We start from the raw sequence: 51,708 nt of genomic DNA, 5'->3' as shown, positions 1-51,708 counted from the left end.
GATTTTATAAACAAAATAACAGATACATTGAAACGCATCTAATATTGACATTGACCTGTTAATTTATATTATTTGACAGTAAATTAAACCGGGTTATATCGGAAGAGGGTCAACAAGGTTCTCGCTCAATTTTATTAATCTTACATACAATAAAATTAAAGCAAAATGGTTCATCATAATTGCCAACCCTGGCACAAAACTGTCATATGCTACGGTTTTGCTAGCTCCGTTGCGGGGTAAATATATTAACGGACGTACACCGAAAAGGCACAGTTCAGTTAGTTTCTTGACGATCAAAATTCATCCATGTCACCGACTACGATCATCATTGGCCACAGCATCTTGACAATTCATTGTTGCAGCGACAGTTTATTAAGAGGTCTGTGCGCCGATCGGAGGTGCGGCACACCTTTTCCTATGGCTGCACCCCTAGCACAAAATAGATACAGTACAGAAGTCAATCACATGTATGTACTTCACTTTTCATACCTACGCTCGGCGGTCGCTCTAGGGTTGTCAACTATGATTTATGCACAAAAAACTATCGTGATAGTGGCACTCGTATCTAGTAGTGGCCGGGGCGGGATGCATAGGTACCTACCTACCTTTTTCTATCTATGTTAATAAAAGAGGGACGGGTAGTCTATCTCGCCGCGAGATACTGTCGCGCCAATCATGTGCTAGCCCGGCGGCACTAGATAGGATTTGGTACAGTCAGTTAAATAATTGAATTTCCGACCCATTAAAAAAAAAAGTCATTTATTGTCGCAAAACACAGTAACAAAATAAAACAAACAAGGAAAAAGAAAAAAAGACACAATAAGCACATAAGTCCAATAGGGTTGTTGACTGTATAAATATATAATACATATGTTTAATTTTAATTAACTAAATGTAGAAGGTGAAGTTAATTTGAACGTGACGTCGTGTGTGCGTTTCATATACACTAGTATCTAACCGTTCCGGCAGTTCGAGAAAAAAAAAAAGAACTTGATACTTGATTTTGTACCTTGTATGAGCCGTATGAGGTCTCTAGTAGCGATGTGACGAGTCCACTTTTTTTCAATTCGAATCATTCGAATTGATTCGGCCGCTGATTCGAATTCAAAATCGAGTTGACTCGACTCGACGATTCGCGTGGTTCGCGACAAGGTCACAGGCACAGGCGCGGAGCGAGTTTAGACGGCGAGTTACGCGGCAGTTGTTGTAAAAAGAACCTTCAGGGCACGGAATTAAGGTTTATTTTTGAATGGTCATAGTACCAACTCGAGTTGAGACGGCGAATCGAGCGGCAGTTGTTGTAAAAAGAGCCTTCGGGCTACGGTATTAAGGTTTATTTTTGAATGGCAGTGTGATAGCGTTGACTCGGCTCGGCGAGTTGGCGATTCATTCGCCGAGTTAGCTAGTGGTCGAGTTGATTCGAATTGCCAATAGTCTTGATTCGAATTAACTCATCTGTAGGCTGATTCGAATCAGATAACTCGACTCGCCCATCGCTAGTCTCTAGCGACTTTCATATTGATTGTCACTTTGACAGTGTACAGACAGCTGCAGAGAAAAGGTACCACCCTGTCCACCCCTGCATAGCATGCTGTGACTCAGAATTCAGCAATCGCTGAATCCTGAGTCACAGGCTTTGTCCTAGTTCAGGAAACAGAGGCTCAATCCAAAATGAAACTGATACAAACCTAATACTTATAAGTTTTTTTTTGTTTCCTTTTTTGTAATTGTATAAGGCTGTAATACTTACTGTATTAGGTTTCAAGTAAATAAAGATTATTATTATTATTAAAAATTATAGAAGTTTGTATGCAGGCGTGGTACCTCTTTTCTGCAGCTGAGTGTTTTTATTATCATCTAAAAATATAGCTTAAGAACCCTCGTGATAAGTGTATCCAGATCTCAAAAATATGTAGGCGGTTTATTTTATTTATGTAAAAAAATTGCATCGGTTCAAACAAAAATGGGTTAACATGTGTTGTAACCAGTATTTAATTTTTGGGCAAAGTTGCAATATATGGGCAAAAATGGAGTAAAGATATTTTAAATGGTTTAATTAATAGCAACATGATTAGTTGAGTCTTTATGTACGTACTACTGTTAGCTGAAATATGTATTCTATTAAAATACATATAAAAGTCACACTAAGAGGACATATTGTAACAAAATATATATAACTATAATTCTAAAATCTGTTTTTTTATTCTTACCTCGCTTATTTTATCGCTGAACCCTTAAGTGTAAGGCCTGAGTGGACGCTCGGAGCGGAGCGTTCGGCGGGGCGTGCAGCGTGGCGTCGAGCTCACAAGTAATGTGAGCAGCGTGCATTAAGGCCGCTCCTATACGCTTGCATTTGTTTAACGTGCACGCCGCACGCCCCGCCCCGCTGTGCACGCCCAACTCGAGCGTCCACTCGGGCCTTATATTAAGAGTCGACTGCAACTGGGTTCTCCATACAAACGTAGATATAGCCGGTCAACCAAATCTTGTCAGTAAAAAAAGGCGCGAAATTCAAATTTTCTATGGGACGATATCCCTTCGCGCCTACATTTTTCAAATTTGCCGCCTTTTTCTACTGTCAAGATCTGGTTGACAAAGTATACGCTTTCATTTTAAAACGACTAGCTAGATTGTCTATTATCAAAGAAATATTGTGAACGCTATGAGATATTTAGATTTTTAGTTATACCCCTGATTTAGACTGAATTCCTACCACTGCAACACTAATCAGAACCAGTGGGGAGTCACTCCTGACTTCGGGCAAACTGCTCCGTTCGGCTCAGCATTGCTCCGAGCAATTATTAGGGTTGGCACCACTTGACGTCCCTTTGCGTGCACAACCACAGATAAGATAATTACTTGAATTTTGACAACCCTAAATAGCTGAAAGGGATAGTGCCATAAATTAGAAAGGGATATCATGATTCGTCCCTGAATTGCTGTCAAACTTCGGTTTTGTAGGACGTGTCATTTCTGTACGGTAGTAAACTGTCATTCAATAGAACTTGCTAACTATGTAAACAAAAGTTACTAGTAAATTGACATTCAGTGTCAATTTTAGTATGGCGGTTTGTTTACATAGTTAGCAAGTTCTATTGAATGACACTATACTATTACTTATTCTGTCAGAAGTCGGAACTAGTGTGTATTTGGTAGGTAAAGTTAAAATAAAAATATAATGTAATGGAAACATAGTTTATTATGGCAAAACAAATGTCCTTTATAAAAGGAGTTTTACACTAAACCTGGCAGTTTTACAAATAAAATTTAGTCTGATGTCCGTATAGTGCGATCATTTGATATTTACCAGTCGCTTTTCGGTGAAGGAAAACATCGTGAGGAAACCGGACTAATCCCAATAAGGGCCTAGTTTACCCTGGGTTAGAAGGTCAGATGGCAGCCGCTTTCGTAAAAACTAGTGCCCACGCCAATCCTGGGATTAGTTGCCAAGCAGACCCCAGGCTCCCATGAGCCGTGGCCAAATGCCGGGACAACGCGAGGAAGATTATGAGAGTATGATCAGATATACCCCTTTCATACAAATATTATGAAACATTATTGATGAGTTCTTACTAAGTCATATGCTACTAACAAATTATGGATGTGGGTAAATCAACTTTTTCTTGTCACTCGTTGCATGGTTACGTTCTCCTGGGTACCCAAGGTAGTAAAGAGTTCTTTAAAACCTGATTTTTAAGCATTTAAATTCACCAAACACGCTTTTTGGTGATACTTATAAACCCTTTCCATTGAGGGTCGTCTACCAAGCGTGTCAGAAGAAGGTGGTGTACAATTGTCTTCTAACAAACTATGCTACTATTGTCTCTTGGCTGACTGATCCATATAACGTCTGAAATAAAGATTTCAATTTCATAAACCTTGTTGTCGAATCTAAAGTTAAAAACAATATAAACTTGAAATTACGTGACCACCGGTATATGATATTCCATTAGCTCTCTGAAACTTCGGTTTTCGGGAACCCATATACAGCAACAACATGGCTGTGTGCTTTCTCGATGTGCCTCCGTAGCTCATGAATCCGAACGAAGCTCGACGGGCATCTAGTACATTGCAGTCTCGGACCTTTCCCGTGCTTTCTTTTAGCGTGTTCCGACCGCCTCGAGGCAGAAATGAAGCAATCGCCGCAGTCATCGCAGCGATAAGGTTTCTCACCAGTGTGACGGCGTCTGTGGTACACGGCGGCCATTTTGGAAACTAATTTCGCTCCGCAAATGTCACAGGCGAAGTTGCGCTCCCTAGTGTGTACAACGCTATGCTCAGCTAGCCTCGCTGGGGTGTAAAATCGCTTTCCGCACCACTGACATTGGTGTGGACGCACATCCATGTGTATCCACAGTATATGGTTCTTCAACTGTGGACGGGACGTGTAAGTTTTCATGCAATAGTCACAAGTGAATGTGGCTGGGTCGCGAATGTTCGACCGCCTGTTTCTCGGTACGGTGTCTCTGTCAGGTTTCGCATCTGGCTCGCATTTAGATCTATGTTCCCTGTAACAAGCTCTATTGGTGAACTGTACACCGCACGTCCTACAAGTGCGTACAGCGTGCATTTGCGCGTGAGTTTCGAAGGAGGCATTCCTTAGGAACGTTCGTCCGCAATCACCACACGTTAAACCAGATTTATGTGCTTTTTTCTCATGTTTTTTAGCTTCAATTTCATTGTTGAATATCGCGGGGCATTCCTTACAAACGAACGCTGTTTCTCTATGGACTTTCACTAAATGATCTCTCATTTCTTTGCCCCTAAAAACAATAGCCCCACAGGTTATGCAAGCGTCTTTCTGACCGCTATTCTTAAAGTGCACGTTCAAATAATAAGGACTTATGAATTCCTTCCCGCAATCCGTGCATTTACATGGCGGCCCTGCGCGGTGCACTCTCGGTTTTCGCTCATCACTTTTCTTTCTATTCATTCTACTTTTAAGTCTGTTTAGGGGAGTAGTTTTTTCATTAACGGTGTAGTCTTTGCCTATTCGTATGTTTAGATTGTCTGATCTGATGAAGGCGCAGAGGGACTTGACGTTGGGGGTGTTGTTAAGGGGAATGATTTCTAGTTGGTTGACCGCGAAGGACCATATTTTGATAGAGTCGGCGACGAGGGTGCGGAACTCTTGCGCCGCGATGGCGTGGGCGGTGCAGGCGGCGCAAACGCCGCTTGGGCAGAGGGGTTCCTCTATTATCTGGAAAAGGAGATAAACTTAGTTAATAAATTTAATTAGATTTCGAATAGGCTAGAGCAAAACTATAAAGGGTTTACAATGCGATCCGGATTCAAATTGTACGGAAGCCTGACGGATTCGAGTTGTTACTTTAGACATGGATTAGATTTTAGAATAGAATTATACAAATCGATATACATTCAGATGTAACGCAAAAACGCAAGATATGCTCACGCTGATTACAAGTAGCTAAGGCGCCCACAGATATCTTGGGAGCCAGTGCCCCTTGGTGGAGCTTACTAGACCACAAACCACGCAAGTACATACTAAAGCTGTTTTTAGACGACACCGACGTTAGGTCTAGCTTAGGTAGCGTGGCAAGTATAATTACCAACAGTCAGCAGCAGAAGTTGCTAAGCGGGCGAGGTGTTCAAAATGACCTTGACGCGCTCTTATTCTCTTAACAATAAAGTCGCGTCAAGATCATTTAGAACACCTGGCCCGCTTAGCAACTTCTGCTGCTGACTGAACATACAGCCGCAGAAATACTGCAAGAAGTATTACCTAAACCTGCCGTCGAATCCTTTTCTTCGCCGGCGTAACCTGCACCACAGAGTCGTGGACCGACGAATAATGCTTCTTCAGCTCAAACGGCCGCACGAACCTAGCCTGGCACATGTCGCAGCCGTGTGGCATGTCTTTAAGGCTCCTATGCCTTCTCTTAATATGGTCCAAGCGTCGTGAAGCCGATAGAAATCTGTCGCCGCACTCTTCACACTCGTACGGCTTTTCACCTGTGTGTATTCTCTGGTGTAAGAGGTATCCTAGCTCTGTTCGCATCTCAGCACCGCAAGCGCATTTGTAAAGTTTCCTTTCCGTAGTATGTACAGCCTCGTGTGATCTCAAGTGTGCTAATGTAGAAGTCCTTTTACCACACGTCTCACAGACATAAGGTAGCACGTTCAGGTGTTTCTGTATTATATGAATGCGTAACGAAGGTTTTTTGTTGTAAACGTGCCCGCAATAGTCGCAAGTAAAGCTGGTTGCGACAGGTGTCCGCGCAGATTTGCATTTTTTCTGATGATGTTTGTAGCAGCGACGATTTTCGAAGCTTAAATTACAGGATAGGCAGTGGAATAGAGTATGAGCGTACATGTGAGCTCTTAGAGCTCTGTCGTTTGTGTAGCCTCGCCCGCAGATCTGACAGCCGTAGGAGAATCTGTTGTGGTGCGACATATAATGCTGCTTGAGTAGATTTTCATCGTCAAACAGTTTGTAGCAGATATCACAATCGGCATACAAACATCCGTGCACTTTAGCCAAATGATCGGCCAGTTTTTCCCTCTCCATAACCGAACCGCATCTGACACACGCGCGTTTCATAGTATTCTTCAAATGTACATTTAAGTTGTAAGCTACAGGGAAATCTTTCCCACAATCCGGACATTGGCATTTCCCCGCGGATCTCGTGTAAGATCTCTTACTCTTCGCTGGTTTCTCGTTTAGTCTCCCCACGACCTCGTCTTTGGAGATTTTGCTTAGATCCTCTCTGATTAGCATATCTCCGTCGTTTATGAAGACGTAGTAAGTTCTGTCCTCGTCTTCCGGGTCGTGTATTTGGGTGAGGGAGTCGACAGCTTCCGTCCAGTGCTGGTGGGACATGGTGGAGAGTTGTCGGAAGTGTGCGGCAGCCATGGCGTCCTCTGAGCACGGTCGGCAGAGGCCTGGAGGCAGGCACGGGTCCTCCGCGACCTGGAATAACGTCCTCAATCAGTCCGTTCCTTCGGTATTAACTTCCTATTTATTTTAGTACCATAACCTATATAATAATATAGGTATACTTAATGTTATCTCCGGGGTGAGAGCCTGGTGAACTGTAATACAGGTTTATACCTAGTTCAGACTACAGTCTCTCACAAAGGATCACAACGGCATCTCTTATTTTAATTTTTGTTATCTTACTGTGAAACTGTTACAAATCCTTTGTGAGCTGATAAATATTTTTATTATTCTCTTTATTTATTTTTGGTCTTAAGTTAGGTTATTTTATAATATGGATATAAAAATAAAATACAAAAACACTTACAAAAACAATACAAAATACTTATAAACATATTATAAAAAACCTAACCTAGGGTGCCGCCAGCAGCGGGGCAAGGCCCAAGCTGCCGGTGGTCAGGGCTGCAGAGAGAGGAACCGGCGGACTATCCGCGCCGTGTCCAAGATCACCGCCTTCTGCATCTGACCCTTGATCCAACCACCTAGCGAGAGTCTCTCAAGATGTTGGTCGAGACTCTTCGCTATTAGACCGTTCACTGAAACGACTATCGGGACAATGATCGTCGAATCAACATCCCACATGGCGGTTATCTCGTGAGCCAAGTCTAGGTACTTGCTGGACTTGTCCTTCTCGGCTTTCACGAGATTCTCATCATGGGGGATGGTGATGTCAACGAGCACGGCCCGGCGTTGCGATCGATCTATTATCACAATGTCAGGCTTATTGGCTACAATAGTCCTGTCAGTGATGACTGACTTCATTTTTATTATTATTATTATTCTTATCTCTGTTAGAGTTATCTAGTTTTCGGCGCTAGCGCTTTCTTTTTGTGGTGTGGTATACTGTGGTTGCGGAGAAAATATGTTTTATAATTCCTCAGTTATAAAATTTTGTTTTCCAGATGTACTTGTGATAAGTTTTCTATGTAAGGCAACCACTACATTTTTTTACATCAACAATTGTGATTGTTTTTTATTTTACGTATGTCCCACATGTTGATAATTTCTTTAGTCAAATATAGGTTTTAGGGTAGAACTAATTCCAAGAGATACAAGTTTTAGTTTTTTGGGGTCTAAAAAAACACTGCACTTACCTGAATTGATTTTTAATAATCATGTCAAAAACCTAAATAATTTATTTCTAGAAATTAGTTCTATCCCTCCGCTATATTTTCCCGTGTTTATTCTCTATTGCACCACTTGGCATAGCTCATCCGGTCTAAAAATATTTTCGAATGGTCAGATAGTTAAAAATATCTGAACTCAACTCTATTGTCTATGCGTTAGAGTGCAATTCGAGATATTTTTGACCACAATTAACTTCGGAAATATGAGATTGTGCTAGCTGCTACCTAATCAGGGGGTAGATAAACTACGAAAAAAATATCTACAAATTATATTCAGGAGCAGGAAAGTGTTTATTGCAACTTAAAACTTATAGACTAAACAGAAAACAACAAAAACCTATGGCGATCTATTTGGCTGCCATGGTACAGTCAGCAGCAGAAGTTCCTAAGCGGGCGAGGCGTTCAAAACTACCTTGACACGCTCTTATTCTCTTAACAATAAAGTCGTGTTATCATTTTGAACACCTCGCCCGCTTAGCAACTTCTGCTGCTGTCTGTACTGCGTTTCTACATGTCAACCTAAAGGTAATAAATACAACATTTATAAGTTATCATTTATTCCCAACCAGACTCTGTATACATTGCATGGTCGTTCATCACGTGCTCTCTTAAACGAGTGAACAGACCAAATCTCTCATCACAAAACTCGCATTTATACTTCATAGTTTTCTCCATATTTTTAACTCCCCTAGGCACATAGTTAGGGTTTTTAAGATGTCGCTTATAATGCCTCTGGTATCCGCGTCGGGTGCTCATCGGTACTCCGCAAATGTTGCAAACAAATCTGTCGGGGACCCTGTTGTGTTTGTTGCTATGCTCTAACAGATGAATTGCGCTGTTGAAGACTTTCCCGCAATGCTCACATTGGTGAGAATGCTCCTTGTTCATGTGGATATACTCTAAATGGACTTTTAGAGCGTATTTAGAGCTGTACACTTTAGCGCAGATATCGCAAATGAACACGCCGCCTTTTCTTTGTGAGTTCTTACATCTTCTCGAGTGTGTTCTAAAACAGTACACGTTTGAGAATTTTTTGTCACAAGCTAAACAGATTCTAGGCTCGTGTTTGCTCGTCATATGAGACGCCAAATGGTGGGGATCTCTATAAGACAGCTTGCATATGTAGCAGAAGTAAGGCCCCTTGCTGTGATAAGTAACTTTGTGTTTCAAGAACGCATCCTGTTTCTTAAAAGTTTCATAGCAGATATCACACTGCATAGTATCAACACCATGATCTTTATAATGATCTTTTAGATCTTCTATTTTAATAAGTTCTTTGCAATGTACGCACGCGCGCTTATCATAATAACGCATATGCATGTTGTACTTGTACACACACAGAAAGCTCTTTTCACATTCCGGGCATTTGAGACCAGTATTAATTTCCGAGTCCCTCAATTGTCTCTCCAATTCGTTTCTCCTTTTAACAGCGTTCTGTTGCTGCTTCCGTTTCTTGAAATACTTCAAAATGTCCTCCGGGTGACCTCTCTTCACATTCTCCGTGTAGGTGGTTATATCTTTGACTTCATCGTTCACAACTATGTAAGCTGTTTTGACGTTTTCCTTGAACTCTAACTGGTCGAGGTAGTTGGAAGCTTCTGTCCACTTTCTGTGCGAGTCTCTCAGGTAGTCAATGAGGGTGACGGTGGGGGTGACAGTGTCGGCGCAGGCCCCGCAGATCCTGTTGGGCAGGAGGGGCGAAGTCTCCACCTAAAACAATAGGCTCTGTCAGCGCTTAACTGTTCTGCACATTGTCACACAAATTATTAGTCTTCCAACATTAATTATCGTCTTGATCGGAGCGAGTACGTTTTGCGATGTAGCGATGGGCACTGTAGTAATGTTTAACATACATGGGTGAAGCGTATGCGTACACTTTTGCGAGACGAAAGAAGGGAGTTGGTATGGAACGATTGCGAAGATGTAAAATATAGCTTCATTAGACAGTTGACTGAAAGACATGCGTAAGTTAGTACTTATATTATGCTGTGGGCGTCCTTTTAGGGTTCCGTACCCAAAGGGTAAAAACGGGACCCTATTACTAAGACTCCGCTGTCCGTCCGTCCGTCCGTGTTTTGCTCTATTTTTGTTGATGGTGCAGAACCCTCCGTGCGCGAGTCCGACTCGCACTTGGCCGGTTTTTATATAGCAAGGCAAGGCCATGAAGAAACTGGTTGAATATTCGGATTACTGATAGTTAATAATTTTTATAGGCCTTTTGTTTTTTATTTATAAATTTACAACAAATTTGTGTTTCTAAAGGCCCGTCTCCATATTGCGCGGCAAACTATCGAACATTCTCTCTCGCGAGGCAGCCGCGCGCAATGGATACCGGGTTAGCTCGCGAGCCAACTCGATCAGATTGAGACAGTTTTTGTCAGTTTTCTTGTACCTTAATAACATTGAAGTCGAAATAAATAATAACGTAAAAGCAAATTCATTCTTATATTCAAAATTAACACATCAATTGATATCAGAAAGGTCCACTTAGATACATAATTGATTAATTGCAAACTCATGAAGTTTTCTAAAACACTTAAAATGTAACAAAAAAAAACAATTTTACTGGATTTAAAACTAATATACAATTTAGAATTTAGACATGATATATTATTTCAGTATCCTAGGTTTGCTATGACTTCTAGGTTGGCTATAGACTTTAAAATCAACCGTTCCGTCCTTCTGATGTTTCCTACTATGGTGTGTCAGCCCTCGGCAGCTGCTGAACTTTTCCATGCAAATCTTACAAGAAAATGGGACTGCCGCTTTATCCTCCTTATTATGAACAGTGGACACATGATTTCTAAGTTTGTACGGGAGTTGGAAGCGCGCCGGGCAGTACTCGCAAGCATATCTCAGTATAGTAATAGGTTTTTTGTGAGCTTTTCGTATATGCTCCGATCTTCTTGAAGACGCTGAGAACGTTTCACCGCAATATTTACAAGCGTACGGCTTCTCGCCAGTATGCAGACGTATGTGCTGAACGTAACCTAGCTTGGTTTTTAATACTATACCACAGTGTTCACATGTGAATATAGTTTCAACCTCATGCTTCTTAAGATGTTCACCCATATGGGCAGAGGCAAGGAATTTACCGCAATACGGGCAAGGTCTGTGCGTGTTTTTAAGATGTACTATCTGTATATGTGCTGTTATGAACTTCTTCCCAGCTAGTTTCTTCCCGCAATAATCACAAATGCATTCTTTATCCGCTGCGCCCCGAAGGCCCACTCTAGTTCTCCTCTCACTCTTCTTATTCTTAACTTCTATAGTAACTTTGTGTTTCGTCTGATGAGTCTTCCTACTAATGTCTAAATCGCAGCATTTCTTCACATGATGCAAGTAGCATGTTTGGTTTCTGAATATTTTATCACAACCTGGACATGTTTTGACAGCATGGACGGATAGGTGAGCGTTGAAAGCTGGCCTGGATTTAAAGCTACGTCCACAATCACCACATGTGCATGCTCCAGGACTATGCGCCTCCTCCGTATGCCGAATTAGAAACTTACGGGACTTGAACAAAGCTGGACACTTCTTACAATCGTAAGTACCCAGGTGATGAGCAGTTATTAAATGCAGAATCAACTCATCTCTCGTCATGATTTTAGCACAAACATAGCAGGCCCGCTTAAAGTCCATCGACTCCTTCAAATGTAAATACAGATGTTGTGCATATGCAAATTTCTTTCCGCAGTCTGGACATTGACATTTATGTGTTACATCTCTAAACTGCACCTCTTTTTGCTCTATAATTTGTGAAATTTTCTCATGTTTATCTGGTTTACCTCTAGGATTGTTAGCTATAGAGATTTCATCGTTCTTCATAATGATGTACATGGTTTTATCTTTGTACTTGGTTGGTAAGTAGTTAGTGAGGAGCTGCAGAGTGGAGTCCCATTGGCTAGCGGCTTGACTGCACAGCGTTCGGAAGCTGGCAGCATCCATGGCTCTCTGAGCACATTCGGTGCACAGGCCAGCAGGTAGATCCTCCTCCAGCGGAACCTGCAACCACCGGTCTAGTCAAATGGCCACAATGTTCTCCCATGATCATCCTTTAGATTTTGCTTGTTAATATTGGTAGGTAAAAAAAATCTAACCTAATATCGAATGTATATTATGCAAGTATTCATTTTACTAAACTACAGTGTAATCGTGAATTTTATCAAGTTTGATGGTTTTTGTTAATTTGATAATAATAAAAATTGGGTTAAGATGTGAGCTTGCGTCATGGTCGCCGGCTATCCTCATAAACGCGAATAAACATTCCAACTAATAAATGGCATTTAATTCAGTTAAATGCTATTTATGTTTAGAATATAATTCAACTAAGTTCGTAAAGCTTCTATTTCAATCATAATGGCATCATAATGTAAAGGGATTTGTATAAAATAGATTTATAAAATATGAAAGATGATGAAACAGGCGGCCATTTTGTTTCAAAATGGAGGGAATGACGCCGTTCCGTTCGTCGCAGAAGCCATCTCGATTGAAATGGAAGTTTACGAAAAAAATAAGGATAACAAACGTACCTCGATGCCTGTGATTATTTCCAGTAGTTCAGCAAGCGTAACCGGTCGTTCTCCATCCATCATGACCGTGTCGCCGAGGTAAACCTGGCCTTCGGTGGTGTCTCCCATACAAATTCGACATTTGTCCAAGCCATCGCCTCTTACTATGTGGGACACTAGCGCTTTTACATCCACTTGACGGTTCATCTTCTTAGGTTTTTCACTTTAAATGATAACGAGAAAATTATTTTTGCCTAATTATAAAACGCAATTTTCATTTCTTCAAAAGACAGCAAGGCAGTCACAGACAAGATGTCAGGAAATGAAATGAACAACAGCGTCAGTCAACCAAACGCCGAATCATAGACTATAGAGTTATAGTAACGTGCCTTATTATTAACGGATAACGTATCGTTATAACGTTAATTGAATCGATTATTAATCGATAGTTCGGAGGGCCTACCGCGAACCACGTTCGTCGTGTTACCTCCCTGTCACACTTACGTACGAATTTACAAGTGCGACAGAGAAGAAACACGTCGAACGTGGTTCGCGGTAGGCCCGCAGTTTTTTTCTTTGTTTCTTGCTTTAAAGGCACCTCCAGACTATGTGCGTGAATCGCGGCTTCGCGCCGCAATTTGCGCACGATCGTGGAGGGCCCTTGAAGCATATAACTTTCTACCATTCATCATATAACGGAAAACGAAATAAAAAAAATGTATTTTGAATGTAATGACCCTGGCTGGCCTCACACGCAAGAAATTTTCATTCGGTTTCCGTACGGTTAAACAGGTGGGAACGGGGCGTCGCTCTACAAATGCATAGTGCTGTCTCGCTTGCACATGTAATTCCGTAAAAGCGGTTTAGACTCTCGCGCGAGCCACGAGACGAGCCACGAGCCGAGCCACGAGACGAGAGTGTAAGCGGTGGGCTCGCGGCTCGTCTCGTGGCTCGTAAGCTCGTCGAGCTAATATAATTTAAACTCTAACGGCACGGCATAAGGTTTATAACCGAATGACAAGCCGAACGCGAGTGTAAGCGGTGGACTCGCGTCTCGTGTCGCGGCTCGCGGTTCGTCTCGTGGCTCGCGCGAGAGTCTAAATCGACTAGTACGAGAATTCCGTGCGTGTGTGCTTGTGCGGCCAGCACTTGGTGCGGTGCGGTAGTGTGTTATGACTTTAAGTTTGGTTTTGCAATGTATAGGAAGTCATTAAGGAAAGACAGTCTATCTTCCAGTCAGCCGAACTGTCAGTGTCAAGGCATTGTCAGTTTTGAAATTGGATTGTTGATTGCTAGAAATCCAAAATGGTATTTAAATTTGATTTTATTACTTTAATCTTAAGTTATTCCGTGATTTGAATGCTATCTAACAATTATTTCAGATGTAAATTGTTTATTACAACAATTATTTTAAGTGCCCTTAGTGTATTTAACAAAAAAAATAGTGTCTCAAAACCGCTTCTGTGATACTCTAAAAGAATTCGTATTTCTGTGTTTTTTGTGCGTAATTAGTGATAATTTCGTGTAAAGCATATCAACTTAATCGAAATCATGGTCGGTAATCTCCATACATAGTTAACTAAATTAATTAAAGTTTTTGGTTATAAATACCGCAAAATGAAGGTTTGTCTATGATTCACCCTCAGGTGTTCATGTGATTTAAGGTTTTTTACAGAAATATAACTATAATTGCATATATTTTACTACATCGAATTACTATCCGTAAAATGTCCGTGTTACAACAACGCTATTAATTACTTTTAATGAAAAATACAGAAAAATCAAAAATATATAAACTAACAAAACAACATAATAAAAGTCTTTCTTATTTATTTCTATGTCTTCTTTCCACCCTGTTACCCCCTGCTGGGGTGTAGGGCTTGAATCCTTTCCTCGACTTACTCCGGTCCCGGCTAGGCGGTTATTTCTATGTACATTTATAATAACGAATGCTCAACGTTTGATCCACAGCAACCACAGATCCTAGTTTTGAAGGAGGGCACGGACCAGTCGCAGGGCCGTCCGCAGCTCATATCCAACATCAATGCGTGCCAGCTTGTTGTTGATGCGGTAAGGTTTCTTTCAGACTGTGTTTCCACCCGAGAGTCTGTGCGGAAAGAGAAGTCTGGAATTGTATTGGGCCCCATACATACCACGACTCTTCTCTTTCCACACAGACTATGTGCAAGGATGCACAGCGAGGGATGTTTGTTAAGAACCAATAGAATATTATCCACTAGAGCCACAGAATAAATAGTACTGGGTACAGAAGATTCATTCTAACAGAACGCGTCTATTACGACAGATATGACCGCTAGGTGGCGCAAGCGCGAGCAGGCGTCCGTTCCGTAGCGGTGCGCGGCAACTACTATGGCTAGACACCAAAATTGGTGTGGGCCGCATGTACTTGTAGCGACGCAACGAAAAATCGCGGAGTGAGCCACGCCTGCTAGAGCTGCTGAGCAAGGATAGGGTAATGAAGAGACCCTATTGCTTCTTAACAAACACATCCCTCTTTATACATCTTAGCACATCTGTCGTGGAAATGGAACAGTATAATTCTCGTAACTTTAAACATAATTACATAGTATGGACTTTCAGTCTGTCTATTTTTTAGTCCTTGTTGAATGGAGCAACTACATCTAAAAGCTACTAACTTGTAATACAAGCGGATGTCACTTTTTGACAGCTTTTGTTAGAAAGGGACTTCCACTTGTATTAAGCCCCGGCTCCATATCGCGCGGCAAACCATCGAACATTGACTCGCGCGGCAGCCGCGCGCAATGGATACCGGGCGCATCGAGTTGGCTCGCGCGGCAGCCCGGTATCCATTGCGCGCGGCTGCCGCGCGAGCCAATATTGAGCGATATGGAGAACAAAACTCACAGATTCCCTTCAACATGCACTGAGACTAAAATGGAAATGGGCAGGCCACATTGCTAGATTTAATGATAAAAGATGGACACTTAAAACAACAACATGGCCGGGGCCTATAGCACAAGGAAAAAGGAAACCAGGCAAGCCACGAAGGCGCTGGGCAGAAGACATTCATAAGGTCGCAGGTGCAAGCTGGATGGAGTCGGCCAAAGACCGATTAAAATGGCATGGGTTGGAGGAGGCTTTTACCCAAACGGGGTCCATATAAAACTATCATTCATGTCAAATAATATAATACACAAAACTGTTAAAAATTTATGGAATAAATAAAGCTTTAATAATAATAATAATAATGGAGACGAGGCTTCACAAGTTACAAGCTTTTGAAAAACGGGCCCCTGCTAGCCAATGATTAAAACTAACGGATCCAATTGCTGAACTTCTATGTGGATCATGATAGTAGACATGAGGTTAGCTGTACAGTATTTGTCAATATGTATCATTACAATATGTGACGACCGGTCTGGCCTAGTGGATAGTGACCCTGCCTGTGAAGCCGCGGTCCTGGGTTTGAATCCCAGTAAGGGCATTTATTTGTGTGATGTGCACAGATATTTGTTCCTGAGTCATGGTTGTTTTCTATGTATTTAAGTATTTAATATGTATGTATGTATCTATGTATTTATTTTTATACCTACAGTTTATAATTAAGTGAATAAGTAATAAATAATTAATATTGTCCTTTGCTGCCTGAAACACAGGGAATCCTAGTTCAGGCATTTGTAAATCACTTGTCTTTATAAATTATTAGTCTTTAAGAGCAACCACTGTACTATACTTTTCTCAATAAATTATTTGTATTTGTATTTGTATATTATATATATATCGTTGTCTGAGTACCCACAACACAAGCCTTCTTGAGCTTACCGTGGGGCTTAGTCAATTTGTGTAAAAATGTCCTATAATATTTATTTATTAAATCAACTTATTGTATAAGCAAATTTTTATTTTTATAAGCAAAATTAGGTGCAAGTATGTTTATAAATGATATTAGGATTTTTTTTGCTTAAACATTTTTTACAAAATGTCATATAAACAATTCAGGTACGCACGACATTGGGCCCGCGCGGCATGGACAAGCTGATCGTGGACCACAGCGGCAAGGCTGTCATCTCCAACGATGGAGCCACCATCATGAAGGTATGTAAAGCCCTTGCTACACGGTCGCCGACAAGCCTACTAACCGTCTGACCTTGGTCTGACCTTGGTCAGTTTTGGTCAAATTTTGTTGGAAACAACTGTCTACACGGTCCGGGACGGACCAAGGCCACGCGGTCTGGGGGCTTGTCGGCGACCGTGTAGCAAGGGCTTAATCTCCGTACATCGGGGTTTCTGGCGCGGGAATGGTTTTATAAATATACTTAATTAAACTTGTAATGTAATATCATCTTTTATAGATTGATTTAGGTAAAAACATAATAATAAAGGGAAACATATTTTGCATCACAAATACAAGAAAAACAAGAAGCACTATATTTGAATTCAAAAACCAAAGACAAGAATAAACGCAAATATAGCTGGTCAAGCAGATCTTGTCAGTGGAAAAAGGCGGCAAATTTGAAAAATGTAAGTGCGAAGGGATATCGTCCCATAGAAAATTTGAATTTCGCGCCTTTTATAGTAAGCGTCAGGATGGCGGGTGGACCTCAGCGAAATATTTATAAACATATTGTATTTTCGGTGTACTTTAGTGTACCTTTAATAGAATCCAGTGTACTTCTCCCAGAAACGAGATATTTAACAAAAAAGGTCCACCCGCCATTCTGACGTCAGGATGTGTAATCATGGATTATACCGCACTCCAAGTATGTAGTTATAGTGTACTTCTGTAAACCTTTAATATAAATCAGTTTACAGTTTACTCGTTCCTAAAACGAGCTATGCTCAAACAAAGGTCCACCCTTTATTACTGACAAGATTTGCTTGACCAGCTATAGGATTGTTGCCACTGTAAATGTACATTATATCATTAACAGTTTAATAGTAGCCAAAAAGTAGGTAAAAATGCACTCAGTGTACTAAATGTGAATGTGTGTTTCAGCTTTTGGACATCGTGCACCCGGCCGCCAAGACTCTCGTCGACATCGCCAAGTCTCAAGATGCTGAGGTGAGGTTTAAAAAAGTGGTCTCTAATGATAGTTGCTTGTATGGTTTCATGTACATACATATATTTTTGTTAAAACAAATTTCTATAAAGAAAAGTACCTACTGTGTATAATTGCATGAATTCTATAGTAATTTAAATGGTATTTTCCTTATTTACTCGTAATGCATGTTAATTATAAGATGTAATGTTTTGAAAAAGATGTGTCCCGCCGAGTTTGTTGCCTGTTCCATATTGGAATACCCTCCTCCAATTGAGTGGGGATTTAAATCTTTTAAATTTATCTCAATATACTTGTTAGGTCCTATGCTAACCACCGTATAAATATTCGGCCGTATTATATTTACACCCTGTATACATTGACAGCAAAATTATCTCAAAGGTTGACTGGAAGAGATCCCTTATAGGGATAAGTTCGTCTTTGTACATTGTATACTTTCTATTTAATTGTATCTTTACCTGTCTTATGTACAATAAAGTGTTTACATATTATATATTTCAGGTCGGAGACGGCACCACTTCAGTGGTGATCCTGGCCGGGGAACTCCTGAAGCGGCTCAAGCCGTTTGTCGAAGAAGGTATGACTGTCATTTTTTTTCTATCATTTGCCTCAGCTACGACCCATGTTATCGGCTACGACCGTACATAGAGAAAAAAAAAAACCGGCCAAGTGCGAGTCGGACTCGCGCACGGAGGGTTCCGCACCATCAACAAAAAATAGAACAAAACAAGCAAAAAAACGGTTACCCATCCAAGTCAAAAATCACGTTTGTTGTATGGGAGCCCCACTTAAGTCTTTATTTTATTCTGTTTTTAGTATTTGTTGTTATAGCGGCAACATAAATACATCATCTGTGAAAATTTCAACTGTCTAGCTACGGACGGACAGCGGAGTCTTAGTAATAGGGTCCCGTTTTTACCCTTTGGGTACGGAACCCTAAAAATACATAGATTGCTCACTCCATACGTCAGTTTTACTACCAAAAAGACTATTAGCATCTAGCATCGAGTAGCGGAACTATCAGTACTGCTACTTGACAATAGATGTAGCAGTACTGATAGTTCCGCTACTCGATGATAGATGTAGACACTGAAATTAATAGTCTGAACTGATGTATGGAGTGAGCACTCTTGTCTTACTTATTTCTGTATGCCCGTGCGAAGCGACAATGCAATATTATGGTACCATCGAGCTGATCTGATGATGGAGACAGGAGGTGGCCATAGGTAGGTAGGTAGGTACATTAATGAAACAGATATCACAAAAATGTCAATTGATTATGTTTTGGAAACGTGTGCAATCAAATTACCGCAGTATAATATACTATTAGTAGTTATGTATTGGAACAGGAGAGAGGAAGAATTATTCTTTAAGCAGCTAGACATCATTTTAAACTATATTACAAATAAATACAATAATTATAAAGTAATAATCGGCGGGGACCTAAATATAAACATTTTGAATATTAACAACAAAACAAACAAACTCTTGGGCTGTATGTCGGAGCGTAACTTTATACAACACATAAAAAAACCAACTCGTACCACTACGGCCGCATCAACATGTCTAGACCTCATATTCACAAATTTTTATGACAAAAAAATGAGCACGTTAGTAGAGGAACTCGGGTTTTCGGATCACGCGGGAACCTCCATTACGCTAGAATTACCTCAAACTGAGCACCACAAAATAAACTCGTGGCGCGTAAAAAGACGACTCTACAATGAAGTTAACATCACAAACTTCAGAATGAAACTCAAAACCATAAATTGGAGTGACATACTACTGCCAAACAAAACTGTAAACGAGAACTATCAAGCTTTCCATACTACTCTATTAAATGTCTTAAATGAAACAATTCCAAAGCAAAATGTAATAATTAAAAACGCGAGAAAAAAGACGTGGCTAACGGCAGGAATAAAGCAAGCGTGTAAAAATAAGCGACTGTTAAAAATACTTACGACACAAGCCAAAAGTTCAGTATTAACACAGTATTACGGCAAGTACGCGAAAACACTAAAAAAAGCCGTATCTGCTGCTAAAAAAATAGATTATAAAGATAAAATTAAAAAATCTACTAATAAAGTGAAAGCTATGTGGAATATTATTAATGAACGTACTAACAAAAAGTCAAAAATTGGGAAACATAACATAAAACTTCAGTTAAATAACACCTTAACCTCAGACCCAAAGATAATAGCAAATTCATTCAACAGTTTTTTTGCATCAATTGGTGAATCTAAACTAAATAAAGAAACCAGGCCCATGCAATCCTCCTTAGAAAATACGATGTTTCTCAAGCCCACCGACTACCGTGAAGTTTTCAAACACATAAAGAATCTTAAAGATAAACTTAGCTGCGGCATAGATGAGATTCCTCCTAAACTGATAAAGAAATGTGCGAGCGAACTTACACCACCCTTTTGTAGCTTAATAAACCAATCATTCTACGAAGGATCTTTTCCCGATTTACTAAAAAAGGCCATTATAAAACCTATACATAAAAAAAACTCAAAAACAGATCCAAACAATTACCGACCCATAGCTCTTCTTCCTACTGCATCAAAATTGTTTGAAAAAGCAATGTGCGAACGAGTGTACAATTTTTGTGAAAAATATAAAATTTTCGACGAAAGTCAAAACGGATTTCGAAAAAACAAATCTACAACTTTAGCCGTTTACAAATTTGTTCAGGAGGCTTTAGACGCAATAAATTCAAAAAAGCACGCAATCGGTATCTTACTGGACATGACGAAGGCGTACGATAAAGTTAACTACAAGATATTACTTGACAAGTTATATAGCATTGGAATACGCGGAGAAGCCCATAAATGGTTTAAGTCCTACCTAGAAAATAGAGAGCAATACGTAGAAATAGAATACATCGATCCAAACAGTAACGAAATCTGCAACATTAGATCAACCAAAAAAATAATTAACGCATCCATTCCACAAGGGAGCGTGATCGGATGTCTCCTGTTTATTATTTATATAAACGACCTGCCTAAAACTATGGACATACCATGCACTCTATTTGCAGACGACATTTCTCTATTAATAACATGTAACACTACTGCGAACATAAATGAACAGATTAAACATACACTAGATAATATTACGAACTGGATGGACGATCACCAATTAGAGATTAACTTCAGTAAAACTAAAATTATGACATTTCAACCGCACCAAAAACAACCTTTAGATATTGACTTCCATTATAATGACATACAGATAGAGCTAGTACAGGAATTTCCGATGCTAGGTATAATTTTAGATACGCACTTAAATTGGAAAGCGCACATAAACAAAATCAGTGGGAAACTGTCTAGTTTTGTATATGCGCTTGGAGAAATAAAGAGAACCACGGATCTACAAACCTCGCTTATAACATATTACGCATATGCCTATGCATGGCTAAGCTACGGCATCATCTTGTGGGGAAATAGTACGGACGCACCAGATCTCTTTATACTCCAAAAAAAACTCGTTCGCATAATAGCAAACATTAATATACCAGATACATGCAAGCCACATTTCCAAGAACACAATTTACTGACTCTACCAGGAATTTATATTCTAGAAATATGTAAGTTCATTAGAAAAAATATTAGTATGTTCAAAAAACGAGAAGAGGTTTTGTCTAGAGCTCACTCAGTTAGGCACAGAAACATGCTTATGCTGCCCTCATCAAATTTGAAAATGCATTCAAAAAGCACATACGTCATGGCAATCAAAATTTTCAATAAATTACCAGACGTACTTAGAAACGAAGAACTAGATTTTACCTTCATAAGACGCCTAAAACAATTACTTGTCTCAAAATGTTATTATACCATAACTGAGTATTTTGATGATAATTTAACAAACTATAACTGTAACGACTTGACATTTAACTAATTTTATTATTATAATTCCAATTTACTATAATTATTTCTTGACGATAAATCATCAATATTCTATATTTATTGTGAATTGTTTATTACTTATTACTGTTATATTTCTACTACAACTAACAATTTTAAAAATGATCGTGTTTTGTAGGTGTAATAAACTTTTTAGTTTTAAACTAGTTTTTAAGACAGTGCTACGCCCTTGCAGGGCGACCATGTACCAAATGTTTATGTAACACCTTATTATAACCATGGTTTATGCATAAAATAAATGAAATGAAATGAAATGAAATCGGAACTCTGTGATAAAACAACGCAACCTAATTGTGTTTGGGGTTTTTAGAATTGTCTCGATGAGTATTAGTTGTCTGTGGAAAGAAAAGTACAGTCAGCGATAAAAGCTTGTACCAAAAATTATTTTTTTACCAAAAACTTATTTTCTATAATTTGCCTCGGCTACGACCGTACCCGTGCGAAGCCGGGGCGGGTCGCTAGTACTAGACACGCGACATCACAGATGTGCGTTACAAAATTTTTAACTAATACGAAAATTTTAGGGTATAAATGTACCTTGTTTGTAAACTAGCAAAAAGCAGAGCTTTGTAAGGGCTCGCGGAGTTTTTCTACCTAAACGTACCGGACCGCGACTTTGATCCAGTCCGAGGCTTGTTCCATGTTCAATCGAGTGGGTACGTAATAAGTCCGTTAAGGACGCAGCTATAAGTGAGAGCAAGAAAGAAATATACCTACTAATTGGACCCCGGTCGCTGTCCGGTACGTCTGTCTGTTACAACTTTTACTTTGTCCATTAAAAACGCGTCCAGACGACAAAATCAAATTGCCAATATCCACACATAATATCCAATTACATAAGCGCTTATTACATCCTACACGGTCGCCCAGTACTTTTTGTAAGGAAGCCAACTGGCTTTCCTACATACACATGTTGGGTCAGCGAGCCAATGATGATCCTTGAATTTATTTATGCGTCCACACCACACAATTGAGCGTAAAACTATCCCGTCTGGACACCTACTGGCGGTAATCATGCTGCTCCGCGCATAAACTTACGTATAATTTGCTCTCCTAAGTGCTCATCTAGACGAGTGAGATGACCAAAACATCGTGTGCCTATATTGCAACAAACCTGAGTTCCACTAAATACTGCCAGGGTTCAGCTACAGCTCTATTTTGGGTATCTCCCAAGTGCTCAAAAAAACGAGTCGGATGACCAAAACAGCGTTTGCCTATGTTGCACCAAACCTGAGTTCCAATAGGTACTGCCAGGGTTCCGCATCAGCTCTATCTTGGGCACTGCTCTCCCAAGTGCTCATTCTGACGAGTCGGATGTCCAAAACAGCGTGTATCTATGTTGCACCAAACCTGAGTTCTACTAGGTACAGCCAGGGTTTAGCATCAGCTCATCAGCTCTATCTTGGGTACTGCTCTCCCAAATGCCCATCAAGACGTGTCGAATGACTAAAACAGCGTGTGCCTATGTTGCACCAAACCTGAGTTCCACTAGGTACAGCCAGGGTTCAGCATCAGCTCTATCTTAGGTACTACTCTCCTAAGTGCTCATCAAGACGAGTCGGACGACCAAAACAGCGTGTGCATATGTTGTATTAAACCCGAGCTCCACTAGGTACTGCCAGGGTTCAGCATCAGCTACCTTGGGTACTGCTCTACCAAGTGATCATCATGACGAGTCGGATGTCCAACCCAGTGTGTGTCTATGTTGCACCAAACCTGAGTTCCGCTAGGTACAGCCAGGATTCAGCATCAGCTCTATCGTACTGCTCTCCCAAGTGGTCATCAAGACTCAAGACGTGTCGAATTACTAAAACAGCGTGTGCCTATGTTGCACCAAACCTGAGTTCCACTAGGTACTGCCAGGGTTCTGGGTCATTTTGTGGAAATGCACGCCGACGTTGCAATTGGCGTGCAGTCGGCGTGCAGTTTCCATATAAGTTACAGTCGGGGTGTAGTTTGTTAATACAAACTTCAGTGATTTAGGGCCGATACAGATGGCCTAATATGCTTATCTTTATTTATAATTTTGGCAGTTCCAAGCAATAGTAACACTAAAACTGTTTTTCGAACTGAAAATACCCGATTTAAGTTTACTAACACAATATGACTGATCAGTTCATCGGCGTCACAGAACAGAGGGCCTACCGCGAACCATGTTCGACGTGTTGCCTCCCTGTCACACTTACGTACGAATTTACAAGTGCGACAGGGGGGCAACACGTCGAACGTGGTTCACGGTAGGCCATCTGAACATACGAGTAAATTGACCTCCGCAGTGAATAAGTATACAGCAAGATTGAATGTTCCAGTATTCAGAGAAACTTAATTGCTAAATTGGGAATCAAACCGAGCCACAGAATAAATAATAGTACTAAGTACAGGAGACTCACTCTCTCTAACAAAACGCGTCTGTTATGATCAGCACAGATATGGCCGCTAGGTGGCGACAGCGCCACGCGCGGCTTATGGCTTTCCCCAAAATTGGGGCCGAACGGATGTACTTTTAGCTACCTGTAGCAAAGCGACGAAATCGCGGAGTGAGACACGCCTGACCGAGCGAAGCGAGATGGGTCAGAATCCAAAATTTTAACCCTTTTTAGGGTTCCGTACCCAAAGGGTAAAAAACGGGACGCTAGCTATTACTACTGACTTCGCTGTCCGTCCGTCCGTCCGTCTATCACCAGGCTGTATCTCATGAACCGCGATAGCTAGACAGTTGAAATTTTCACAAATGATGTAAGTATCTCTGTTGCCGCTGTAACAACAAATACTAAAAATAAAATAAAATAAAATAGATATTTAAGGGGAGCTCCCATACATCAAACAAGATTATTTTGCTCTATTTTTTGTTGATGGTGCGGAACCCTCCGTGCGCGAGTCGACTCGCGCTTGGCCGGTTTTTTTTGTATTCATCGTTGTTAGCACATAGTACATTAGCATGAATTTTAATTTGTATTTTTCTAACAGATGGCGCTAGTAGTAATACAAAAGTGCTTTTCCTTTATTTTATTTTTTTAGGTTTATAAAATGATATTTTTATGTTTAATAACACATCTAGACATGAATTTAAATTACTATGTTAAATTTCAAACCTATAAGTGCGATAGTTTTTCCGTAAAGTGTACCACAAGAATGCATAGTTTGTCGGTTTTTCCGTAAAGTGTACCACAAGAATGCATAGTTTATCGAATAGTAATAGGGCTCGCTTCGCTCGCCCTAATAAATGATTAAAGTTATATTCATCCGAGAGGACTTCCGTTACCCAGTTTGCGTTAGTGACAGCGACATCTAACGGCAGATTGGGACAACTCTTGTGTCAACTTCCTAACTACACACTTGTGACACCATAGAGAATTGATTGTAATAGAGCGGCAAAGATGATAGGATCCTAATAGGCAGTATTACTGCAATGTTTTGCCGCCAGAGTGCAGCACTAGCGACTTAAGTATACCATAGAGTAACTTATACATACTGTACCTTAAACTGTTTTTTGACAAGTTTTCACAGACAAATATGACATTGATACATCAAGGCGGTTTGTTTACAAAGGGCCTACCGGGAAACGCGAAATCGAAACTCAGATATCTGCCTCTTTGTCGCTCGAATATGCAAGAGTGAGAGAGGTTAGATAACAATATTTCGACTCTCTCGTTTGCGGTAGACCGGCGATTGTGACTTATTGTAGGAGTGGCGCCCCCTGCGCAGAGTTTCGCGTAATATTCCCTATAGAAATGGTATACGCGTGCATCCGTGAGGGACAAAACATACGCAATGCGACACGGCATGGCAACGGTAGTGCAAAGTTGTCCCAATCGTCCGCTAGATGTCGCTGTGCCTAGCGCAAACTGAGTAACGACTGGCCGCCGCGGCGCGTTTAGTTTTTACAAACATTTAGTTCAGTTTCAACAATAAAGCTTGCCATAAACCGTCTGTTTGGTTTATGAGTTTTTGGAGCGCACGTCCTTTTTGATGTTGCGTGTGGGTTCCAAGCAAAAAAAAAAACGGCCAGGGGCCTGTACCACGAAACTTACAATTTACAAGTGAAAAGTTTACAAATATGTATTTAGTACAACTGGGCATATCACAAAATTTACAAATGACACAGTTGTAATGTGAAATTTATACAAATATGTAAATAGTCGCGACAAATCTACAATTACGCGTATCACGAAATATATACAATTTACAAGCAATTTTCCGGAAAATGTAACAATTTTGTAATTGACAATTGTACGTAAAAGATTTGTGTTACATTTAATTGTAGAAGAAGGTATACATATTTGTGTAAATGTAAATACAAGTTGATAATTCTCTCGGCGTGTGTCAAGAGCATAATAGGGATGTTTCCTGTACTTAAAATAAATTATTTCAAACCGTGCACGAAATAAAGCACCAGATAATTATTAGAAAAACATAGACAGCTGCTATTTTTAAACACAATTCGTATTTAATAAATCGGATTGAAATATAAAAAGTAGGTGAGCTTACCGTGACGTCACTACATTCGTTTTCATATAAATTCCATATTAGCAAATCGTTTTGACAGTTCTAAAAAAGAAGCTGATTTGACTAGTAGGAATGTAGCCTACGAGGGGCGTTCAAAATATTCTCGGTATTGATATCTTACGACCTCTTCTAAAATTTCTTTCGTTACTGGCCGCTAAGGTTTATTCATTGACATTAAAAAAAAGTATAATTCGAACCGAGATAGTCTTTTGTTTTTCTGCAATTGCTGAACAAACATGAACATCCTGTGCGAATTGACAATGTTAACTAAATTAGAACATCGATGCGTGATAAAATTCTTGACAAAACAGGGTAAAAATCAAAAAACCATAAAAGAGGAAATGGATTGTGTTTACCGTGAGTCTGCTCCTTCTTTATCTACCATTCAAAAGTGGTCAAGCGAGTTTAAACGCGGAAGGGAGAGTATTGAAGATGACCCTAGACCTGGCCGGCCTGTAGTAGCTACTTCACAAGAAAATATTGATAAAGTGGAAAAACTTATATTGGAAGATGGTCGAGTGAAGGTAAAATCTGTAGCACAAGTAACCAATCTCTCTATTGGTACCGTACATGATATTATACATGACCATCTTAATATGTCAAAAGTAAGTGCAAGATGGGTTCCGCGAATGCTGACTCGGCTTCAAAAAGACATGCGTGTAGCTTGTTGTTCCGATTTTATTGACCTGTGCGGTGAAAATCCTGATGAGGTGCTGCAAAGAATAGTTACTGGAGATGAAACCTGGGTTCATCATTATGACCCAGAGAGTAAACAAGAGTCCATGCAGTGGCACATTAAGGGTTCAGCTCATCCCAAGAAGTTGAAGGTCATCCCTTCAGCTGGCAAGGTCATGGCCACGATATTTTGGGATTGTGAAGGAGTATTACTAATCGATTATAAAGAAAAAGGTGTAAATATCACAGGACAGTACTACGCTAACATTCTACGTCAATTAAAGGATGTAATTAAAGAAAAGAGGCGAGGAAAGTTAACCAAAGGTATTCTGCTTCTGCATGACAACGCCCCCGTCCATACTGCTCATATTGCCAAGGCAGCTATTGTTGAACGTGGGTTTAAAACTGTTACTCACCCACCGTATAGTCCGGACTTAGCCCCCAGCGACTTCTTTTTGCTCCCCAATCTTAAAAAGGATCTGCGTGGAAATAAATTTTCTGACGATGAAGCATTGAAGGCGGCAGTGGAGGAGCATTTTTACACGAAAGATAAAAAATATTTTTACGAGGGATTAAAAAAAATAATTGATCGATCTTTTAAGTGTATGAACATAGGGGGGGAGTATATTGAAAAATAAAAATATCAAACTTTTCGTACTTGTTTGTTTTCATTCTCATATCGAGAATATTTTGAACACCCCTCGTATATGTACAATGATTGTAGATCTACTCTACCGGAGTACTTTTATGGCTCCTCTACACGATGGGCCAACGCCGGCCACTCCAAGGGACGCATTTATGCGTTATAGGGAGCAAGTGATATTGCTATCTCATTCTACCGCATGGCTGCGTCCCTTGGAGTGGCCGGCGTTGGCCTATCGTGTAGAGGAGCCATTACATAGTGTCTCTTAAATACTTCCAATCCTTATCCAATATATCTAAACTTTTCAATTTACTTGCTACTTCTTTCCATTTATTATTTTTATCATCGTGAGTCAATTTACTACTAAACTTCCCGAATAATATTTCCTTGTTCCATAATTAATTTAAAACTAATCGGTCTTGCATAAACATTTTCAACCAATTTTAATGACAACGTAACGATATGCTATTTGTACTCGTAAGGTATTTTTAACGATGTAAATGAAATACCCTCAAGTGATGAATACTAATACATATTTGTCAATTTGTAATAACTACAATAGGCTACATGACTAATTTTCATTTATGGTATCAATCGATCGGGTTTGTTTTTAGGATCAAATGTCTATATGGGACCTATTGCATTAAAGTAACACAAAGGTCACAAATTGTAGTCAAAGGCCGACAGTCGCACTTCACTCGCGAAATGCCCTAAACAAAACGACAAGGGAACGTGACGTCAAGGTCTCTGGGAGCCCATCTCGTAGTATGGACAAAACAAGAAAACTGCGTTTTTATCGGTGAAATGTTGCGTTTATGTATATAGTTGCTATACAATATTTTTTGGATGAAATATAAGGAATCGAATGGTACCCTTACTTTTATCGTTTATGGAAATTAAAAAAAAACTTAAATTTTGAAACTTTCAGGTCCTGTATTTTTGTAATTTTTCAATATTTTATTTTAATATCCACATTATTGTGATAAATTGCTCGTTTGCTATCTATTTTACTAGATTTTGTTATAAAATTCAACATGTGTCATCATCCCTATTATACATATGTCCCACATATCACATATTTGTCAAAAAACTAAATTGTAATAAGTAAATACAATTTTACATTTGTCACAATTATGTATGTTATCTTGACATACTCTCTATGTTTTGTGTTACGGGTCCTCAAATGCAAAATATTTGTAAATTGTAGAATTGTACATGTGACATATGTAAAATTATTGTGGTACGTATTTTTGTTTACAATGTAACAATATTGTCGAATTGTACACTTGTAAAGTATCGTGGTATAGGCCCCAGGCGTCCGTTCCGTAGCGGTGCGCGGCAACTACTATGGCTAGACACCAGAATTGGTGTGTGCCGCATGTACTTGTAGCGACGCGACGAAATCGCGGAGTGAGCCACGCCTAAACTGAAAATCGTAATTAGATTCCAAAAAAAGTAAGAGAATGTTGCCACTGCAATAATTTGATTGTAAAATAGTCAATTCCTTTTTATAAATAAACACGCTAAGATAATTTATTTATTGGTAATTTTACTCCTACGATTTAAAAAAGTAGTATTATTTACTTATTTTTACATAAATGGTCTTTTTCTAAAATAAATATCGAAAACCCGATTCTTTCAAATCTGGACATTCTTGGGCTCATACTACTTAGAATCGACAGCACTCTCCATCCTACCATTAAAAAAAGATGTCCCAAAATGTCCATTCCATTACGTCACGTTTTCAGTATGAGAAAAATTTTCACTTGTATGTAACGTGACGTAGTGGAATGTACAATTGTCATACAAAATTTTGGGACATCTTTTTTTAATGGTAGGATGGGGAGTGCTGTCGATTCTGAGTAGAATTATGAGCCCAAGAACGTCCCGATTTGAAAGAATCGGGGTTTCGATATTTATTTTTGAAAAAGCCCAAATACAAGACGCGCTAGTAAAAAGTGGCGAAATTGTCTTACTTTTTTCGGAATCTAATTACGATTTTCAGTTTAGCAACGGTAGTGCAAAGTTGTCCCAATCGTCCGCTAGATATCGCTGTGCCTAGCGCAAACTGAGTAACGACTGGTCGTGTCGGCGCGTTTAGTTTTTACAAACATTTAGTTCAGTTCGATCAAGGAAATCTGGCCATAAATTGTCAGAAAAGTTTTTGTAGCGCACGTCCTATTTGATGTTGCGTCACAGAATAAATAATAGTACTAGGTACAGAAGACTCGCTCTCTAACAAAACGCGTCTGTTACGATCAGCACAGATATGGCCGCTAGGTGGCGACAGCGCCACGCGCGGCTTATGGCTTTCCCGAAAATTGGGGCCGAACGGATGTACTTTTAGCTACCTGTAGCAAAGCGACGAAATCGCGGAGTGAGCCACGCCTGGTTGCGTGTGGGTTCCAAGCAAAAAAAAAACGGCCAGGTGCGAGTCGGACTCGCCCACCGAGGGTTCCGTACTAATTTAACTGTTTTTTAGAGTTCCGTACCCAAAGGTATGTGTCACATGGTAGCAAAATTATTTCCACCTTGGGCCTCACTACGCTCGGGATTCTATTTTAGAATCCCTCCCTACGTTCGGGATTAGGTACAAAGGCGGACTTATCCCTATAAGGGGTCTGTTCAGCTACCCTTCGAGTAGATGAGGAGAGAATTCAAATCCAGTATATCGTTTTTAGGGTTCCGTACCCAAAGGGTAAAAAACGGGACCCTATTACTAAGACTTCGCTGCCGTCCGTCTGTCACCAGGCTGTATCTCATGAACCGCGATAGCTAGACAGTTGAAATTTTCACAAATGATGTATCTCTGTTGCCGCTATAACAACAAATACTAAAAATAAAATAAAATAAATATTTAAGGGGGGCTCCCATACAACAAACACGATTTTTTTGCTCGATTTTTTGTTGATGGTGCGGAACCCTCCGTGCGCGAGTCCGACTCACACTTGGCCGGTTTTTTTTAATATGGTGCTTAAAAAAGATACCAATGAGTTCGATCAAAAATAGTATTTTTAGAAGCCCATTTTTAGAAGCAATTTTCTTCTTTTTTTAGCCTTTGTACAAAAATTGTCACACGTTACGCTTGTTGTTATTATACGTTGTTGTTTTCTTGTTGTTTAATTTACTTGTTTATGTTATAAAATAACAATAAACAAAAAACATTCGCTTTGGACCTATTTGTAAGTGATTTTACATAAAAATTTTTGCAAAGTTGTCCCAATCGTCCGCTAGATGTCGCTATCCCTAGCGCAAACTGAGTGACGACTTGTCGTCGCGGCGCGGTGTGGCGGACGGAACATTTTATATAATTTATCCTAAAATTTCTAGAAACCTTCTGTAAGGTTAATCAATTTTTTTAGCACACGCCCCTATTTTGATGTCGTGTGCAAGCCTACTAAGCCTAGAGTTTTTAGGGTTCGGTACTTCAAAAGGAAATAAGTTTTAGGCAAAATTTTATCGCTGACTGTACTTTTCTTACGACAGACAACTAATACTCATCGAGACAATTCTAAAAACCCCAAACACAATTAGGTTGCGATGTTTCATCACAGAGTTCCTATGGCCACCTCCTGTCTCCATCATCAGATCAGTTCGACAGTACCATATTATTGTATTGTCATCAGAACTACATACAGCTGCCAATTTTCATGACGCTACGATCCTTGGAAGATGGTTAAATTAGTTACCTTAGATTCCATTACATAGTTACATACAGGTCGACCTAATAAAAGCTTGTTAAAAACGGAACCCTTATAGCAAAGACATATTATGTAACTCCGTATAAGATGAATTTAATAAAGTCTAAGGAAAAAATGTGCCTCGGCGGAAATCAAGAAAAAGTTATTCTCGGATAGATGGCGCACACATTTGGCCTATGCTCGGCTAGATGGCGTTGACGACACCGTTTCATATTTAACAATTTTAACACATAGGTATCAGTGAAAGAACATGGGTCGAAATGATATAAAAATAATAAAATCATTTATCCATAATTTTATATACATTTTTTGATAGGATTATACATTTTCATTTTGAGTTTTAATCGTGTGTCGATAGATGGCAGTAAATTTACTGTGACTACAAAATTTACTATGACAGGACCCCTCTATACTATCTATTCTCTTTGCTAATAGCAAAGAGAATTTGAAATAGAGGCGGATTGTCAAAGTAAATCATGTAGCCACAGTATTCACTGCCATCTTTCGACAAAAGATTAAAATTGAGTAGGCCAAAGGTATGGTGCAATCTTTTCGAGCGATACTCATACCGATACTTCTTGAGCTGTGGGACAATCAATCTGTGTAAGAATGTCCCTATAATATTTATTGAAGTGAAAACTTCTTTAGCGGCGCTGTGCACTTTTTGTGATGGGGAAAAAATGTTAAACTCGTAACAGGTGTCACGTGACCGTAAGACGGACACATGATCTGATCTAAAAACTGTTACAATGAGTTTTTCTTTATTGATTTAAATAGCTAGCGAGTTTCCCTCTAACTGGTAATAATATAACTCGAGTACTAACAGTGATGTGCTTAGGGGTTTCAAGTAATGCGACGAAATAACGCTAGATGGCGTTAACCTCAATTATACATAGTGCTGCAGACATTTTGCACTAGTCATTGAGTTTTCACTTCTGGCGGCACTCCCGGAGTGCAACCCGTTGGTTTTTTTTATTCTGTGGTAGAGAACAAAGTTATTAAATTGTACAACGGGACTTAATCGCGTACAATTTAATAATGTGTAAAAATCGTGAAAGTTTAAATCAGTGCGAGAACAAAGTTGTATTTATTTCGTTTATTTTCAGGCGTGCACCCTCGCATCTTAGTACGCGCCGTGCGCTCGGCCGCCAAGCTCGCTGTCGACCGGATCCGTGAGCTCGCGGTCAAAATGGACAACAAGTCGCCACAGGAGCAACGGTAAGTGCCATTTTGTATTTGTATTTGGGGCATTATCTATGAAAAGGGACCTTATTGTCGATGGCGCTTACGCCGCACAGCGTCGCGCGGCATTGTATTTATATCGGAGCATAGCATCGTTAATAATGGCGTAAGCGCCATCGAGAATAAGATCCCTTTTCATAGATAACGTCACATTTATTTGCATAATCATGTAAATTACATTACTTACACAGATGTTATGTGCAAAGAGGCACTGATACCCTGCATGGTAGGGCATAGCAAATATCTTACACACTAACATTAAATTTACATATTAAATTTCAAATAATAATTAACGGAAACATTAATTCATATAATATTATAGTAGTCTTTAGTAATGCCACAAAAATTCCAAAGTTATATACTTATAACTAAGTTGACACTTATTCATACATTAAATTTATTTATAAGCTTTTATTTAACTTGCAGTGTATGTATAGGTTAAATATTGCAATTTAAATTTGACCCATTTCCCGACTTCCAATGAAGCTGAAAATTTGCATGCATATGTGAGTCGGGTGACAATGCAATATTATGGTACCATGGAGCTGATCTGATGATGGAGACAGGAGGTGACCATAGGAACTATGTGATAAAACAACGCAAACTGGCTGTGTTGTGCCTAATTGCTTATTCAATAGGCTACTTACCTATTAGTCAAATCAGCTTCTTTTTTAGAACTGTCAAAACTATTTGTTAATATGGAATTTATATGAAAACGAGTACCTATAGTGAGGTCACGGTCAACTCGCCTACTTTTTATATTTCTATCCGATTTATAAAATAGAAATTGAGTTTTAAAATCGTGACGTCACATTCGAGTGTTTCATATAAATTCCATAGTAGAAAAATCGTTTTGACAGTTCGAAAAATTAAACTGATTTGACTAGTGGAAAATAAATACCCTATTGTTCCAGCGACCTGCTTCGGAAGTGCGCCTCCACCGCCATGGCCTCAAAGCTGATCCATAGACAAAAGGACCATTTCTCCGCCATGGTGGTCGACGCTGTCTTGTCTCTGGACGCTCCCCTGTTGCCTCTGGACATGATCGGTAAGTGTCCCGGAATCCAGGACAATTTACACAATTCGATAGCTAAAATACGGGAGCAACGAAAAAGCCGGCATTCACACAGAGCATTTTACTGACACCTAAAAAACAAAAGTATTTTATAAAAAACGTGACAAATATTAATAGACAAAAAGGTATAATCATATAAAACCTACTTCGTCCTCGACAGATACGTAAAAATACTTAGATTATACTCGGATACTAGGTAAAATACTTGCTACTCTTGTGAAAATACTTGAGGATACTGGGTAAAAATACTTGGGGATACTAGGTAAAAATACTTGGGGATACTAGGTGTACATACTTGGGGATACTAGGTACTTTGGGGGTAAAAATACTAGGGATACTATATGAAAACTTGGTGAGGAAAACCTCAAAGGGAAAAAACTGAACCCTTATAGGATCACTTGTGCGTCTGTCTGTCAGACCATTCCCTCCCCTTTATCTCCGAAACTACTGGGTCTAAAATTTTGAAAAAAAATACACAAAATAGTTCTTTACCTATAGATGACAGGAAAACCTTTTAGAAATGTGGATTCAAGCGTGAGTCGGACTTAATGTACGGAACCCTTGAAACGCGAGTCCGACTTGCACTTGACCGGTACTTTTTAAATAGATTGTGTATTTTATATTAGTTTAGTTGACAACCAATGATTAAACATAAGGATTGTACCTGAACAGTATTGTGTGGGTCTCGATAGTAGAAATGAGGCATGTCAACTAATATCTATATTTAATCATACCGAAGTAAACTACAACTAACTTTCAGTGAAAAACAGTGTTATTTTTCAACTGAAAGCTACAGTCAGTAGCAGAAGTTACTAAGCGGGCGAAGTGTTCAAAATTACCTTGACACGCTCTTATTCTCTTAATAATGTCGCTTCAAGATAATTTTGAACACCCCGCCCGCTTAGCAACTTCTGCTGCTGACTGTATAGCTACCTCTTATTAAGCGTAGATGTCGCTATTTCTCTAGGCTTATATTTCGATAATAACTTTTTAAAATGTTTTTTTTTTCTCTTCAAGGCATCAAGAAAGTCTCCGGCGGCGCCTTGGAGGACTCATTCCTGGTGTCCGGAGTGGCGTTCAAGAAGACGTTCTCGTACGCCGGCTTCGAGATGCAACCGAAGAGCTATGACTCGTGCAAGATCGCGCTGCTCAACATCGAGCTCGAGCTGAAGGCTGAGAGGGACAATGCTGAGGTGAGTTACAAAAAATACTCGAGAATACTAGGTTAAAATACTTGGAGATACTAGGGAAAAATACTTGGGGATACTAGGGAAAAATACTTGGGAATACTAGGAGAAAATACTTGGGGATACTAGGTTAAAATAGTCTGCTATACTAGGTAAAATACGTGAGAATACTAGGTAATAAATACTTGGCGACTTACGAAAGAGGATGGGAAACGATTGGAAAACCCGTACGACCCAAATAAGTTTTTATTTCATCGTATATAACGACGGTTTTTCATAGTTACTTCGTTTTGTAATATATGTTACAGTACATATGTTGCTATTTTCCTGACCTAGTGCGGGAAAGAGCACTTTCCGTGCGTATGTCGAAAGTTTAAAGTGCCATATGTACTGTAAAACGTTGTACGATACACGTGCGAATAGGTAATTCGCAACTCGTGTCGATTTAAAACACTCTCCCTTTGGTCGTGTTTTAATTTATCGCCACTCGTTTCGAATTTCCTCTTTTCCGCACTTGTATCGTAAATAACTATTTTTCTATTCGCCTATGATTATAACAACGGATCCAATTTCTGAATTCACTTTTGAGGATTCAAAGTTTCAATGAGGCCATTCACTAAAAAAATATAAGTATTTAAAAAAAGGTTCCATTTTTTATTTCACATACTTAATCTTCAGGTGCGTGTGGACAACGTGAAGGAATACCAGAAGGTGGTCGACGCCGAATGGCAGATCCTGTACGAGAAGCTTGAAGCCCTGCACAAGAGCGGGGCCAATGTGGTGCTGAGCAAGCTGCCTATTGGGGACGTGGCTACGCAGTACTTCGCTGACCGGTAAGTAAATACTAGGTAAAAATACTTGGGCATACTAGGTAAAAAATACTTGTAAATACTTGAGAATACTAGGTATATAATCCTTGTAAATACTAGGTAAATACTCGTAAATACTAAGTAAAAATACATAGGCGTAGGTTAAAAATACTTGTAAATACTAGGTAAATACTTGAGAATACTAGGTAAAAAATAATTGAGGATACCAGGTAAAAATACTTAGGCATACTAGGTAATAATACTTGAGGATACTAGGTAATCATAATCATACTCGGGCTACTTGAGTACTATAGAGTATAGATTCTTAGATCTCAAAAGGTTGTCGACCTTGATGGCAGGATCTGCCATTCGGCGGTGACCACCGAACCGAATAGCACGCTACCGGCGATGCCTAAATATTAGTGTAAGGCCTGAGTGGACGCTCGGAGCGGAGCGTTCGGCGGGGCGTGCGGCGTGGCTGTGGGCTCACACGTGATGTGAGCAGCGTGCACTAAGGCCGCTCCTATACGTGCGCATTTGTTGAACATGCACGCCGCACGCCCCGCCCCGCTGCATGCCCAACTCGAGCGTCCGAAAGGAAAAAATGGAAAAAGTTACGCTTCCGACAGGACTTGATCCCGCATCCTCCGCAATCCGTGCGTTGCTCTTAAACAACTGAGCTACGGAAGCCTACCAGGACATCGCAAATCTTTTCATCCCTTTATGCATACACGCCATAAGGGTGGCGTATAGCGACATCTACCGAAAGACGATTACATCTTTTGACGGCACCGGAATCTCAAGTTGCATTGAGAATTCACCAGTAACAATATGCTAACCAAGACTAAATCAATTTTTTCATTTTTTCCTTTAATATCAAATTTGGAATATCGCTCGCAGACGAAACTGCTTGTTAAAAAACCGGCCAAGTGCGAGTCGGACTCGCCGCACGGAGGGTTCCGCACCATCAACAAAAAATAGAGCAAAAGAAGCAAAAAAAACGGTCACCCATCCAAGTACTGACCCCGCCCGACGTTGCTTAACTTCGGTCAAAAATCACGTTTGTTGTATGGGAGCCCCACTTAAATCTTTATTTTATTCTGTTTTTAGTATTTGTTGTTATAGCGGCAACAGAAATACATCATCTGTGAAAATTTCAACTGTCTAGCTATCACGGTTCGTGAGATACAGTCTGTTGACAGACGGACGGACGGACAGCGGAGTCTTAGTAATAGGGTCCCATTTTTACCCTTTGGGTACGGAATCCTAAAAATTGGCCTAAGTATTAGTTTGATTACAGCGACATGTTCTGCGCCGGGCGCGTGCCGGACGAGGACCTGCGCCGCACGCAGCGCGCGTGCGGGGGCGCCGTGCTCAGCTCCACGCGCTCCATCCCGGCCGAGGCGCTCGGCCACTGCGCGCACTTCACCGAGAGGCAGATCGGCGGCGAGCGCTACAACATCTTCACTGGTCAGTGTGCGCTAGTGCTGCCCTCATCTTGTAGGCGTTTCTACGTCAAATCAGAGAAATATAAAGAAAACTGAAGTCCAGACGAGACAATTTTTCGCCAATCTGATGAAATTGTCCGATCAAATCAGCAGGTGCGGACACAAAAATGCCAATTTTCGAAGTTAGTATCTATGGAATGCAAATTGGTGATTAAATTGTGTACGTGTGGACGCTAGATGAGATTGGCGCCAAATATTTTCCTGATCAAATCGATCGATTTGCCCAGCTCGTCTGGATACGGCTAAAGAGTGGTAACGCCGTACATCAGTTTTCTTACCAAAACGCGAGTTATTACGTAGTCGACATCTAGCGTCACAAACGCAATGCACGTTGAACCAAGAAATTGGACACGTGGAATACTAACTTATTGATCAAGCCGCGAGAGAAACCTTCAACATACTAGGTAAAATACTAGATCGAGATACTAGGTTAAATACTTAAATAAAAAAAATCGTTTATTCAGATGAAATAAACCCTAACATACATATTTTTTTCTTCTGCCAAACTACAGGACAGTTTGTTGGCAGAGGAAACTCCCTTAAAACATAGATGGGTAAACTTAGCTAATTGCCTAATTAATTGTTAACAGTACATCTTATTGCTTATGGTGTTAACTTTAATTTAATTTTGTCTAATAGAAACATTTTCATTTTAAATTTAAACATCCTAAATGATTTACTTGGTCAAGATACTAGGTAAAATACTTGTTCAAAATACTAGGTAAAATACTTGATTGAAATACTAGGTTGAGATACTTAGCCGAAATACTAGGTAAAATACTTGGTCGAGATACATACTAGGTAATGCTACCACCGACGCATCGCGGAAATTTTCTGACCCTATCCATAGACATACCTTATCCTATCCTAAACGCTTTCTTTTCTAAGGTTACGAGAACCGTGGACTCCCTGATGGTAAATAGTTATCTATGCTGTATTTTAATGTATCTTTCAGTATTTTAATATGGTAGCCGTATTTACGGTATCTTTGACATTAGCTAGTAATACTTAGTAACAATATAAATCCATCTAAGAATCAATAGTGAAAACTTAGAGGATGTAACCCAATGGTCATACACATTGTATGACGTTTATCTGACATGGCTTTTTTTACGTTACGTACAAATAGCCATACATTTGACGTGCCTCTCCCCCGCAAAAATCGGCAGACTGTTTTGTACAGAAAATTACAGACAAGGCGTCTCCATTTGGTTATATCCTCCAAGAGTGTAAAGTATACCTTTCATTTAAAATATTACAAGTAATTATTAGGCTTTTGTAAATCATTATTTTATGTCGAGCCAATGATTATAACAACGGATCCAATTACTGACGTTTCTGAGGATATTTGTTGAATGAGGCTCCAACTTCAGTGTATATATATACCTATAGTGCGACATACAGTAGTAGAAATTAAATAAAATGGAACTAAAAAAAATCCATACTTAATAGGGTATTTGACTACTAGTCAAATCAGTTTCTTTTTTCGAACTGTCGAAATAATTTTGCTATTATGGAATTTATATGAAACACTAGCATGTGGCGTCACAATCAAATTACCTACTCTTTATAGTTTTATACGGGTTTTAAAATAGAAATTGTGTCTAAAAATAACTGCTGTCTACGTTTCTCTATTAATTTTCTGGTGCTTTATTTCATGCATGGTGTAAAATAATTTATTTTAAATACAGTCAAATACACAATTTCTATTTTAAAACCCGTATAAAACTATAATGGCTCCTCTACACGATGGGCCAACGCCGGCCACTCCAAGGGACGCATTTATGCGTTAGAGGGAGCAAGTGATATTGCTATCTCATTCTACCGCATGGCTGCGTCCCTTGGAGTGGCCGGCGTTGGCCCATCGTGTAGAGCAGCCATAAAGAGTAGGTAATTTGATTGTGGCGTCACATGCTAGTGTTTCATATAAATTCCATAGTAGCAAAATCGTTTTGACAGTTCAAAAAAATAAACTGATTTAACTAGTAGTCAAATACCCTATTGTGTAATTGAAGTACGGACAATGTACGGTCCGTACAAAGGATAACATTTCGCCCGTCAGCACTTTCCGTCACATAGCATATACTTATTACCTATTTTAAGACAGTACATGCCCGACCGCCGCGGAGTGTATTCATTAAGCCGCTAATTGTATCATTTTATCATATTATCAATAAATCGTTATTTCGGTGGAAACTGCAGTGTTATCATTATCAACTATCATCTCGAGACTGTACGAGAAGCAACCCGTACAGACAAAATAAATAACAAATACTGTATTTTTAGGTTGCCCGGCGGCTAAGACCTGCACGATGATATTGAGAGGCGGCGCCGAGCAGTTCCTCGAGGAGACGGAGCGCTCGCTGCACGACGCCATCATGATCGTGCGCCGCAGCATCAAGAACGACGCGCTTGTCGCTGGTACGTACTTGAGATACTTGGAAAATACTAGGTGTAACCACAGAATAAATAAATTTTTGGCAAAAATCTCATTTTTGGTACAAGCTTTTATCGCTGACTGTACTTTTCTTACGACAGACAACTCTAAAAACCCCTAACACAATTAGGTTGCGTTGTTTCATCACAGAGTTCCTATGGCCACCTGCTGTCTCCATCATCAGATCAGCTCGATGGTACCATAATATTGCATTGTCACCCGACTTACATATGTATGCAAATTTTCAGCTTCATCGGAAACCGGGAAGTGGGTCAAATTTAACTTGCAAGATTTGATTACAGACAACGGGACAGGTGAAACTAAATAAAAGCTTGTAAAATACATAAATAAAATCTGTAACCACAGAATAAATAATAGTACTAGGTACAGAAGATTCACTGTCTAACAAAGCGCGTCTGTTACGATTAGGACAGATATGACCGCTAGGTGGCGACAGCGCCACGCGCGGCCTATGGCTAGCCACCAAAATTGGTGTGGAACGGATGTACTTGTAAGTTGTAGGTACTTATTGCGACACGACGAAATCACGGAGTGAGCCACGCCTGGTGTTAAGTTGAAATTTGTTTTTTATTACCTATACACGCATACCTACTGCATACCTATATGTACCTATGATGAGATGACCCGCCGCAGTTTAGTTGCAATAAATAGTCATAAGCGTATGGACCTGTTTTAATTTCTTCTAACAACTTCACTCCAAAATGAACCTTAACGACTAAACATTATGGTCCTTCGACCACGGATATCATTTACGGTGACCTATTACGCGGAGTGAATTTATTGTAATTTGGAGTTAAATATGCACAAATCAGTGCAAAAAAGTGGATAATATAACGGATTAAAATGTGTTTAAGTGAATTAAAGTGAAAAGAACGATATAGACTGGTAAATTTAGGATTTACAATCAAATGTTTCTACAGCCGTTATTATCCGAACTAAATTGAACTGAGTGATTTGGCATGTTTCAAAGGACAGTGGAATAGTGCATTTATACATAAACAGCGGCAAAATAAGATAGCATTGGACATTACGTACTTATATGCAGCGCGTACTTACCTACGTACTTGTGCGCTTACCCTACACGGTAAAAAGTGAGTGCCGCGTTGGAACATTCTAAAACTTAGTGATTCGGTATTTAATTTGGTGATATTGTAACAGTGAAATTACACAATGGAGCAGATAGAAAAACGTATATTACTTCAGAAAGATACTTATGAAAAGATAGAAAAGGCTTATAGCAACTACAAAAAGTCGCCTAAGGAAAGGATAACTATTGGATATGTACAAGGAAGAATGGATACTTTAGATACTTATTGGAAGGAATTTAAGATAGTTCACGAGAAAATACTTCTATCGATTTCTGTAGAAGACAGACAATTACTTCCGTACTTCTCCGAGGATATGTTTGACCAGTTTGAGGAGTTGTTTTATACATACAAAGGAGAGTTGAGGACGGTGTTATTGAAGCTTAGTCCTGAAATCGCAAAGGTGGACACATCCAAACAAACAGTGAGTAACACAAGTACATCCAATAGTGAAGTCCGTTTGCCTAGAATTTCCATACCTACTTTTAATGGGAATTATACAGAGTGGCAATCATTTCACGACCTTTTTGTGGCATTAATTCATAACAACTCGTCTTTAGAAAACGTACAGAAATTACACTACCTGAAAAGTAGTCTGACGGGCGATGCTGAAGTATTATTGCGGCAGTTTTCTATCACTGGAGAAAATTATACCGAGGCATGGGCGATTCTGAAAAAGAGATATAACAACAAGAGATATATCGCGAATACAGTTTTTAAGAAGTTTTTTGGACAACGAGCGTTATCTCAAGAATCGGCTTCCGCGATTAAACAGCTGTTAGATACCACTGTAGAATGTATGAACGCGCTCAAGAATTTAGGTTTGCCTACCGATCAGTGGGATGCAATCGTCATGTTTGTCGTCATATCTAAGCTAGATGTCAGCAGTCATAAACAATGGGAAGAGACAATTAGTGAAGATAGTTGCGATGACTTACCTGGATTTGAGAGACTGAAGCAGTTCTTGGAAACACGGTTTCGCACATTAGAGATGGTAGAACCTGCAAATAGAAGTTACAAACAACCACCGAGTGTTAAACCGAAGGCATTTCACACAACGGCTAGCAACGACGATCTGCAATGTACCTTCTGCAAAGAAAAGCACTACATACATCATTGTAAGCAGTTTAGCGAGCTACCTATTGAAGAGAGGTACAGCTACGTTCAAGACAACAACTTGTGCTTTAATTGTCTCGTACCTAATCACACTGTGTTTAAATGCAAACAACGCACGACATGTCAAATCTGCAACAGAAAACACCACTCCTTATTACATAGAGAGAAGAAGACAGTAAGTGAAGACAAACAGGTTACAACTGCAACGAAAGAGGATCCGCCTGCGCACACAAACGAAGAAAAGTTTGTCACCAAGGTCACAGCGCATGTGGCAAGCGGAGAACAGCCTGGTGAGAATATATGGTTGCCAACAGCACTGGTAGACGTCACATCGAGTTCAGGTCAGTCACACGTCTTCCGTGCTCTCATTGATCCAGGTTCAGAGGTGTCACTAGTAACATCAAAGGTCGTCGATTTATTAGGTTTAAAGAAAAACGATATCAGCGGCGTCATGTTTGGTGTTGGTGAAGGTAATCGCACATCTCTTAAGCACTTAGTAGATTTACAGATTACGTCTAGATATGATACAAATTTCTCCTTTAATGTAAGCAATGCATATGTATTAAAGTCTATAACGCGTTTGTTACCTGAAAGGGAAATTAGAGGTTATACTTGGCCTCAGCTTAAGGATATACAACTGGCTGACCCCACCTTCAACGTACCAGGTAGGATAGATATTTTACTTAGTGCGAAAATCTATGCGAAGATAGTAGATAATGGTTTGATTAGGGGGCCAGGTGACGTAATCGCGCAGCACACCCGTCTCGGGTGGATCTTGTCCGGTGATATTGAGATCAATTCAAACAGGTCTCATAATGTCAGGAGCTTTCACATCACAAGACAAGTCGAGGAAGATAACAATCTACTAAGTAAATTCTGGGAATTGGAAACAGAACTTTACACAACCAAGAAAGCTTGGTCTATAGAGGAAGAAAGTTCTGAAGAAATCTACAAAAATACAACGGTAAGAGATGAAATAGGAAGATATGAGGCACATCTGCCTCTGAAACAAACAAAAGAAGAAACAAGAAAGCTTTGCGGTGAAACAAAGCAGCACGCAATGACTACGTTCCAACAACTAGAAAGGAAGGTCCAGAGAAATGACAAACTGAAAGAAGAAGCTACAACGGTCAGCAATGAATATTGGAATTTAGTTCATATGAAGAAAGTAGAACAAGAAGATGAAAGGGAAGCTATTCACCTAGCCCCGCACCCTATAACTCGTGAGGATAAGGACACCACAAAAGTGTGGATAGAAAAGGATATGTCGTCGAAGGGCTCCATCGGTCGATCCTTAAATGACAGCATGCAGGTAGAGGCCACCTTGCAACCTGACCTACGCAGCCTCATCATTCGCTGGAGATGTCACAAAATCTGTGTGGTAGGCGATATAGTTAAGATATATCGTCAATTAAGGATGACAAGCAACCATACCGGTTTACAGCGGATAATGTGGCGAGAACGAGATGAAGCTTCTGGCAGCTTAGAAAGTTTATATCAGCTGTTAACAGTCATGTTTGGGATCACTGCGGCACCTTGGTTAGCAGTACGAATGCTACGTCAACTCGCTGATGGTGATTCGGAAAGATATCTACTAGGCGAAGCAGTGGCTAAGAACTCCTGCGTGGACGACTTGATGACTGGCCACGAAGACTTATCTGAAATGAAGGTAATATCTAATAAAGTTAATAAGTTAATAAAGGCAGGTGAACACATGCAGGGATGGTCAAGCAACTCTGAGGAGTTGTTAAAGTACTTACAAGAGGTTAATAGAGTCAGTAAAGAAACAGTGAACAGTCTGGAAATTAAGCTAGATAAGGTAATAAAAATACTTGTACTTACCTGGGACAGGAACGAAGACATATTTAAAATTACTGTGAACTTACCGGAACTCAGGAACCCTGTAACAAAAAGGTTAGTTTTATCAGATGAGGCGAGTCTCTTCGATCCCGTACGGTGGGTGGCTCCAGTCGTCACAACAGCGAAGGTCAAGATACAGAAATTATGGCTTTGCAACTATGGATGGTATGACGAGCAGCCCTCAGAATTGGTTACTTACCGAGATGAGCTGAACGGACTGCAAGTGATCGGGACCCCACGGTGGATGACAATCACAGCAGGAATCAGAGCAAGAGAGTGGTGGACTGGACCAGAGTGGCTGAAAGACAAAGATACCGAGTTCACTAGAGTTGACATTCTACCAACAAGTTTAGAAATGAAAAAGACAAAGTTGAAGAGAGTACTAGCTCAACGCCGAAGATTTATAAAATGGAAAAACAAGACAAGGCAAGAAGATTGTTTGACAGCAGCTGAAATGGAAGAAATAGAAATGAGATATATAAGATTCTATCAATATTTGATATATGAAGAGGAAATTAAGAATCTGAAAAAGAATGGTAAAATTATGGCAAAGAGTTATTTAATTACACTGACCCCATACTTAGATGAACATGGTCTGTTGAGGGTCGATGGCCGCCTTAACAACTCGTCCTTCGCAGAAGAATTCAACCACCCTCAAATCATTACCAGTAAGCAACATATCACAAATGTTTTGATAAAGGAGGTTCATGTCAGAATGCACGTAGACACACTTGCAATGAGGACATACATTCGAGGCAAAGATTGGATTATTACTATTAAGATAGCTATCACACAAGTTATACGCAGTCGCAGTGTCGCCAGTGTCCGCTTAACTTACTTTACTTACCGGCCGCACGCTTGTATGCCACCAAGCCACCATCGTGATATATATCCTAGACTCGAGTACAAAAGGGTGGGCGGTCAGTCATTCAACTTTTAAAATATACTTACCTAATTCAAGTATAAAGGAAATACCTACTTATCAAGTTATCAGGTAAAACCTCTAATCATCCCAATCAGACTTAGGTATAGTCGCGAATAAAGTTAAACGTTCATTACATAACCGCTTTCCCGTTATGTATCTGAATACATGTGCATACTTACTTATAAACGTAACTTGTAAACATTGAAATGATATACTTAGTTAAACCACTCCGGTATTAGTTCGCCAACATCAAACATCATTCAAAAAGAGACTTTATTGTGTTATAATAAGACTTATACTCGAGTGTGTTCATTAGATTGTTTAAAAAATATGAATAAGAAGTTTCTATATTCGTACTTAAACTAAATATTATTCACTAAAGACATTGTTTAGCTAACACCAAGTTTGTAGTTAAAAGTACCTAAAACAATCCATACAGTCCATTACAATTGAATCTTTATCAAATTCCGTTAGCAAACAAGATGTTATGTTGTAAAATCGAATATTTTTATAGTTGTAAGTACGTAAAGATGTCTTACCTGCATCTTACATGCTACTATGTAAGATTACATTACAAATAGTTATTAATCAAGTATTATTTCTTCTATTTGTAATCTATTTGCTTTAATTATTTTGTTAAATTGCTCAGTTTACATTATCTAGAAGCGAAACGATATAATTAGAAAACATGAACTATAGAAAATTGCACTTTATTTCTATGAATGTAAGGTTCAAAGTGTTTTGCTTAATGTTGATAACATATGTACGTATGTATATCTCTCAAATGTAAACGAGCAGCTGGGTGATGGGATTTTGTTTACTTCTTTAACATTATTGTTAGTTAATAGTTAGTATACATTTGTGGGTACCTAGCTTGACTAGTTATGTAGCACGTAATTAGCACCAAGCTAACTTGTTTGTGAGATAATAATATTCTCTAAGGCCCGACCATAGATAAATATTGTGTTTCTAACGAATAAAATGTACCTACATATTTTAGTATAAAATAATTAGCGCCGATATTGTAGTATAAGTTTGTAACTATTGTACTGAGTGAGGACCTACAGTTTTTTTGTGATAGTTTAGTTTCAAGTTTGTATAACGACTGTTAGTTGTTAACTTAACGTTTAATGTAAACTTAAAGACTAGATTTTCGTGCCTTATGCCTTTTTTTGTTAAAGTTTACAATGTACTTAGTGTTATTTCGAGGTTTTAGGTTAACAAATGTTTCCTTACTCATTCTAAAGCTTATAGTTTAAAAACTGTTGTTTTTGGTGGGCGGTATGTTAAGTTGAAATTTGTTTTTTATTACCTATACACGCATACCTACTGCATACCTATATGTACCTATGATGAGATGACCCGCCGCAGTTTAGTTGCAATAAATAGTCATAAGCGTATGGACCTGTTTTAATTTCTTCTAACACCTTCACTCCAAAATGAACCTTAACGACTAAACACCTGGTGTAACCAAAGATAATTTGTAATAGAGGCGGACTGTCAAAGTAAATTATGTAGACACAGTAAATTTACTGCCATCTTTCGACAGAAGATTATACCTGTTAGAACGCCATTTGACTTTGACCCTTATTCTTTCACTGATATGTCAATTTGTTAAATATCAAAATTTAACGACATCTACTCGAGACTAGGCCAAAGGTATGGTGCAACCTTTTCGAGCGATGGCGCTATACCTTTGGACTACTGTCGACTAGATGGCGTTAATTTTTGACATTTAACAAATTAACACATCAGTGAAAGAATAAGGATCAAAGTCAAATGGCGTTCTGGCAGTTTTAATCTTCTGTCGAAATATGGCAGTAAATGTACTGTGTCTTCATAATTTACCATGATAGTCACTCTATTTTCTTTGATACTAAGTAAAATATAATTCATTGAAATTGAAGCCAATGATTATAACAACGGATCCAATTACTGATGTTTGTGAGGATTCTAGTTGAATGAGGCTCAAACGTTAAACTATAAATAAGTTCACAAGTGCCCTTTCTGTACTTAGTTATTCTGTGCCCACACGCGTTTATAATTGTGACGTTATCTATGAAAATATAAAAAATTAAGTTGACACCTACCCATAAATTGAAATGTATGCATGTTTAACAAATAATTTAGCAATATGCTATCTATGTTATTAATAATTTTATATTTTTTGTACTGTGACCTATAACTTTCATGTTTGGCAATCTGCTGTAAATGTAAGTTGGTTAAATAAATAAATGAAAAGGGACCTTATTGTCGATGGCGCTTACGCCATTATTAACGATGCTCTGATATAAATACAATGCCGCGCGGCGTTGTGCGGTGTAAGCGCCATCGACAAAAACCTAATTGTAGATAATTTATTTAGAAATTTAATTCAGGCAACAAGGCCCATATTACAAATACTTTACAGACTAAAAACTATTTAGTCGACAAAACGGCGTGGCTCCGTTGCATCGGCTGCTCCTGTGTCGGATTCGGCAGTTTGCCCCGGAACCTCCGAAACACGACACCCTTCGGCCAGAAAAGGTTGGATAATGCCAACCCTTTTCATAGATAATGCCCCAATTAGTTATCAATGACTCCCAACAGGTGGCGGCGCGATCGACATGGAGATCTCCAAGCACCTCCGCGAGTACTCTAAGGGCGTGGCCGGAAAGGAGCAACTTTTACTAGCCGCCATCGCGCGCGCCTTCGAGGCCATACCGCGACAGCTGTGCGACAACGCGGGCTTCGACGCCACTAACCTGCTGAACAAGCTGCGACAGAAACATCATCAGGGTATGTGAAAATACTAGGTAAAATACTTGGTAAAAATCAGGGATGTAACGGATGTGGTTTTATCGGAACCGAAAGCGGAACCAGATGTTTTAAATTTAGTTTATCGGAACCAGAAACAGAATCGGAACCGAAAACGGAACCGGAACCAGAACCGGAGCCTGAGTCAGTACTATCAGTAGGTATACATTACACAACACAACACATACGAATAGGTACTTTAAATTCAAAAACACGGATAAACCAGAACATCTTTAGTTACTGCAGCACGTGGCAAGCGGGGCTATGAGCGAATGACTGGTATAAACCTGTTTGTTTTTTATGTACATCGCTCATGTCCCGCTGCCGCGCTAATCATTGACATCCGATATAACTTCCGTTTCAAAAGTAACGGAACCGGAACAGAAACGGATGTGTAATACCAAACGGAAGTTCCGACTTAACGGAAACGGAAACGGAGCTCCGTAACATCCCTGGTAAAAATACTAGGTCGAAATACTAGGTAAAATACTTGGTCTAAATACTAGGCAAAATACTTGGTCGAAATACTAGGTAAAATACTTGGGGCCTGTTTCTCAAAAGCTTGTAACTTGTAATACAGTTGGAAGTCCCTTTCTGACAAAAGCTGTCAAAAAGGGACATCCGCTTGTATTACAAGTTACAAGCTTTTGAGAAACGATCCCTTGGTCTAAATACTAGGTAAAATACTTGGTCGAAATACTAGATAGGATACTTGATAAATAAAATAAATAAATGACAGTCCGACTTTATGTCAAAGTATTTTCGAGAGTACTCAAAGCAATCGCCCGCGCCTTCGAGCTTAAAATACTTGGTACTAATGTACTAGGTAAATTACTTGTTCAAAATACTGAAATTATGTTTCGTTTTCATCTCGTTAAATATAGTACATATATGTAAATACAATCCTGCATTAACTGCAAGTTTCTGTTTAACCCGATGGTTGACTAGCAGAGAATGCCTTAAGGCATTAAGTCCGTCATTTGTACAATTTTATATCGTGCAATGAAGTTTAAATAAATAATAAAATACTAAGTATATATGTATACAAATTCTTTGTTAGTTAAATATACTTAGTATTTACGTTAAATATAATTAATATATACGTAGTATTTATTACTTGCGTATTTCACCCATGATTATAACAACGGATCCAATTACTGATCTTTTTGAGGATTTAACCACAATGAGGCTGCATTGAATTACAAAAAAATAACACTTGCACACTCACAGTATTTGTAACACTAAATACTTGTTCCAGGCGAGAAATGGTACGGCGTGGACATTCAGAAGGAGGATATCGCGGACAACTTCGTCAGCTGCGTGTGGGAGCCTGCTGTTGTGAAGATTAATGCGGTTACTGCTGCCTGCGAGGCCGCCGCGCAGGTAAGAATACTATATAATACTAGGTAAAAATACTTGAAAATACTAGGTAAAATACTCACTGATACTAGGTATGAATACTTAGACATACTGAGATTTATCAAGCAACATGACTCATAATTAGTATTTTATACAATCGTGATATAATGGAGAGCTTTTCAGTCGAGTACCGTGTTTAGGCAACGAAACTTGCTGAGTTGCCTAAGGAAGGTACAAGATTGAAAAGCTTGATTATATCACTATTGTATACAATACTTTTTTACGAGTCAACAAAAAAAAACTAGTAGAAGAATCATATATGTAGGTAAAAAAACCAAAAGTATACAGCTAAGATGCGCGAGCAGCCGCGATACCTTCATACTCGTACGCGACCCGGCCCCGCGCCCCGCGCCCCCGGCCGGTTGGTCAACGACACCTTCTCGTAACTCATGAGGCCCTGGTACTTGCTCCGCGCTTTCGATTGGTCAATTTCATTATAGTTGACTAAACTGTATCGAAATGAATATTATAGTTGACTAAACTGTATCGAAATGAATATTATAGTGGAGTTGGGGTCCCATAGTGAAAAAAGTATGCGATTTAACTTTGGTATACGAGGTCTTAATTCAAGCATTGCAGTCGACGAGTAGAAAAAGCACTATTATACTACTGAAACAGTAAATCAAATATTTTAGAAATGTCAATTCTAGCCGATGATTATAACAACGGATCCAATTACTGACGTTTATGAGGATACTAGTTGAATGAGGCTACAGTATAGTACTAGGTACAGAAGGTTCACTCTCTAACAAAACGCGTCTATTACGACAGATATGACCGCTAGGTAGCGTAAGCGCGAGCAGGCGTCCGTTCCGTAACGGTGCGCAGCAACTACTGTGGACTAGACACCATAATTGGTGTGGGCCGCGTGAACTGGTAGCGACGCGACGAAATCGCGGAGTGAGCCACGCCAGCTTTATTTTTATTAGGCATTGAGATATTTGAGATATATTTACATTTGATTCGATAAATTAACGTAGCGAACGCGTTTGCGTTAAGTGTCAGTTTGTTTGTATGACATTCTGAACAGCGCACCAAGCGGGACGTTTTGGAAACTCAGATAGCTAGTATAAATTTTAAGTACGTGTTTTTAATAACGTCGATCACGTTCACGTCTCACGTCGTATTTCTCATAATTTGCGCGATTTGAATGTCTATTAGTCCAGGCACAGTATAAGTAATAGTACCACCGTACAGAAAGGACACTTCCTACAAAACCGAAATTTGACAGCGATTCACGGTCGAATCTTGATATCCCTATTCTAACTCATGGCACTACTTTCGGCTATTAGGGTTGTCAAAATTCAAGTAATTATCTGTGGTCGTGCACGCAAAGGGACGTCAAGTTGTGTCAACCCAAATAATTGCTCGGAGCAACGCTGAGCCGGACGGAGCCGAGTTTGCCCGAAGTCAGGGGTGTCTCCCCACTGGTCCAGGTTATAAAACGTATTTATTGTTTCAGATCCTGTCGGTAGACGAAACTATCAAGAATGTGAAGGGTGGCGACGCCATGCCCCAAGCCGGTGGCATGCCCGCCGGCATGGGACGCGGCATGGGCCGGCCGCGCATGGGCTAAACTATGTATACCTCGACTTATCTACTTTATATCACGGATACTATGACAGATCAATAGCCTCTTGAGACCCAGAAGTATTTGTTTTATTAAATTGTACAACGGGACTTAATCGCGTATCTGATTTTAAGATTTACCTCCGACGTTTCGAGGACGGCGTTGTCCTCGTGGTCTCGGAGAAGACTGTCTAAAGTTGACATCAGCATCGTCTAACCGCGCGAGTTTTTCGAACTACCCGCACTTGGTCTTGTTTATCAGCTTGAACGTTTTGCGCACTAGGGATGTCACTCTGTCGACACACGATACTAACATTTGTTAGCATTTGTTTTGTTTTTGAACTTGGAACCCTTAGTTACTCAATTAAAGCTCAAAATACTCTGCGGAATATGTACAAAAAATTGGACGCTGGGTCTCAGGAGGATAGGGAGCGTGCGCGTTGGAGGGTCTGCCATCTTGTGGCCTGAATCGGAAACAAACATGTACATTGCCAAAGCAAGTGCTATGATCTACCGTCCTCGTACGTTCTTGTGCATCTACTATGCACATCTGCGTTCGGCCATCTTGTGGGCTACATAGGAACCACAATTCACATTTACGCCTCGCGCCAATCTGAAGGGTACTGTGCTGCCCCCTACAGTTCATGCACGCCCCTATTCCAGTATCGAAAATGTCAGGGTATTTTAATACACCACAAAGCCTTTTATAACTTAAAATCCAGAACGAAAACACTTTGGAAATTTAGTGACTATCTGGAAACGTACGTAAAAAGTTATAATTTCTAAACACAACTAAGAATTAAACAATGTTTTTAAAGTATTACGATTGCTGGTCCAATATATCTGCTTATATTTACTGAAATGTAAAATGTTTTATTTATATTACTTAGCAATGTCAGATACTTTCCATGTTAATACAGATTTTAATCGGTTCGAAGCATTTGTTTGAATTATTTTATTAATGATAATAACGCCTCTATGCTTTCACAAATGTTTAGTATGTAAGTTAGTTAATAAAATGTATTACACTACTATTTTGTGGTTTTATTTAACAAAACAGATGCTCACATCATCATCATCATCTTCCTCGCGTTGACCCCACAATTTGGCAACGGCTCATGTTAGCCTGGGGTCCGCTTAGCAACTAATCCCAAGAATTGGCATAGGCACTAGTTTTTACGAAAGCGACTGGCTGAACTTTCAACCCAGAGAGTAAAATGGCTTTATTAGGATTAGTCCGATAGTTCCTATGAGAAGTAGATAATAACAGAATAAATAAACTATAATAAAACAAAGTAAACTTATTAATATAAACAAACTATAATTTACAAGCATGTTTGCTAAAATATACACGGTAGAAGTCACGAGCGAGTTTTTATCAGGATAATAATTAATTAAGCTAGGCTATATTATTTAGGCTAGGCACCCGGATGTGCAAGGGAGCCGGGGTCCGCTTGGTAACTAATCCCAAGAATTGGCATAGGCACTAGTTTTTACGAAAGCGACTGCCACCTAACCTCCCAACCCAGAGGGTAAATAGGCCCTTATTGGGATTAGTCCGGTTTCCTCA

At 39.6% G+C, this 51,708-nt stretch overlaps 3 protein-coding genes across 4 annotated transcripts; 2 read left to right on the top strand and 1 right to left on the bottom strand.

Moving 5' to 3' along the window:
* Positions 1–3,949: 3,949 nt before the first annotated feature.
* On the bottom strand, positions 3,950–12,918 carry LOC134659483 (zinc finger protein 91-like). The gene is made up of 5 exons (XM_063515127.1): positions 12,618–12,918; positions 10,699–12,090; positions 8,848–9,795; positions 5,840–6,931; positions 3,950–5,200 (listed from the first exon to the last, which is right to left on the bottom strand). Exons 1-5 carry the CDS (start codon positions 12,801–12,803, stop codon positions 3,950–3,952), a joined length of 4,869 nt encoding a protein of 1,622 aa, XP_063371197.1. The 5' UTR covers positions 12,804–12,918.
* A 911-nt stretch (positions 12,919–13,829) lies between these two features.
* On the top strand, positions 13,830–50,155 carry LOC134659598 (T-complex protein 1 subunit eta). 2 transcript variants are annotated; one of them, XM_063515270.1, is made up of 14 exons: positions 13,830–13,904; positions 14,568–14,666; positions 16,578–16,673; positions 17,575–17,640; positions 18,140–18,215; positions 32,196–32,307; positions 33,246–33,379; positions 34,424–34,599; positions 35,272–35,426; positions 36,703–36,872; positions 39,197–39,331; positions 46,944–47,132; positions 48,409–48,533; positions 50,032–50,155. In XM_063515270.1, the coding sequence occupies exons 1-14, from the start codon at positions 13,902–13,904 to the stop codon at positions 50,143–50,145; spliced, it is 1,650 nt and encodes a 549-aa protein (XP_063371340.1). In that variant the 5' UTR covers positions 13,830–13,901; the 3' UTR covers positions 50,146–50,155. The 2 variants fall into 2 exon arrangements, with proteins under 2 accessions (XP_063371340.1, XP_063371342.1); XM_063515272.1 differs by lacking the exon at positions 46,944–47,132 and having other exon boundaries at positions 50,032–50,149.
* On the top strand, positions 40,178–42,285 carry LOC134659591 (uncharacterized). The gene is made up of 2 exons (XM_063515256.1): positions 40,178–42,113; positions 42,175–42,285. The coding sequence occupies exons 1-2, from the start codon at positions 40,539–40,541 to the stop codon at positions 42,241–42,243; spliced, it is 1,644 nt and encodes a 547-aa protein (XP_063371326.1). The 5' UTR covers positions 40,178–40,538; the 3' UTR covers positions 42,244–42,285.
* Positions 50,156–51,708: the final 1,553 nt, after the last annotated feature.

This window comes from Cydia amplana, chromosome 25, assembly GCF_948474715.1.
Source record: "Cydia amplana chromosome 25, ilCydAmpl1.1, whole genome shotgun sequence".
NCBI classification, from domain to species: domain Eukaryota; kingdom Metazoa; phylum Arthropoda; class Insecta; order Lepidoptera; family Tortricidae; genus Cydia; species Cydia amplana.
The sequence above is the reverse complement of the archived record's forward strand: the minus strand, read 5'-3'. Positions and strand labels throughout refer to the sequence as shown.

What these genes read in the sequence shown, in the direction of transcription:
- LOC134659483 (XM_063515127.1), bottom strand. Translation starts at nt 12,803, where the DNA reads ATGAACCGTCAAGTGGATGTAAAAGCGCTAGTGTCCCACATAGTAAGA. An exon ending in GCAAACCTAGGATACTGAAA is followed by an intron (nt 9,796 to 10,698) that starts TAATATATCATG and finishes CTATTGTTTTAG; the next exon opens with GTGGAGACTTCGCCCCTCCT. An exon ending in TTGTTTGCAACATTTGCGGA is followed by an intron (nt 6,932 to 8,847) that starts GTACCGATGAGC and finishes ACGTTATTCCAG; the next exon opens with GTCGCGGAGGACCCGTGCCT.
- LOC134659598 (XM_063515270.1), top strand. An exon ending in CTGAGAGGGACAATGCTGAG is followed by an intron (nt 34,600 to 35,271) that starts GTGAGTTACAAA and finishes CTTAATCTTCAG; the next exon opens with GTGCGTGTGGACAACGTGAA. An exon ending in GAACGACGCGCTTGTCGCTG is followed by an intron (nt 39,332 to 46,943) that starts GTACGTACTTGA and finishes GACTCCCAACAG; the next exon opens with GTGGCGGCGCGATCGACATG.
- LOC134659591 (XM_063515256.1), top strand. Translation starts at nt 40,539, where the DNA reads ATGGAGCAGATAGAAAAACGTATATTACTTCAGAAAGATACTTATGAA. An exon ending in ATACAAATTTCTCCTTTAAT is followed by an intron (nt 42,114 to 42,174) that starts GTAAGCAATGCA and finishes GGGAAATTAGAG; the next exon opens with GTTATACTTGGCCTCAGCTT.